Source organism: Emys orbicularis, chromosome 9 (genome assembly GCF_028017835.1).
Source record: "Emys orbicularis isolate rEmyOrb1 chromosome 9, rEmyOrb1.hap1, whole genome shotgun sequence".
NCBI lineage: Eukaryota > Metazoa > Chordata > Testudines > Emydidae > Emys > Emys orbicularis.
In genome coordinates, this window is record NC_088691.1 from 79,264,627 (window position 1) to 79,336,715 (window position 72,089).

General features: G+C 44.0%; 3 protein-coding genes across 3 annotated transcripts in view; 1 reads left to right on the forward strand and 2 right to left on the reverse strand.

The window, feature by feature from the left end:
* The first annotated feature begins 6,842 nt into the window (after nucleotides 1-6,842).
* LOC135883289 (glucose-dependent insulinotropic receptor-like) lies at nucleotides 6,843-7,880 on the forward strand. The gene has a single exon (XM_065410318.1). It carries the CDS (start codon nucleotides 6,843-6,845, stop codon nucleotides 7,878-7,880), a length of 1,038 nt encoding a protein of 345 aa, XP_065266390.1.
* Nucleotides 7,881-9,805: 1,925 nt separating this feature from the next.
* ERICH6 (glutamate rich 6) lies at nucleotides 9,806-48,858 on the reverse strand. The gene is made up of 18 exons (XM_065410538.1): nucleotides 48,783-48,858; nucleotides 46,400-46,454; nucleotides 45,524-45,609; nucleotides 44,476-44,536; nucleotides 43,514-43,641; nucleotides 36,020-36,095; nucleotides 34,046-34,161; nucleotides 31,282-31,344; nucleotides 30,033-30,091; nucleotides 29,815-29,931; nucleotides 28,488-28,589; nucleotides 28,251-28,408; nucleotides 20,968-21,035; nucleotides 17,372-17,529; nucleotides 15,954-16,039; nucleotides 12,087-12,239; nucleotides 10,873-11,104; nucleotides 9,806-10,069 (listed from the first exon to the last, which is right to left on the reverse strand). Exons 1-18 carry the CDS (start codon nucleotides 48,856-48,858, stop codon nucleotides 9,806-9,808), a joined length of 2,058 nt encoding a protein of 685 aa, XP_065266610.1.
* A 12,642-nt stretch (nucleotides 48,859-61,500) lies between these two features.
* SIAH2 (siah E3 ubiquitin protein ligase 2) overlaps nucleotides 61,501-72,089 on the reverse strand; it is a 15,126-nt gene continuing 4,537 nt past the window's right edge. Inside the window, exon 2 of the mRNA XM_065411050.1 lies at nucleotides 61,501-62,212. Coding sequence (XP_065267122.1) covers nucleotides 61,655-62,212 — 558 coding nt within the window. The 3' untranslated portion in view covers nucleotides 61,501-61,654. The remainder of the gene's footprint in view (nucleotides 62,213-72,089) is intronic.

The window sequence follows — 72,089 nt, forward strand, 5'->3', positions numbered from 1 at the left end:
AGCCAACAGATCATACCAGCAATTGTCACTTCTGCATGGTGCCTCCAGTTGGGAAAGGTGTGTCAAAGAAGAAAAAGTGGACTGTGCATTATCCAAACATTCCATCAGCTATACGCCCAGTACCCCATGGAGAAGGACTGCCGGTTCCTGATGCACCAGAATCATTCTCACTTGAGTCAGACGAGGAAGAGGATGAAACTTCTGGTCCTGAACCATCAATGTTACAGGACCCACATTTTTCTCCCATCCTCCTCCTCTGAACCACACCTCATAACACAAGGTGAACTGAATGACCTTGTCAGGGATTTGGAACTACCCAAGAGTAAGGCAGAGCTGTTGGGCTCCAGACTACAGCAGTGGAATCTCCTGGCAGGTGATGTTAGGGTTTCCATGTTCCGTGACCGTCAAAAGGATCTTGTCCCATTCTTCTTCATGGAAGGTGAGCTTGTAGCCTGCAACAACATCAATGGTGTGATGGCAGCCCTCAACATCGTTCACGATCCAGATGAGTGGAGACTGTTGATTGATTCATCGAAGACGAGTCTTAAAGCTGTTTTACTGCATAATGGCAATGTTTTGCCATCAATTCCAGTTGGTCATGCAGTCCATATGAAGGAAAGCTATGACAACATGAAACAACTTTTGAGGTGCATAAACTATGACCAACATCAGTGGCAGCTTTGTGGCGATTTGAAGGTTGTTGCTCTCTTGCTTGGTCTGCAGACTGGATACACAAAGTACTGCTGTTTTCTCTGCGAATGGGATAGTGGTGCAAGAGATTCCCACTACATCAAGAAAGATTGGCCACTCCGACAGTCATTGGAGCCTGGGAGGAAAAGTGTTCAGCATCCACCACTTGTTGAATCAAGGAAGATTTTGTTACCACCCTTACACATCAAGCTGGGTCTGATGAAGAACTTTGTCAAGGCCATTGACAAAACACAAGCAGCTTTCAAGTACCTCCGTGGAAAATTTCCAAGGTTAAGTGAAGCTAAGATAAAGGAAGGTGTCTTTGTTGGTCCTCAGATTCGTGAACTTCTTCGAGATGATGCATTTGACCATGCACTGCGTGGCAAGGAAAAGACGGCATGGAAAGCCTTCCAATTAGTGGCAATAAATTTTCTCGGAAACAACAAGGCAGACAACTACAGGTTGTTGGTGGAAAACCTCCTCAAGGCATACAAAAGCCTTGGTTGCAACATGTCACTAAAGATACATTTTTTGCACTCTCATCTAGATTTTTTTCCACTGAACTGCGGAGCAGTGAGCGATGAGCATGGTGAGCGATTTCACCAGGACATTGCAACAATGGAGAAACGCTATCAGGGCAAATGGAGCCCATCAATGCTTGCAGACTATTGCTGGACAGTGACAAGAGATGCTCCATTTAATGAATACAAGAGACAAGCCAAGAAGCGCCGAGTAGACACTGAATAGGACTAAACTATGTACATAATAGTTTTTTGCCTTTTGTTTCATAATAAATTTTATTTATATAACCCTTTTGCTGATTTTTAAAGTGTTACATAAACAGGACAGGTGAAATATTATCATGTAAAGCAACCATAAACACATGAAAAGACCTAGGTTTACAATTTATGATTAAAACTCTACTATCTACACAATATACATAGACATAAAATGTAAAAACTTAAATATCTTAGAAACAGTAGCCAATCAGTTGTTTTAATTGTCATATTTGAATTCAGCACATCAAAATACATAATAGCACATTTTATCTCTGAAGCAGACGACTTCTCAAAAATTGTAGACCAGTGTATCTAGACCAAAGTCCATCTGTGATCCATGATTGCTGCCAGCTACATCAACCAGAGTGAAAACCAGACCCCTCTGAGGTTGGGCACACACAGGATCAGAGGTGTAGCTTGGGCAAGTTCCAGCAGATGGGGAAGTTGTATCCCTTCTTTCACCAATTCCATCTCCCTCAGGGATCTTTCCTGCCACCCTGGTTAAAGTACATGTGCAGAATTGGGTATCTCATGCAGAGGGGAAGGAAGGAACGGAGGGTTTTCACACAGGGTTCATTCAGGCATATATGTCCTCATCCATCACTTTCTTCCCTCACATGGCCAGACTGCAGACCAGACTCCAGTATTACAAAATACTGGTTTCTGTAAGAACCAAACAGGAATGCGCCTATTTTCTGGGGACAGATAGCAGGAACCATCCTTCTGTTCTGTATTTGTACAGCATCTAGAACTATGGAATCCTGGTCCATGACACGGGCTCCTAGGCACTACAGTAATACAAATAATACATCATAATACTCTCAGCTGTTCTAATCCTAGCTTAACGCATGATGCTGTGATAGCTATGCAGATCTGAAAGCAATGATTTAGGCAATGAGAGTCCTAGGAAGAGAGGTGCTGTGGCTGATTAATTTACTGGGCCAGAGGAAGCATAGCAATTTGGGGCTCAATAAAAATGTGGATCTTTTCCTGTACAAAAAGAAAACAAGGTTTGGTTAACTATGGGATGACCCAGAGCATCCTGCAGCCACATTTCTTGTCCCGAATTCTGAAGGTGAATCGAAATACTGTGAATTTGGAGTGTTCAAGTGTGTGGACCAGAGTCAGGAAAGCTGTAAACAAAACCAGCTGCCAGGGTTATTCAGTACACATGCTGACAATGTTTGCTTGAGCCATGGGGCAAAAGGGTTTCTGTAAATGGTACATGTGTTGCAGGTGTGACATGGTATCAGACATATGGCCCATTCCTTGTGTCAGGCCAAAATGCCATATGTTTTCATGGAGATTTCAAAATGCTTTTATATCTTAACTTCACTGGAGGGGATATTTGTTTAATTTCCTCCTCCTTCTGAGTTGTTTCCCTATAAATAAGGTCATTTTCTGTAATCTCACTATGCAAAAACATCTTATCAGAGAAAATGAGGACAATTTGGCTTCTGTTCATTGGTTTTATAGTTCCTTTTAAGAGGTCACCCTGCACTTTGTTTATATTTATTTATTTATTTATTTATTTTAGTGCAGGCGATACATAATGCTGTTTCCTTGCTTGCATCTATATATAACCATGAATATTCATATGTTGGTTCTGATTTAGTTAGGGGATAAATCACAATGAAATTATATACATACATCAGATGTGGTGTGCTGGTGATAGTTGTGATAGGTATTTATCACCTGATTCCACTATTTATCCTGTTCTTTAATCACTGCTCCTGCACTCTGGCTACCACCTCTTCTCCCCTAGCAATGATTTTACCAATCAGCCCCTCTGAGCAGGTGCCACAGAAATGCTTTCTCTTCCCCTCCAGTTGTGGAATTCCCCTCTCACAAATGACAGGGGCCTGATAGCGAGGGTGGGCACTACTCAGGCTTGTGCCTATGACAGGTTTAATGTCCAATACCTCGTGACCTTGCAGGACTAGAAATGTGAACTTTGTGTTTAAAGCGAGACTCGGCATTGTCTTCTAGCACTGGAAGGTACCAACATATCAAACTCTGAAATCATGACATTTGAATGTACAGAGACGATATTTTAGGTCACTTTTAGAGGCTTTCTTTCCCCCTGCCACCTGTAGGAATCTTCAGTCCTGAGTTAGCCACCTAGGCTCCTCCTACAACATGTGGGGAGAGTGAGAAAGGGATCCTCAGATGCCAGCAAGCCAAGTGGGGAAGTGCTAAAGCGAGCCAGGAGCTAAATGCCAAGGAGAGGTGAATTGGAGCCTAAGCGGCTAACCTGGTGTACCTGGCTAATCCCTCTGCTCAAGATCCTTAGCTGCAAACCCTCTCCTGGAATTAGGCACCTAAGCTAGGTCAGACACTTTAGGTAGCACATGCCCTAGCAGTTGAAATAGTCTATCTCCTGATCCCACTCAATACCTTTCTCATGCTCGCCCTACATTTTCCTGTGCCTACTGTGGGCTTTTGTGTGAGTGCTGGGCTGTCCCTGTGACGGGCTGGACCCCCTGGGATGTCACCTGGTGTGCTGGGACACCACTGAGGCAGACTATTCGGCCAGCCTGGGCCCCCTTTTACCTGGTCTTGCTGGGCTAGGCTCCTGCCTTTTCCAGCTAAGCACACAGGCAGGGCCACACCCAGCTGCACAGAGACAGAGATCCGCTCTGACGAGGCTCAGCTTAAGGGGCCTGCCACAGCACCCAGATGTCCCCCCCCCCACACACACACACATGGAGTACAAACCCAAAATTATATGAAATTTGCCTCTTCCCTCAATGTGGAGGAGGAGGGTATGCACAACTTCTTGCCCTCTCTCCCCCTCCCCCCCCCCAGTTAGAAATCACATAAACTGGGTTATATTGTAAACCAGAAATAAATTTATTAACTATAACAGGAGTATTTTAAGTAGTTAAGGAGGTAGCAGACAGAACAAGGCAGATTACTAAGAAAATAAAGCACACAGACTAAGCTTAATACACTCAAGAAACTGGTTACATACAAGTTCTCACCCTAAATGTGGTTCTAATAATCTTCACAGGCCAGATGCCCTTCCAGCCTAGGTCCAGTTCTTTAGAATCATAGAATATTAGGGTTGGAAGAGACCTCAGGAGGTCATCTAATCCAATCCCCTGCTCAAAGCAGGACCAACACCAACTAAATCATCCCAGCCAGGGCTTTGTCAAGCCGGGCCTTAAAAACCTCTAAGGATGGAGATTCCACCACCTCCCTAGGTAACCCATTCCAGTGCTTCACCTAGTGAAGGTCTTAGTTGTTTCCAGCAGTCATCTTGGGTGGAGTAACAGGGGAGAACTGACGACCTGCATTACCTCACTCCCCACCCTTAAATAGGATTTGCATAAGGCGGGAGTCCTTTGTTTCCTAGTCTGACACACACACCCAGCTTCTTGTGGAAAAGTATGGAATTCAAGATGGGTTCCGGTATCAGGTGACATGGTCACATGCCTCTGTAGGGCACCTGTAGCCATTCTTCACAGGCTGACCCACAGGTTCACAGGGAGACTAAGCCCTTTTACAGTCCATTGTCTCGTGCTGACGGGTCATCAGCACTGTTGGGCTTTTCACTGTTGTACCTGATGTGTTAGCAGGGGGCGTCACCCAAAGTAACATATTTGAAATACAGATACATAATCAATATTCCTAATTTCAGATACAGAAATGATACATGCATACAAATTGGATAATCGCATTCAGTAAATCATAACCTTTCCAATGATACCTCACATGAGCCATCTTGCATAAAGTATCTGTTATGTCATACTTGTATCATAAGCATATTTTCATAAATAATATGGAATGACATGTCACACCCCCCATTGGTGGTCTGCATCCAGGCCTTTGGGTATGGGGTCTGACAGGTCTCTGTGCTCTGAGCACGCCTACAGGATAGGGCCTGTGGGTGGGTGAGATAAGTGTTCCCCATCCTAATTTGAAAAGCCTGCTTTGGGGCCTCCATGGTTTCCACTTGAACTAGGGCTTCGTGCTGCCCATCAGCTGTGGGGTGGGATTAGGGGCATGTGGGGCATTAGGACTTTCGTGGCTTTGTGAATGGCGATCAGCAGAAACCTAGGTGCCTGGAGTCCTATTGGGTTAGGTGTCAGCAAAAATGTCAATGGCACCTAAATGGTGAAGTCAAGAGTCCTAGTGTATGGTAGTGCGGCCTCGCTGATTGATCACTGGACTGGGCCTCAGGAGACCTACTTTCTAGTCCTGGCTCTGCCACTGGCCTTGAGGGTCTCTTCCCCTCTTTGTGCCTCAGTTTCCCCATCAGTAAAATGATGATATTGATCTCCTTTGTAAAGCACTTTGAGATCTAGTGATGAGTTAGGGATTATTATTATTAGTGATTAGTAGCATCGCTAGATAGCACTTTCCTGTTACTTGGCTAAAATTAGCCTGCTATACAAAGGTGAATTATTTTACACGGAAGCTTCTTTTTATCATTCCAGTCAGCGTTACATACAAGGTCTGAAACAACAATATGCTGGGCTAGGCGCTTCTTCCTGGTGCTGGGCTGCTGCTGTCCTTGGTGTTTTAGCTGGGATTTTGGTGCTGTGTCTCGATTTAGAAGCACTGTGTTTAATGTTCATTGGTTGCCATAGTTCCAAGAGTTTCTCACAGTCAATAGAAGAGAGATTTCTGAGAAAGCCATTTAACTGATAACCTTAGTCTGGTGCTTGGCACATAGCACTCACTGACCATATTTTGTGATTCTCTGTAGTAACTGAGATAAATTTCCCTCTCTGGAACAAATCCTGGTCTCTCTATTATTAGCACTGTGTGTTTAACAATAGCAGTTATACATGGGGGATCATTTCCCATGTGGGTCAGGAGACTCTTCTTAGTTTGCACTTATTCTAGACACCTGTCAGGGGTTATAATTTATCTTTGCTTTATTTGATAAAGACCTTTCTTATCTTTCTGCGTCAAAGACACATACAGGAACTGATTGAACAAGCAAACATCCCCAATCACTTTCTCTTCCCACCCCATTGAGTTTATTCTGCCAGTAGCCTCCTGCTGCCAGCAGCTGAGGACTTTGGGGTTTTTTTTCATCTCCCAGCACATCTCTGTGGGCAAAGAGAAAAATCTAAAAGATCTGGAAACTGCAGCAGACTGATGGCGGCTTGAAGAACAGAGTATGGACATTCCAAGAGAACAACCTATCTCTTGAAGAATCAGCCAAGAGTTAAAGGCACCAGGTCTTAATTTTTTTTCTGCTGAAACCCCAGAAAGCATTGGTTCCTGCTCTTTCAGTCCAGACTTCAGCTGCACATTTCCTTCCAGCTTGGCTTTCTCTGTGGTGGAGTCAGTGTAGACTGTGGAGTCAGTTACACCTCTTGGAGCCAATGTGTCTCCCATCCTTATCTCCTAAGGAAGATGAGCCACTTCTTGTATGCAGTGTTACATTCTCTCCTGGGCTTCTTCATCCCCTCAGCCAACCTGCTGGTAATTGTGGTTGTCTACAAACTAATGAAGAAGCAGCAGGGCAGAAGCTACATCTTCATCCTTAACCTGGCTGCTGCAGACCTGCTGGTGGGAGTGATGTGCATTGCAGAGGCACTGGATGATATCCTGGATGGAGACTTTGACAAGAATTTAACCTTTTGTCTCTTGCGGATCTGCATGAGCATGACACCTTGCATTGGCTCCATTCTCACCTTGCTCTTGATTTCCCTGGATAGATACTTGGCAGTGAAGCTCCCCCTTTATTATCCTACCCTCTTGAACAAAAAACCCATCATCTTCTCTCTCGCCATTCTGTGGGCCATCTCCATTTTGTTTGGGCACATGCCTTTGATTTCTCCCTCCCTGCAGCAAAGCAACTACACAGGCTACTGTGGGCTCCTGTATGCAGCCAAGAGTGACTACCTGTATGTGACCTGCTTTGGGATCTTCATCCCTTCCTTGTTGGTCATGATCTGCCTGCACATCTCAGTCGGGAGGATTGCCTACTCACAGCACAAGCGAATCTGGCGCACCTGCCTGCAAACAGAACCCCTCACTGCTCACCTCCGCCACTTCAAGGCACTGCGGACAGTACTTATAATGATTGTCGGCTTCACCATCTGCTGGGGACCTTATTACCTGGCAGGCTTTGTGCAAGCGACTTGTGACTCCTGCAACCTGGCTGACCCGATAACGGATGTCTTATTCCTGCTGGGAGAAATCAACTCCCTCATCAACCCGCTCATCTATGCTCTGTACTGCAAAGATATAAGAAGCCAGCTGCCCAAACTGATGTGCAAGAAGAAAGGCCAAGTAAAGCCTGTGGCTGTGGTTCACTTTAATGTCCAAGCCCTTGATGGTTTATCCAATGGAGAGGCTAAGAGCCCCGATTTATCTGAGGTTCAAGTCCCCAATACTACTTTCTTCAACAGTTCTAGCCACTGCAAAATTGTCTTCTCAGTGTCATGATCCAAAGCAGAAGAGAAGCTCTGCATGAACCACCAGTGAAGTGGAATGTGAGACTGACAGTTTTCTAGCGTAACAACCAACCAACCACCTGGACCTGGAGCATGTTGACTGGTATCCAGATTTACTACTTTCCCTTTTGTCCTCCTCTGTGTAAAAGGTAGCTGAGCTGGCTGGGGGGGAAAAAAATCAAAACTTTGGGGGGGAAAAATGGAGGGGGTATTGGTGTTTTAAAATAGCCTGTAACAGTTCTGTTTGGACAACTAAACTCTGCAATATTTTACCACCAGTGTTATAAACCTCAACATGCCCTGAGCCACTGTCCACTCTTGCTCAGACCTGGGTAAATCAGGAGTAACTCCTTTTTGAAGTTATGTATTCATCAGGAGCAGTTATGCACAGGATCATTTCCTGTGTGGGCCAAAGAGACTCTATTTGCACTTCTTTAGAAAGCCAGCGGCAGCAGGTTATTACTTTATCTTTACTTTGTTTGGTGAAGTCCTTTCGTATCTTCCTGTGCCAGCCACGTTCTGTGAATGAGTGAACCTGTCATCCTACCCAGCTGCTGTCTGTTACCAAGTGAAAACGAGGTCAGGCTCTGTATTTCCTCTGTATCAAAATATATTGTGCATTAGCTAAACAACACAATTCTGCTTTACCATATGTAAATATATTTTCCTGAGCTTTTAAAATATAGCGGTGGTCAGAGGGCAGTGGCCAAAAGTTGCGGCCACCTATCAAGTGACTGGCTGATGGTTTATGTGGCTTCAGCCACACAGTGCTCAGTGGATTGGTGGTCCATATCACACATGCCACCATAACGAACACCATTTGGCAATCTTAGCAGTGGGGGCAAGGATCAGGTGGGTATGGAGCGTGAACCATCCCTATAAGAAATCCCTCCTAGTTCGAGGTAGGAATGCACTTGAAGGACAAAATGGGAAAGCCTGCACTGTTGCTACTGGTGTGCAGAGAATGTGGTTAAGGCACTGGATTGGAACTTGGAAGAGCTGAATTCAGTTCCTTGCTCTTTCACTGACATTTTGTGTATGAGGGATCTTGGTCAAGTCACTTAATCTCTCTGTGCCTCGTTCTCCAGCTGTAAAATGGGGATATTAATGCTTCCCTTCTGCATGCCGGTGATAGGGGTGTGAAGATAAGTCCATAAAATCCTTGTGTGGGCTCAGCCGCTACAGTGAAGAGGGCACAAAACAAACAAGACATATAGCCCCTGGCCAACTTTTCTCTTTTTATCACAAGGTGAGTGTAATTCCTACTCAATACAGCACATGAGCTGTGTCAGGAACAGTTATGTGTTCCTCTCTATTAGTACTGGTGTTAACTAGTCACAACCTTAAACATACACTGTATTGTTTGCACACATCCTTCTAGTGGTGATTTAACATTAAATATACTATTTATTCTTATAGGCTACACACACACTGGCATTTTACATTTCTGAAAATGATTAAAAACAATATTTTTGTAGTTGGGGGGCTCTTTTTTTAAATACAGGTCAAATGGTTCTACTCTCAACCACTATGAGTAAAGGCAGCACCTCTCACTCATGCCCAAATAGTGCATGTTTTGACACAGTTAACATAAATCAGTGCATTCCGAAGGGCATCATTCCACAACCACTTACCACTAGGTATAATTCATTAATAATCCCACTTATCCTAATGGGACTACTAAAGGTAGAAAGCACTGTCTTTGGTGGCAGGTGGGTTACTGGCCTCCTGGATAGGTTTTGAAGTAAGAGAAGGAAAAAAGAGCTGTCCTTAAATTCAACCTACTGTATATGATTCCTTTAAGCTACTTTTTTAAAATGTGTATAAACAATGCAATTCTTCAGTACACACACAGCTGCAAATATTCCTCAGAATAATTAAACTAATATTGTCTTTATGCAACACACACACTGCTAGTCAGACAGGTGCATTTATTATAGCTCTTATTGAACAGTCAACATCATCACTTATGTCAGAATTCTTACAAAGATACATTAATTTTAAAGCCTGTGTTGCAAGGTAGGAAGGGGGTTTGATTTTGTCCCACTGCTCAGTAGATGGGAAGTTTAAACATCCATGTAGTCTATCAAACAGATGCTGAATCTTTATTTTACAGGCAAACAGCAGCAGGTCTTCTTCGCATACATGTTTTGGTGGTGGAAGTTTACCAGGCTGCCTTACCTTTGAAGGAAAGAAGGTGTAGGGGGTGGAGAGTTATAAAATGTTTATGTTTAGCACAGCAATCAACAGTTCCTGGAGGATCAAAACTCACAGAAGCAGAGAGAAACATGAGAGCAAAACTTGCAAGGTGCCCATCAGCAAAGCTACGCCCAGCAATGGGAGCATAAGCCTGGCCCCTCCATCCAAACCTGTGAGGGGGAGGTGCTCTCTCTCGGGGCAGGTTGCTTGTCCGGTACTCCTGCTAATTAAAGACTTAATTTGCTGTTCTCATTGCTGGCTTGTGATATTAGAAACAATGTGAACCATGTAAAATGCTCAGTGATTGAAATAAAATATTTGAAACAAATTAAGCTGGAGACGCCCCTCTGCCTGCATCTTTCCTGACTCCAACAAACAAGGGTGCTCTGCGTAATTTAATCCATTCCCTAGGCCTCTACAATCTAAACATCACCCAGTGCAGATTACTGGTGCTTCTGGAAGGAATAATCTGTATACAGGAGCTGTGTTTGGCTGCTGCAGACCAATAATATGGACTGGGGGCGGGGGGAGAGTTGCAGGGGCGCTTAGGTCCAATTCTGGAAATAGGTTGAGACTTAAGGATGAGGTTCTACGGAGGCTGGACAACGAACAAACTGACCACGATGATACCAGCGAGGTTTGGGGAAAATAGCTAAACATTTTACAAAAAATGCATAAGCTGCCTGTGGCCAAACAAAAGGAGGGAAGTTTAATGGCAAGGAGACATGCGGTTGGTCCAATGGGGGGGAGGGCCAGGGTGTGTGTGTGCGCGCGCGCTAAAGTACCTGCACTTTTGTTCCCACGTTGAATTTGGCTTGTTGGCCCATGGCAAGAAAAGAAACCGCAATCTTGTCTTGTCCAACTATCCTGACACCAACATATTGGTTCAAGGATATAAAGATGGGTTTAAATGAAATGCAGGGTCCAGAGTCCATCAAACTACTTGGCCAGGTCCACATTCGCACCCTGTTGCCTGCTTGGTCTGAATAATGTCCTCCCTGAATATTTATGTTTATCCTAAACAAGTAGGAAATAAATTAATAAAATTAGTGCTTTACATAACAGATCATGCCTTGCTGTTACTAATACAATGTAGGCCCACTCCTGCAAACTTTTACTGTCCTGCAATCAAAGGGACTACTCATGAGTAAGGGTCTGGAGGATTGGGCCCTTACACGTCTAAACCTAGTCACAGAGGGAGTCTTTCTTCTGCTGAGGTAGGTCATAAGCCTGGGCCCTAAGGGCTTGACTTCACACAGTATTGAAAGTAGCACCGCTAGGAGATGCTCAACTCCTAGTGAAGTCAAAAGCTGCTCAGGGGTTTGGTCCCTTGCAGAGTTGAACCCTAAATAACCAGAAGTAGAAAAATGAGGCTTTCACCCCACTGTGTTTTCTTCTCTAATTCGCTGCACAGTTTCCAGGACTTTACATTTACTGACTTTGCTGTATGGTATTTTAGGCAAATTTATTGCTTGTGTGGGTGGAGAGTAAAAAGTGGAATTACTGTTAACAGTTTTCCCCATACATCATCCCACTCCCAGGCTTCTCAGCTTCCAGGGAGGAGTCTCCGGTGCACAAAACGCAGCTCTGCAAATACTGTACATTTCAAGGGTTGTTCATTGTCTAGTTCAGAGGGATTTATGGTTTTCATCTGACGTCTTCACCTGTGATTTAGGTTGGCTTTGTATGTTTTACAACAATGGGCCCTGATCCCGCAAACATTTCATATGTGCTTAAGCATAAGAGTGGTTCCATTCACCTCAATGGGCTTGCTTATGCACACGATTAACTGGCTGCAGGATCATGGCCTCAGAACATAAATAAAACTTTAAGTTGGAAAGCACCCTACCTAGGCTATAGCTTGGCATTTGAATTTATTTAAAAGATGCTATTAAAATGCTCATTTTTAAACAAAGGGGGAAAATAACCCTGCTGAGCTACAAATGTGTCAGCACATGCTAAACAGAAAACCAGCGTGATTTGCTTTACGTGGACATACCATACAATTCCGTTTGGATGATAGCAAGTACCTTTGCCACTGGACTCAAACACTGCTTGGATTGCTGCATTATTTGGCTTGTCTTCCTGTACTATACAAATATAACCTCTCCTCTTTTGCACAATGATAACGGCCAGATTGCCAGATGGATAGCTGTGTTCAGATAAGGTGTTCAAAGCCTCATTGTTTGGATAGTACAACTGCCCTATTATCAAGCATTCAATAGTTTTGGTAAGTGTTTTATAATACAAAAGTTGTCACAGCAGCTAGAATATTGTTTAAAGCCCCTGAGACTGAGCTGCCAATATTTTAACCAAGGGGCTCTGTCTCAGGCTTAGCCTCACCTGGGCCCTGGCAGCTATCCCCCAGCTGCGTGTGATGGTGACTTAATTAGAATGACTGACCCCAGCTGCAGGGAGGTCAGAGACAACTGCTTACACAGAACTGGTAACTCAGTAGGGGGAGATGTAGGAGAGGTGTTTTCTCTCTTGGAAGGGCCTGGAGGAGTCAGGTTGGAAGAGAGCCCCATGGAAAAGGTAAGGCTCCTGTGGGGGCAGGGCCTGTTAGAGCAGGGATGTCCTTGAGGGAAGCTACTAGACTCCCCAGGGAAGAGAGGGAGTGGAGGGAAACCCTACTGGGAGGAAGCCAGCCTAGGAGATGCTTTGCAGGACCTGGGCTTAGGGGCCAAGAAGAGAACTACAGTGTAGCCCAACTGGGGCAGAAGAATTATTAGTTTCAATATTTATTTGGAATTATAGTTGGACTTTATATCACCCTGGGAGAGGACTGAACTTTTAAGTGGCCAGGTTAGGAAGACTCTGACAGAGATGGGCCAAGGAAATGGCCACCAGGGGGTGTTAGAGGCCAAGTCCCTTCCAACAATGTGTCTTGATGTCAGAGGATGAATGGTGGTAAGAGTAATCCCTTAGAGCAGGGGTGGCCAACCTGAGCCTGAGAAGGAGCCAGAATTTACCAATGTACATTGTCAAAGAGCCACAGTAATACATCAGCAGCCCCCCATCAGCTCCCCCACCCCGCTCCCAGGACCTCCCTCCCACCCACCGGCAGCTCCCCGATCAGCACCTCCCCCTCCCTCCCAGCACCTCCTGATCAGCTGTTTCATGGTGTGCAGGAGGCTCTGGGAGAGGAGGGGGGGCACTGCAGGCTCAGGGGAGGAGGTGCAAAGGGGTGGAGTGGCGGCAGGGTCTGTGGCAGAGCCAGGGGTTGAGCAGTGAGCACACCCCCTGGCACATTGGAAAGTTGGTGCCTGTAGCTCCAGCCCCAGAGTCAGTGCCTATACAAGGAACCGCATATTAACTTCTGAGGAGCCGCATATTAACTTCTGAAGAGCCGCATGTGGCTCCGGAGCCCCAGGTTGGCCACCCCTGGCTTACAGGTTTCCAAAAAAATGTTTCATTGTAGCCTGTGAGGAGCTGTGTGTACAGGTGGTCTGTATGTAACCAGCAATAAGTGGTGAGGGATGGAGGACTCTATTAACGTGTTCTCCCATTTAAACAGAAATGATTCCTTACAATAGTAACCAAAGAGGTAGGTAACGCCACTTAGCAAATGTACACTAAAGACACATACATAGGCGCTGACTCCGTGGGTGCTCCAAAAAAATAGTGGGTGCTCAACACCCACCAGCCACAGTTGTTTGGCAGCACCCCCAATCAGCTAGGCCAGGGGCGCCACCAAACAGCTGATCAGCAGCTTAGGGAGGGGTTTGGAGCAGGGTGGAGAGCAGCAAGTGGCAGATGGACAGGGCCTTGGGGAGGGGGTGCAGCAGGGTTGGAAATAGGCAGAGTGAGGGCAGGGTCTTGGGGGATGGGGAAGGGCAGAGAGGGGCTGGAGCACCCCCAGGGAAAAATAAAAGTCAGCGCCTATGGACACATATCTGGAAAAATGTTCTGGGTATATTGAATCAACTTGTGTAATTGTAATGGGAGCAGTGAAACCCTATAAGGAAATCTGGGGCCGGATGTATCGTCCCCATGGAAATCATAACGCAAATAAAAAAACAAAAACCCCAAGCAACAAAAACCCAACAAACCCAAACACTTAGTGCAATCTGAAAAGCAAAACATTTGCTCTTCAGAAATATCTTTGAGCCCAGGGATAAGTTATCTCTGGTAGACTTGATTTAACATGCGTCATGCACATTTATGGCATCTTGTAATTTGACAATACTAATTAATAGCTCTATCTCTGGAACTGAGTAGGGGTGGGGGATGGTAGCAAAGGCAGGGAAGTTATTTCAAACCCATGTTCATTTTGGGAACAGTATTTTAATAAGTCCTGTCTGGTGTGTCACTGAGTCAGAAAAATGTCGCTGCAAAGGAAAAACAACAAGAGGATCTTAGAGTGTTGCAATGGACAATGGTAAAGCTAGTTTCAGGACTACAGAGTCACTTGGAGATGTTATATTTCTGTTGGGTTTAAACAGTTCTTGATGTCTTGTAAATTCATGACTTGTATCTGTCCCTAGTATCTTTTACATGATCCTTCTTAAACACAGGACACTTCTCAAAAGGTTAATCTTAGATCTACCCATTTGAAAGTCATTTTTAAGAATGGACACCCATGGCTGGGGGTATATCAGCATAGCTCAGGTTCTAAAGTGCTTGCGTCTCCTGAAGAAGCTTGTGGGTGAACTTGGCCACATAGTTGCTCCCAGTGATTGACACTCCAGTGCTACACTGGGGCAGGGGAGGCTGTTGCACTGTGAGAGGTGCAGCTCCATTTGAGGTGTTAAACTGAAGCGCCAACTGCAGGTAAATGATCTCCCAGTGCTCTTTCCAAAAGAGTGGCAGATCTACCTGGTGCCCTGGCCAAGTCAGTACAGCACAAAGGTTCTAAGAGCTGAACCTGTGTGTGACATGCTGCAGGGCGCACATTGGGAGCATCAGTGCAGCACTACCAGCGTCCAGCTTGTGGCTTTGCCAAGTGCTCTAGGATACTTAAGGGTATTAAAGGTATTTGTTATTTCAAACCAAGCTCTGTTCTGTTTTGAATGCATATGCTTCAAAATAGAGTATGCCCTGATGCAAGCCAGTTTCATTACAATGCGGCAGTAACCCCACTATCATTAAGCTTGTGGAACTTACTGTGGCTCTTCTAGAATCTCTGTAGCAATCACCACAGTGACAGCTAAGACTTCAGGGTAGGTTTTATCCTTTGCCATTCCCAGGTTTGGGGAAGCTTTGCTTCCCCCTCCCCACATTGATTCTAAGTTAGTATGTCTGAGCCTTCTGTTACTGCAGGGCGGGGGGTTGGCAAATAAGTGGCTCCTATTCTTGTGTTGCCCTGCCACCCTCTCACATAGAAATCCAATCTAGTTCTCCAAACAAACATCCTCTTGTCATGAAATATTACCAGGCAATGCTCAGTCAAGAATGCACAGCGTTCAAATCTTGAACCTATCACAGCAGTAACACTTAGTACTTCTACAGCAGCTGGAGTTCCTTGGAGAAAAGAGGAGTTATTCTGGTCATCAGGAATAGAACTTCTCAGATTGAGACTGGCATCGTTTGTAGAACATGCCTTTATCATCATAAAATACTAGTTATGATTTAAAGCCTAAATTGTCAAGTGAGCAGTAATTTTTGGGTGCCTAACCTGAGACATTAGGAAGGGATCTGACTTTCACAGGGCAGATGTTCAGTCCTTCCTGAAAATCAGGGGCCATTGAAGGTGTCACTAGTTGGTCTTGAAAATCTAAATCAATTTTTTAAAATTAGCATTTGTTTGGGCTGCGGTAGCAAATGTGAGTAATGCATCAAGTTATTCTGCGGTAAAAGGAACAAATTTTTTAAAATGTGATCAAATTTCTGGACTGCTCAGGTAAATGAGCCTTGTGAAGGATACAATAATTGTGCTGTACCGTCTGGAAATATGGTAAGGAACTTTCCTCCGTGTTTGTAGTATTTTTCCAAGAACTGTCGCTTCACTAGCTACATATTAAAAAGAAGAAAAAAATGATGAGTTGGATCTTCACATAAACCTCACTATTAAAGGCACAATCTCCCCATTGTTCATGTGTTTATCTTCTTAAGAGCTTAGTGCCTTATTACACCCACTGCAGGAAAGCCTGGCTCTTAGCTTGGCTCACTCACCCTCCACATGTTACTTGGATCTCTGCCCTGAAGACTTTACAATCTAAGGCAGGGGTGGGCAAACTACAGCCCGGGGGCTGCATCCAGCCCTTCAGATGTTTTAATCTGGCCCTCGAGCTCCTGCTGGGGAGTGGGGTCTAGGGCTTGCCCCACTCCGCACAGCTCCTGGAAGCAGCAGCAGCAGCATGTCCCCCTTCCAGCTCCTACATGTAGAGGCATCCAGGGGGCTCTGCACACTGACCCTGACCCAAGTGCCCCCCACCCCCACCCCGCAGCTCCCATTGGCCGGAACCAAGGCCGATGGGAGCTGCAGGGGCATAAGTTACACTGACAGACGTGCCGGTGTGCACAGCGCTATGTCAGTGGGAGACCTTCTCCCGCCAACACAGCTACCAGTGCTCATGGAGGTGGTTTTATTATGTTGACAGGAGAGCTCTCTCCCATCGACGTAGAGTGGCTACACAAGCGATCTTACAGCGGCGCAGCTGCTTCGGTATAGCTGTGTGGCTGTAAGCTTGCTAGTGTAGACATCTCCAAAGTCTATAAGATGCCTGTGGTAATGGTGGCCATACAATTACTTTAGACAGGCACAGAGAGGTTTGAAGTTCTAGGATTAGAACACAGATCTCCTGAACCGCTGGCCTAGTGCTTTCATTACTAGATCATGCTCCCCTGCTACGTGTTACAGCTCATTTTGTTCCTCAACAGAAGGATTGCACTGTATTCCCACTTCAGACACAAGCTAAGATGGAGAGGACTATCAGGTAAAGGCAAAAAGAAAAGGAAATTAGCAAGACTCTGACCGTCAAGAAACACTAAAAGCTTAAGTCACTAAAACTGTCCTAATGGCTGCTGGCAAAGCAGCAAATGGATGAAGCTCCTTTGCTGGCCATGGTCTCTCTGATAAAGGAACTGACACAGAACTGTGGGTCAGACCATGGTGGAGGGAGCAGCTCTCTAAATTCCTCAGTGTTGTGAGTTCCTGGCCTCTTGCACAGTGGGAGTGAAACTCACCCCAATGACCAGAGGCAGTGAAAGGCCAACACATCATTTAAGTCCCACTAAGGCCCTTCTTAAGTGCATGGCCTTGTGCACAGAGGTGAATGTCACCCTGGAAGGGTCAGACCCAAGAATGGGGATCTATCACAGAGAAAGTACAGGCGCTGTTACCTTTCCACCCGCAATGGTAAAGTCACAGCAAGTAATACTGTAGTTAATTTCCTCTTTCTCTATTCTTTCAACTGTCTCATAAGGCATGAGAGTCCAGCCTCCAGGGGAGGGTGGCTCACGGGAGAGCTGGTAGGAAATGGTTTTGAGTTGCTTTGAATCTAAGGAGAAAAGAAAAGAGTTACATATTTATAGGTGGGGCGCTAGTAGCACCACATATTATTAAGTTTGCCCAACATTTCTCATTAGAAGATCCTGTTTTCAGTTGCTTATAACTTGCAAACTTCAACTGTTTGCGCAGAAATTTTCCATGCTGGGTGTCTGGCGTGGCTTGAAAAATTTTTGGAATATTTCAGCCAAAACAGATTGGCCATTTCAGAGAAGGCGGCTATGGAAAAATAAGTTGTTAAATTCTTGAGACCTTTTCTCTGAAACGCTCTGGCACCTACTTCCTTTGCAGCAGGCACTTGAGGGGTGGCCTTTGTGTCAAGGATGTGGATTTTGCCATACCTGTGGAAATCTGCCCAAATTTGGCCAAGTTATAAGCATTTGAAAAATTCAGTCTCTGTAGAGACTTTGTTAAAGCTTAACAGCTAAAAATCTCTGAAAATTCTGTCCTCACTGGGCATGCTCCCTCCTCTCAGAGCTGTCCTCTTCCTTATTTACCACTCCCCCAATTTCTGTGTCTTCTGCAAGCTTTCTTCCAGATCATTGATAAAAATGTTATAGTGTAGGGCCCAGAACAGATCCCTGCGGGATCACACTAGAAACACACTCACTCAATGAAAATCTGCCATTTACAATTACATTTTGAGACCTAACAATTAGCCAGTCTTTAATCTATTTAATGTGTGCTGTGTTAATTTTATATCATTCTACTTTTAATCAAAATATCATGCAATACCAAGTCAAACGTCTTACAGAAGTCTATTACATCAATGCCATTCCCTTTATCAACCAAACTTGTAATCTCATCAAAAACATATATCAAGTTAGTTTGACAGCATCTATTTTCCATAAATGCATGTTGATTTGCATTTACTACATTACCCACCCTCTTTTAATGATCAGCGGCTCCCATTATCTTGCCTGGGATCAATATTGACAGGCCTATAATTCCCAGGTCATCCTGTTTACCCTTTTCAAAAATGGCACATTAGCTTTCTTCCAGTCTTCTGGAACTTCCCCAGTGCTCCAACACTTATTGAAAAGCAATATTAATGATCTAGTGAGCTCTCAACATGCATCCAGGAATTTTAAAAGAGCTAGCTATCTGGACCTAACTTTAGTAGCTTCTGTTTATCATGCTCCAGAGATACAAGTAGAATGGAAAGAGTGTTATCACCGGATGTGATTAAATCATCTTTTTTTTCCTCAAGTGCAGAACAGAAATATTTATTGAATACTTCTGCCTTTTCTGCATTATTATTGATAATTCTTCCATTTCCATCTAGTAATGGACCAATACCATTGTCAGGATTCTTTTTGTTCCTAACATTTTAAAAACTCCTTCTTATTGTCCTTAACTCTAATCTTCTGGCCACAGATTTCTCCTTGTGTCTGTTTGCTTCCCTTATCAAATTTCTACAATTCCTAACTTCTGATTTTATTTAATTCCTATTTACTTCCCTTTCTTTGTTACATATAATTTTTTTTAGCTGTCTTTACTTCCCCTCTAAACCAGGTCAGTTTTTTTTTACCAGCATGGCCGCCTTCCTCAATTTTGATATTTTGGGCACCTACTAAGGTGTTCTTAAATGATTCCCAATTATCATTTAAGGGGAGAGACAGATTGTCTTCTTGCCCAGCCAGTCCTTTCCAAACTGAGATGATGGACCAGAGGAATGGAAAGTAGGACTGGGTAGGTAAGGAGAATGGGACTGGGACAAGGAATCAGTGGTGGGGAAGAGAAGACAGGGGCAGAGGGCATAAGGGTCTGTGCACACTAGTGCACAGTCACTTTCAGAGCCCAGAATGAAAATCAGGATTCTTGAATCTCACCATTCCTCTGTCAACAAATTTCTGTGAAACTCACTTTTAATGGCTATATCTTGCACCCTTCTGTGCTGGTTTGCACAGAGGATGACAAACTTCTAATGCTATCAGTTACTCAGCTCAAGTGACAGAGGTCTGTGCAGTGAATCCAAAGGTTCAAACTCTGCTGATGACCCATATGGGTGACAATATGATGCCACATGAAGGAATGTTTTTCAGTTTGCTTTTTTCAAATCCTAGGACATTACACACACAACCTACATTAAAAGAACATTATTAAGATTGCAAAGTCAAGCACTACAAAGTTAGGAAATGCCAGAGTTAAGGTTACTTTGCTCCCTTAATTTGGACCCCTGGTGTATATGTATTATGATACAGTCTTTAATTACATTATCACATTCCCCTCCCTGCCCCCGCTCCCCCCCGGACCCCTGTCTCATTCAGTGCACAGGCTAGATCTGCTTTGAGGCTAAATCAGGGCTATGCAGTGAAGGAGACTGTTTTTTGTAGGACCCCTACTTCTCCCCTCCACCCCCCCGCCCCAATTGGAAGCTGTCTAGTGAATGAGGCTGGGGATTGCAGGAAGAGGAAGGATGGTCTCATGATTAAGGCAGTTGAATGTGGTCTTGGAGAATTGGATTCTATCCCTGCCTCTGCCACAGGGTTCCTAGGTGATGCTGGGCAAGTCGCTTAAATCAAACTTTTCACAGTTGGTCACTAATTGTGTGTTCTTCCTTTCGGCCTGAGACCAGGGGGCTCAATTTCCAGAAGTGCTGAGCACTCACAACTGCAACTGAAGTCAATGGGAGTTGTGCTTGAATACATAAAGTGCTACATAATAAGTACACTGAAAAACCAGGTCCTAAGCATCTCAAATTGGGTGCCCAAATAAGTGTATACTTTTTACCTTAATCTCGGTGCCTCAGTTCCTCATCTGTAAAATGGGGATAATACCAACCCTCATGTCACTGGAGTTTTTTGAAGATAAGTTAATATTTGTGAAGCACTTAGACACTACAGTGATGAGCCCATGAGAAAATTAATAATTCTCACTTCAGGAGAGACTCTGAATAATGTGCAGCAAATAAGGCTCAGGACCACACATTGAACAATGAGGATAAAACAAAATGTGCGAATAGCTTCTCATGAACTGAGCACCACCCATCCTGTGCACTGAATGAAGCATGGTCCTGTGAAAAACTGTAATTACAGACTGTCATAATGCATATGTGCAAAGAGGCCAACTGAAGATTGCACAGGCAACCTTAATTCTGGCATTTCCTAACTTTTCAGGGCTTGACTTTGCAACTTTCATGTTCTATTAAGGTAGCTTGTGTGTGTGTAAAATTGTATATTAAAGCAAACAGTTCAAGCATAAGCCTTTGAAGTCTGAATGAGATATGCCACCCTGTGTAAGTGTGTAACACAACTGGGCCTGTTTCTTTTTTCACGCTAGGAGCCACCTTAACGTAAAAGGCAGGGCACACTTGCTAATAAATTAGAGAGCAGGCACTGAAATCCAAATCCAGTGAGAGAGCCCGTTCCAACTCTGGCACAAATTTTCAGTTGAAGTTCATTGTAACAATAAAAAAAATCCAACTCACATTCAACGAAGCTAGCCTGCTCTGCTGCCATGAATGCAAACTGTTTTGCTATTTGTCTTTCCTGTTGCCTATAAAGCAAAAACATACAGGACATCAATTCCAAACATCTGGCTTCGAAAGGTACAAGTGCAATTCAAATGTCCTTGCAGCAGTAATACAAGTGAGCTGCTGTTTGACAGCTATCTGGGCCTGATTCTCCTCTTACTTTTGCAACTGCAAGTAACTCCATTGGCTACAGTAAAACGATGCCACTATGAAATCTGTGCACAAAAGGAGAATTGGGCCCATTTATAGATTACTGTATGATGTAAAATTTGACTGTTACTTGATTGTTTGACCAACTCTGCATACATTACAGTTTTTAGCTCATTAGTAAATATGCATCTTGTATAGATGAGATTTGACATCTTGCAAGATTCTTTAATTGATATTTTGTAACTGATATTCAGAACATAAGGGAAAGTACAGAATACGGTGTTATGGTGGCAGAGCTGGAAATTTCCTCTCTTGCTTCTGAGGATATTCAGTGTGGTGATAAAATGATAACAAAAATTCTGCCAGTAACGCTGATGAGCTGGAAAACAAAGAAAGAATTCCTAAGCTCAGAACTGCTGGGGTCCGATAAAAGATTGAGTCAGAAGATCTGGTTTTATTTTGTGCTGAATGTCTGTGAAGTCTCATGAGCCCTAAATTAACAGACTATGTGACAGATTTTTATTTCACGGTGAAGACTTCTACACTGCCATGAGTTATCTTGACAAGCTGACCCAGCCTTTGAATAATGTGCAACATCTTTTTAAACAGCTAGGGCAGTGGGCATACTGGATTTCAAGATGGAATGACTGGAATTTATCCACACTACGCAGATTTCTTAATACAGAAAATAATGGCCTCTCTCTTGCAGTTTTGTATCCAGCACAGCTTCAGGTATGTTATGCTGGCTAAACATACTTCTAAAGTCTGATCAAGAATCTGTCCTAATAGCCAATGCTGGGCAAGCCATGGCAAGAATAGATTAGGAAGAAACAAAACCGATAATTGGGGGCTGTTATTTAATGCTATTCTGTGATGTTATTCTCTTTATCTAAGTTTAAAATTAAGCCAAATACATTATAAATTTGGTACATAGTGCAATATACTTACATTATAGGAGTACATAAATTATAGGAGTACATGGAACTCCTACTGTAACTCAGCGTTTAGGGATAGAAATGTTCTTAACATTTCCCCTGGCACTTTATTTTTGTTCTTTAAGTTTATGGAGTAGGCCCAGATATTTGCACTGGCTTTTGGCTTCCTTGTAAGGGCCGAGAAACTGGACATGCACAGTAAGATATGCAGTAAAATGGATGACCAGTCCATACTGCAGTGGGGATATCACTATCCAGCTAATCTCTTTTTATTACTCATTAGTTGTGCAGAGGGTTAGAATTCATTTATCTGGTTATTATCTTTCAGCTTGGACAAGAAAAAGGCTCTACCAATGCCTTCTCTAAGGCCTGGTCTACACTACGAGTTTATATCGAATTTAGCGCCGTTACATCGAATTAACCCTGCACCCGTCCACACCACGAAGCTATTTAGTTCGAAATAGAGCTCTTTTAAATTCGACTTCTGTAATCCTCGAAAACGAGAGGAGTAGCGCTAAATTCGAAATGGCAATATTGAATTAGGCTAGGTGTGGATGGAAATCGACGGTAATAGCTCCGGGAGCTATCCCACAGTGCACCACTCTGTTGACGCTCTGGACAGCACTTCGAGCTCGGATGCTCTGACCAGCCACACAGGAAAAGCCCCGGGAAAATTTGAATTCCTTTTCCTGTCTGGCCAGTTTGAATCTCATTTTCTGTTTGGACAGCGTGGAGAGCTCAGCAGCACTGGCAACGATGCAGAGCTCTCCAGCAGAGTTGGCCGTGCAATCTAATAGAAAGAGGGCCCCAGCATGGACTGATCGGGAAGTCTTGGATCTCATCGCTGTGTGGGGCGATGAGTCCGTGCTTTCAGAGCTGCGCTCCAAAAGAAGGAATGCAAAGATCTATGAGAAGATCTCTAAAGCCATGGCAGAGAGAGGATACAGCCGGGATGCAACGCAGTGCCGCGTGAAAATCAAGGAGCTGAGACAAGGCTACCAAAAAAACAAAGAGGCAAACCGACGCTCCGGATCCCAGCCCCACACATCACGTTTCTACGAGGCACTGCATTCCATCCTAGGTGCGGCCGCCACCACTACCCCACCAGTGACCGTGGACTCCGAGGATGGGATATTGTCCACGGCCGGTTCCTCCTCGGAAATGTTAGGTGACGGGGAAGATGAGGAAGGAGATGAGGAGGACGAGGCAGTCGACAGCGCTTGCACCGCTGATTTCCCCGACAGCCAGGAGCTCTTCATCACTCTTACCGAGATCCCCTACCAACCGTCCACAGCCGTTACCCCGGACACCGAATCAGGGGAAGGATCAAGCAGTGAGTGCTTTAAACATCTCAACATTTCATTTAAACATAACTGGAATATTTATATTGTTAAGAATGGGCTTTTCAGTCACTCATTTAAACATAGAAACTTTTATTTATAACAAAACAGGAATATTAACTATATTAGTAATTTGTTGTTCATGATTTAGTTGGCTTAGTGAACTATTTACTCCTAACTATGTATAGAAAATCAAGTAATGTCCGGATATTCATGATTAGGCCACCACAGGACGCTCCACTCTGTAGTCCCTTATGCTGAACTTAAATGAAAAGACGGTCAATGTGCCCGGGAATGGACAGACAGTCCTCCTGGGATAGCTCGGCATAGCGGTAGCTCCAGCATGCGCATGAGGTTCCACGGCAGGGCGATCTTGTTCGGTCCCCCGTGGTAACACACGTTCCCACGCCATGAGTCCATCAGGTAGTCCGGGATCAGTGCGCGGCACAGCATGGCGGCATACGGCCCAGGCCTCTGCATGGTCTCACGCAGCATCCTTCCCCTCTCGGTCTCCGAGATCCTCATGAGTGTAATGTCACACATGACGCCCTGCTTTAAATTAGGGAGGGGAATGTTAGTATTGGGACTGCTTTACAGCCACGCGGTGGAGGCGGCAGAGGGGCAGCATACAGGGATCTTTCCCGGGGACAGCCGCGAGGTGGTGGGACAGGGGCAGAGCTCATGCTTCCCTGATTGCTGCCAGCAGAGAGTGGCCTTGCATTCAGTGCGAAAGGAGCCCAGTGCTACTATTACATTTTTAAGCTGCCACAAGTCTACGGCTTACCATGTTTTCCTGCAGCAGAAGTAGAGGTGTCCTGCAACGCGTCTCTGATCGCAACTGCAGGACCCCAGACACAGAAGGCGAGGGCCGAAAATTCGACCTTGTCCTGAGTGCGCATGTGAAAGGTCCAGTGCATGGTGTTGTTCACAGAGAAAGACTATGTTCTTTGTTAGCAACTTCATTTATCTGTCTCAGGAATTTACTCCCTTTTTCCCATTCCCACAGACACATCTGCGACTGTCTCCCAACCCAGCCTGGCATCACACTCCCAGAGGCTAGCGCAGATTAGAAGAAGGAAGAGAAAGACGCGGGAAGACATGTTTTATGAACTTATGGACTGCTCACGAGAGCAGGCAGCCCAGACGACACAGTGGAGGGAGAACTTGTCACAAATGCACAGAGCAGTCATGGAACGGGAGGAGAGGTGGCGCCAGGAGGACCAGCAGGCTACTCAAACCCTGCTTGGACTAATGAGGGAGCAAACGGAGATGCTCCGGCGCCTAGTGGATGTTCTGCAAGACCGGAGGCAGGAGGACAGAGCCCTGCTGCTGTCTATCTCTAACCGCCCTCCCCCGCCACCAAGTCCCACACCCCCCTCACCAAAAGTACAAAGAAGGAGGGGCGGCAAGGGCCGTTAAAACTTTCAGTCGGCCCCTACACACTGCTGCAGCAATGGAAGGCTCTCATTCCAAAGTTTGAAAAGTCCTTTCCTACCCATCTCACACTAGCCCACGTCCAAGTTTCCTCCCCCCCCCTTTCATGTGCGGTTCATAATAAAACATCTGTTTCTGTTAAGTACTGTTTCCGAGAGTGTCTTTTGGAGGGGATTCTGTCTGAAGGGGGGGAAGGGGTTTGTTACTTGGACAGGACAGTCACCTGTAGCAGGCTACAGAGGCGGGGGCAGGTCCAGCATCAGGACACATACACAGTACAGTCACCAGTTACCCTGGTCAGTCTGGGAGGCGGTTTTCATGTTCTGGGGTGCGAGGGGGTTGATCTGTGACTTTGTGGCGGGGGAGGGCAGTTAGAGATCCTATGCCGCGGTCCTTATCCTGGATCACAGAGCCACGCAGCAGGGGATCTGTTACCCTCCGCCCCCTGCCAGAAAGTCACTTGGCCGACACATACATGCAGTCCCGCCCAGGACTGCTGGCAGGCTGCGTTGAAACAACCAATCCAGCACTGCGGAGCCTGTCATTCCCGGACTTTAGAAGCATCATTTGCATCAAAACACTAAGCCCGCCCCCCGCCACAGTCTGCGTCCCCGGTTTAAAACATTCCCGCGAAAACAGTAAAAAAGAGAACCTTGTTCATTAACAAAATGGAACAGATTTTATTTGTTGGGAAGGTGGGGAAGGGGGTATGTAACTTGGAAGGATAGTCAACAGTAACTGGGTAAAGAAATGGGGGCAGGTTCAGCATCTGTGTCCACAAAGTAAAAAGTCACTGGAGACCCTGCTCAGTCAGGAACCTGGCTTTCAAAGCCTCCCTGATGCACAGCGCGTCCCGCTGTGATCTTCTAATCGCCCTGCTGTCTGGACGTAATCAGAAGCCAGGCTATTTGCCTCAACCTCCCACCCCGACATATAGGTCTCCCCCTTGCTCTCACACAAATTGTGGAGCACACAGCAAGCAGCTATCACAATGGGGATATTGGTCTCGCTGAGATCACAGTGAGTGAGTAGGCTTCTCCATCTCCCCTTGAGACGGCCAAAAGCACACTCCACCACCATTCTGCACTTGCTGAGCCGGTAGTTGAATAGTTCTTTCCCTGAGTCCAGTGCGCCAGTGTAGGGCTTCATGAGCCAGGGCATTAGCGGGTATGCAGGGTCCCCGAGGATGACTGTAGGCATCTCCACATCCCCAACAGTTACTTTGTGGTCCGGGAAGTAAAGACCTTCCTGCAGCCGTCTACACAGACCAGAGTTCCTGAACACCCTAGCGTCATGAACCTTGCCAGGCCATCCAACGTAGATATTGGTAAAACGTCCCCGATGGTCCACCAGTGCTTGCAGCACCATGGAAAAGTAGCCCTTCCGGTTGATGTACTGGCTGGCCTGGTGGTCCGGTCCCAGGATAGGGATGTGAGTCCCATCTATAGCCCCACCGCAGTTTGGGAATCCCATCTCGGCAAAGCCATCTCTGATGAGCTCCACGTTTCCCAGGGTCACTACCTTAGATAGCAGTAGCTTGACGATTGCCCTGGCTACTTGCATAACAGCAACCCCCACGGTAGACTTGCCCACGCCAAACTGGTTAGCGACGGACCGGTAGCTGTCTGGCGTTGCGAGCTTCCAGAGGGCTATGGCCACTCGCTTCTGGACAGTCAGGGCTGCCCGCATCCGGGTGTCCTTTCGCTTCAGGGCAGGGGACAGCAACTCACACAGTTCGAGGAAAGTCCCCTTCCGCATGCGAAAGTTGCGCAGCCACTGAGATTCATCCCAGACCTGCAGCACTATGCGGTCCCACCATTCCGTGCTGGTTTCACGGGCCCAGAATCGCCGTTCAACAGTATCAACAAGACCCAGTGACAGCGAGATGTCCTGGGCGCTGGGTCTCATGTTCTCAGAGAGGTCGGAGCTAGTGTCCGACTTCATGCCGTCACGGTGGTGCCGTAGCCTCCTCTCATGATTGATCTGCAGCTGCCTCTGGTACAGGTGGAGGAGAAGCTGCGAGGCGTTGAGAACTGCCACAACTGCAGCGATGGTCGCAGCGGGATCCATGCTCGCACTGCTGTGGCGTCCGCGCTGTCAGTAATCAGAAAAGCGCGCGAACTGATTTCCCGCCGGCGCTTTCAGGGAGGGAGGGAGGGAGGGCGTGAGTGACGGACGGATGACGACAGGCGCCCAAAAGCACCCTCGACACATTTTTTTACCCAGAAGGCATTTGGGGCTCGACCCAGAATTCCAATGGGCAGGGGGGACTGCGGGAACTGTGGGATAGCTGCCCACAGTGCACCGCTTCCAATGTCGACGCTTGCCCCGTTAGTGTGGACTCACAAAGTCTCACAAAGTCGAATTACTGTCCTTAGTGTGGACACACACGTTCGACTTAGTAATATCGATTCCACATAGTCGAATTAACTAAAATCGAAGTACTCTCGTAGTGTAGACAAGGCCTAAGAATTAAATTTGTACCGCTGAGTACTGGCATTAGCCTATTTCTACCACTCTCTGCAGCTCCATCCTATTTTGCTTTTCTCTTTCTTTAAGGAAGGAGAGATTTCTATAAAGTCACCATTTCATTTGATTGATGGTACAGGATAGTGTTGCTACTGTAGGTAGAGATGGAGTTTGGAGAGAACAGACAAACCTTTTACCGTTTTCTCATTATCTTGCTGTCTTGCATACCTGAAAGGTTTGGCCTTTTTTCTGTATTGCTACTGCTAGAAGTATCACTTGATGCTAAAACAATCTAATAAATCCCTCTAAACAGACCTCTCTAAGTAGTAATAATGTGGGATTGCAGGGCAATTGCCATTGATCTTCACTGCCACCTTGACACCAAGGACTGACCTGATATATATACATTACATACACACACACACTCCAAATACAACTTTTAAGAAGTGCTGAGCACTCACAACCCAAATACATGTCAATTTTGCGAGTATTCAGCACCTCTGACAAGTGGGTTCGAAGTATCTCAGTTTGGTTACCCCAAAACCAAAGGCATCCAAAATCAGCATCTCTCTGAAAAATGTGGCTTAAGCATTTGGGACAAGACTTAGGCCCTAAACACTGTCAGTTTGCGATTATGAGTCTGGCTTCATTTACTTTCTGAAGATTACTAAAGCCAAAGATGTCACTAATATAAGTTAGAAGACAGTGCAAGTGGGGCATATACTAACACATGCTGACCAGGCCCTCTCTGGACTTTTCCTGACATATATTCCTCCTGTTTGGTGCAGATTCTCTTTTTACTCCCATCTGCTATATTTTGAATTTCTCCGCATTGTCTCCCCCAGGTTAGAATGTTGTTCCCGAAAAGAACCAACTGCACAGTTCGCTATATTTTACCAGCAAATGGTACCTTTGATATTCTTTCTCCCTTGCTTGCTGCCTGTCCACTTCACTGCCGTGGGCTGCATGAGGGTCAATGGAGATTGACTCATTTCTAGCGTTCTCATAAATCTTTTTTTCAGTAATGATGTACTCATAGAGATCCTGATTTTGCTCACAACAGAAAAACTGAAAAGCAAAGCAGTGGTGTTACTCCAGTAGGGGGTGATTCGTGGAGAAGCTCTGTTAACTCTTTCCAATTGCTTACTGATTCATAATCTTCAGAGGTTGGGTCAAGATCTTCATAGGAAGGAAATAATTTCAGCAAGCTGCCACAGTACTCACATGTTGCAGTAGATTCCTCTTCTATCTACAATGGGGCCGTGGGAGAGGAAAACAAGGATTTGCATGGTGATGTGATGTTTCTATAATCCTCCTATTCTAGGAAAAGGAGGCACCTTCAAGAACGCCATGTTTTAAAGTCCTTTACTTCAGTCTATGCATGCACAACCAAGCTTCTGAGCTGATTAGCATGACAGTTTGAAGACTATGGCTCACTTTTACTTTCTAAGGAGATTGCCAAGCACTGTAAGTTATCCAATTTATTTCATTAGGGATCTTGAAGAGCTGTCTAGCTCCTGCAAAGTTGGTGACAGAGGAGCCTGGGCAGTGTTGCAAATTTTTTGTTGCCTGGGTTCCTGGCAAAAAGTATTTTCAGAGACCGTTTTTCCTCCTTCCCCTGTGGCTTGCTTGCTTGTTTGTTTATTTATTTATTTATTTATTTAACAAGGCATTTCTTAGGGCAGGTCTACACTAACCCCCCAATTCGAACTAAGGTACGCAACTTCAGCTACGTGAATAACGTAGCTGAAGTTCGAAGTACCTTAGTTCGAACTTACCTCGGTCCACACGCGGCAGGCAGGCTCCCCCGTCGACTCCGCGGTACTCCTCTCGTCTAGCTGGAGTACCGCAGTCGACGGCGAGCACTTCCGGGTTCGACTTATCGCGTCCAGACAAGACGCGATAAGTCGAACCCAGAAGTTCGATCACCAGCCGCCGAACTACTGGGTAAGTGTAGACCTACCCTTAGTCCCAGCGCCCTGGATCAAATTCAGATAAATGATCAGGTGGGTTTAAAGGGCAGCTCTGGTCAGTGGAACACTGTCTGCTTCCAGCTCCCAGCCCTTACAGAATGATATTGAGATTGCTTGGCCATTGTCTTATTTTTGAAGCAGTGTTGTCTCTATTAGATAAACATATACCACTTTGGGTACCCAGAACTATGTACTGTGCGTGCATCATTTATGCATAAACCAAAATAAGATTGTATATCTCAGTTTTAGTGAAAGAACTAGATTTTGCCCTAGAAACATATCCTCAGCATAAAATAGTGTGGGATGCTTGCACAGTCTAATGTATTTTGGTACGTGGATTAGACATTTCAGTGCCCTAGTGAATGACCACCTCACTGCTAATGAAACCCTTGCAAGTTGAGTTTGACAGATGGCAGCATCTTACACAGACTTCATTTTTCCCTCCTGCGGCTCTTGGGGGTTAATACAAACACACTTCCATGTAGCAGAAAGAAACATCACCTGTATCTCCAGGCCTTCTCTTGATGATTCTGGCCTATATGCTAGAATAGTTGGTGGCCCAATATGGGACAGTGTGCGCAGAGATTCCTCAAACAGCCTTATGAAGTCTTCATTAAACTTAAATTTGAAAACAGCAAATTCAGTGTAGAGTCAGCTCTTTTTCAGAGGGAAAATTGTTAAGAATAAAATGTATAATTGTAGGGACCAGAGAACCATACCTCCATGTCGCACAAAATGCCTAAACTGCTGAGGTCTTGTGACAGCACTGCATGTATATCTGAATAGCAGCAACGAGAATTAATTAGGGAAGGCGTTGTGTTCTAGGAGAGCATTTCTTCCTAGCATCTTGGGAGGAATTCCCTCCCTGGCTTTTCAACACCCCTTCTCTCCCCTCCCCTTCCTTAACACATGCCACCTAGCTGGAACATCTTTGGAGCTTATCAACACACTGCTCCTAAACCATTGGTAGGGTTGCTGTCCATCAGTGTGGAGCCCTTCCCCGCTTTGATTGGGGAAAGGACATATAGGCCTTGATCCCATACAGTACTTAAGCATGTGCAGTAAAGCATGGGCTTAATTTTAAACAAGGAATAGTCCCATTGAAGTCAACAGGACTGCTCACTGCTTAAATCTAAGCATTTAAGTGAAGTGTTGGATCAGGGCTATAGTGTCTAAAGCAGTTCCCACCTCTGCTGTCTTGAGAAGAAAGACTGGAAGCTAGAGATGGGGAAACTCCTATTAAGTCTTCTAATCCATCCCCTGCCAGTGCAAGACTGTTTCCTATATTTTGGGCTTGTCTACACTGGTACTTTACAGTGCTGCAACTTTCTTGCTCAGGCATGTGAAAAAACACCCCCCTGAGCGCAGCAAGTTTTAGCGCTGTAACGTGTCAGTATAGACAGTGCACCAGCGCTGGACAGCACGGCTCCCAGCACTGGTAGCTACTCTCCTTGTAGAGGTGGGTTTTTGTTGTTGTTGTTGTTTTTAGAGCAGCGGGAGAGCTCTCTCCCAGTGCTGTGTCACGGCAGCGCTTTAACGTTGCCTGTGTAGACAAGCCCTTAGTCTACACATAAATATCCGAAATTAAGGGGTTTTCACCACTCCCCTCAGACAGCTATTCCCAGTCCAGTAGAAATGGTTGGCAGGAAGCTTTTCCTGACATCCAGTCACAACGAATCCTATTACTCAGTTTTATTTCCTTGTGCCACCCCTTATAATTCACCTTCCACCTTACAATTTACATCCTTCACAATCTTGCAACAAGTCATATTCCCCCAGTTATGGCTCAAAGAAGCCACACTTCTAGTTCTTTTAATCTGGTCAATCCTTCTAATCCCAAACCATTTTTGTTGCTCTTTTCTGAGTTCCCTGCCCTTTGTCACTATCCAATAGGTATTAGTGTGTCCAGAATTGAATGCAGCCCTCCAAGAGGGAAAGCAGAAGCAGCTCCTCTGGGTATCAGTTTACCATTTCCAGCAGCAGTAGCGATGTGAATGCTGTCTTTCTTGAGCTCTTCAGTCTTTCTCTGAACTAGAATTAAAATACACAGTCAACATAGGCAGTGGCCAAGCTTTGACAATGTGTTTGATCTCATCAAAGAAAAGAGCTGCAGGGAATGCTTAGCTGGAGGAGAGGAAACACCAAGGGGGGAGACCAAAATACATTGAGTGCTACACTGTGGACGGGCCTCTCTTTAATATAGTGGCGTGGTGCCATGAGACTACAGGCCCCAGGCATTCGATGCTCCATCTTGTCTCCAGTATTTCCTCTTGCAATGTGTTTGTATTGGATTTTACAAATAAGTATCCATTAAAGTCTATTTGAGCAGCCCTTTTGTACAGGATATCCCAATCAACAGTGGTTGTCCAGTAAAAGGTATTAGCTCGGCCACCTTGTCTTTCTCACATCCGGGACCAACACAGCTACAATAACACTGCAGATAGCATTTGGATGATGCAGTGTAGTTGTAGCCGTGTCGATCCCAGGATATTAGAGACACAAGGGGGGTAAGTAATATCTTTTATTTAGAAACAAGCCTTTGAGCCAGTTTCCTTCAGGACACAACCAACTTTTTCTACAAACTCTGCAACATTAACCACCTGCCTCAGAACACCATCCTTGCCACCATGGATGTCACTTCCCTATACACCAACATCCCTCACAATTACGGCAGAGCTGCCTGCCTCAAATATTTGCAAGACAATGGACAACCCTCAGATATCCACCCCAAACACATGGCCAAACTCATCCATTTCATCCTCCCCCATAATATTTTTATATTCAACAACAAACACTTTGTCCAAACCATGAGAACAGCCATTGGTACTAGGATGGCTCCCCAATGTGCCAACCTCCTCATTGGCCACCTTAAAGAAGAATTTCTGGACAAATGCACCACAAAACCAATGATATTCCTGAGACACATTGATATCTTCATCCTCTGGACAGATGGCTTGAACTCCCTCATAGATTTCCACCACAACTTCAACAACCACCACCCATCCATTAAACTCTCTCTAGAACACTCCCACACCAGCATCAGCTTCCTGGACACCACAATCAGCTTCAACAATGGAATCCTACAGATGTCTATATACAAGAAACCCACACATCATCCCACCTACCTTCACAGATCCAATAATTATCCCAAACAAGAAATCTATCTTCAGCCAGACACTCAGATACCACAGAATATGCTCCGAGGAGAAAGTCTGGGATATACACCTTAACACACTCAAAACCTCCTTCACCAAACAAGGACACTCCACCAGAGAAGTAGATTCGATCATGGAATGGGCCACCCAAATACCTCAAGAGAACCTGCTTCAATACAGAAATCCCCTCCAACTGCACACCCCTAGTTATTGCCTACACCTCAGACTGGAACCTATATGGGATATCATCAAATAACTACAACCTATATTTGATGGGGACCCCATCCTGAAAGAAATATTTTCTGAACCCTGATTTCTGGCCTTCAAACAACGCCCCCACCTCTCCAAACTTATTGTCAGACCAGGACACACCAACTCAAAGCAGCACCAGACCCTGCCAGAACAACAGATGCAAAACCTGCAGACATATCTCCACTGCTATGATCAACATTCCCCACAACACACCTTTCAAGATCCATGGATCCTGCACATGCCTATCACAACATATGGTGTATCTCATCTGGTGCACTAAATGTCCCAATAACTACGTGAGTAAAACCAGACAATCACTATGCTCTCAAATGAATTGAAATAGGAAAATGATAAAAACATCCTATCACACTTTTCACACAGTGATCGCTCTATATCTGACCTATCAGTCCTCATCCACTTTCAAAAGATGAGCCTGGGAGCTTAAATTCATTACTTCAGACACTAAAAATCATTGACTAAACAGAGATCTGTAATCCACTAACCCCCTCTTTTTGTCCTGTGACTGCAGAGGTGTTAATGGGCCACTCTCCCTTGAATGGTCCCTTACAATATGTGCTAACTATTTATGCTAAACAATCTTGTCCACCTTGCATTTAGCTGTGATGCTCTGAGTATCTTTCCCAGATCTGAAGAAGAGCTTGTCTCTCTCACCAACAGGAGTTGGTCCAATAAAAGATATTATCCCAGTCATGCACCTCTCTAACATTTGGTCCAATTTGGATGACTCAGTTGAGCAGCAGAAGCAAAGAGGCCATACATTTTCAACTCTATTTAGAGGCTTTGAAAGTTATTTTCCATAGGGATATGGTACACAACTAGGTATTTTATCTGCTGAGCATTCCCCCACAGACTGCTGGGTTTTCTTCTTACTAGCTGAACATTCTGTCACATGTTTAATAATAGTTGTATTTAGAAGAAGTGCTATCTAGTGGCTATAGGGTGACCAGACAGCAAGTGTGAAAAATCGGGACGGGGGTGGGGGGTAATAGGAGTCTATATAAGAAAAAGACCCCAAAATCGGGACTCTCCCTATACAATCGGGACATCTGGTCACCCTAAGTGGTTATAGCAAGGAGCTCTCCTAGGTTCTGTTCCCAACTCTGACATTGACTTGCTGTAGAACCTTGGGGAAAGTCACTTGACTTCTGTGTCAAGTTTACCCTTGTGTAAAATAAGGAATTACACAAACCCTTGGTTACTAGGCACCTTAGAAGAAAAATGCTATAAATGTGCAATTACTACTACACAAGTTGGCTCTTATACAGTAAGCAACAGATACTTGAACTAGCAAAGCCATTTCTTACTGGTTTTTCTGTACATATGTTCATAAATCCAGCTTGTTTCCGTCTGCATTGACACTGAAATTCCTAAAGGTTTCTCTTGAGTTGAGTAATCAACATTATAAGATGTTTTTCTTTCCCTACATGTAAAACACAAATTGCAAATTAATCATGTATGGTAGATGCAAAGAAGTTGCTTTTGAAAATCTATTCAAGCAGGAGGTTTTTCCAACTTGAGTGTTTAATACACTATTAGAATTTAGAGTAACACATGTATGTAGGACTAAAGGCCTAGAAACTTATTTTTGCTGTCTGTAAGATTTATAGACTTACGCTCAATCAAGTCAGTTTCTGAAGGTCTCCAATGGACTAGACAACGAAAATGTCCTTAAAAAAGGGCCTTTGAGATTAAACTATGAAAATCTCAGATTGGTTTCTCTCTCAAAGCATTAAGAAGCAAGTAAATGAACACTAGGTTTGTTTTATACTTTAAAACAAAAATTCTTGTCTTCCATGGTAAGAACTGAGATGAAAGATGTCAAGTCTGGGAAACCAGGATTAATCAAACCAGCATTTAAAATTCCTGTGCTCCACCATCAAGGTTGACTGTTCCAATATTTGACTTTTCTCTTCTTGTGTCTGATCACAAAGACCCTGTTAAGTATCTATGGCTTTTTGATTTATAAATCAAATCCAAGGGCCCAAGACTCATGAGCAAACTTAAAAAACAACAAAATAATAGATGCAGGCATGGGGAAGGAAAAAATGTTCAGTAGGTGAAACATTATCAACTTTAAGTATAGTCTATTTTAAACAGCACTGAGTTAAAATTTGCAAATCCACTTGCGTATCCCCTTGATTTCCAACACCTTTCATATGCAGAAGATTACAATCCACCTCAGCTATATCCAATTTATAGTTAAAGCATAACATGAAATCTAAAATTAGGGCTGATCTACACTAGAAAATTAGATCGACCCAGCTACATTGCTTGGGTGTGAAAAATCCATCCTCCCATCCCCTGAGTGACATAGTTAAGCTGTCCTAAGTCCCCATGTAGGCCATGCTAGGTTGATAGAACAATTCTTCCATTAACCTAGTTACCGCTTCTCGGGGAGATGGATTTACTACAGGGATGGGAGAACTCCTCCTTTTTGCTGCAGTAAGTGTCTACACAAGTGATTCTCAGCCTATTTACCATTGTGGGCTGCATATGCAGCTCTCTATGCGGTATATGGGCTGCATCCACACAATATATATACTACCTGTATGGCCCTGAGGATGTCACATGGGCCCCAGCTGTGTACTGATTGGGCTGCAAGAGGCCCACGAGCCATGAGTTGAGAACCACTGGTCCACACTGAAGTGCCATAGCGGCACAGCTGCACCACTGTAGCATTTTAAGTGTAGACGTTCCTTACAGACTGAAAGCATCATAGAACTCTTCCCTTTTCCACTACACAGTGCAGCTGTCCTACTACCTTGGAGAGGTGACTTCAACAGTTGAGTTGAAAGCTTTAGCTTGCTCAAAGCTATGAGCAAGTAATGTATATGAAATATGTTGGTGGTCCTAGTACAGATCCTAGTGAACAGGCATCGCAAAAACAACCACCAGACAGACATAGCACAAATAATCGGCACCCCTGTTGGTTATTTAAGTAGAAGCCAAAACAGGATGGACATAGAGAATGAACTACCCTTTCACTCACAGATACTTTCCCTCCAAATCCAGGTTGAAGCTTATTCTAAGAGTAGCCCATGCTACCATTGCTCATGCTGTACCAGCTTTGTGGACAAATAGAAGACCGCAGTCTCTGTGGCTGTCAAACACCTTTGACCAGGCCTATATCTTAAAAGCAGGCTTGAACTATATTCAGGAACAACAATGAAAGCAATGGAGATTTGTAAGTAGCTTTCCTCACTGGTTCTAAGTTTCCCAGCTTATGATCCTGTTTGACAAGTCATATTAAGTTCTGTGGTAATTTTGCATGTGCTTACCTGCTTAACTTGTGTAATGAGGGAGAGCAAGTTTCTCTTCTAATTCCACCTAAGATTGTAGGAAGGCCTTTTGTACCTATTGAACACAACAAACTAGTCTATGCATGCAATACAAACAATACTAAATGATTAAACACACAGACTCTTCACTGCAGGTGCTGTCTAGGTTCATGAGAGAGAACTGTATGTGTTAAAATCCAAACTAAAACACATGCTACTTTTTAAATGGTAGTTCCATAGCAAGGTGCTTCTTAAGAGCAGAAATTTTCTACTTCGTTCAAAAAGATGACGTGTTCAGGACTAACTCCTGAATCTGTTTTGAGGGATTATTATTGCCGCATGCAGTCTAACCAGGGCCGGCTCTACCATTTTTGCCGGCCCAAGCCCCCCCCCCCCAAAAAAAAGCCGCTCAAACTGCTGAAGCAAAAAAAAAAAAAATATGCCGCCCCTTAGCATGTGCTGCCCCAGGCACATGCATCCTCCGCTGGTGCCTGGAGCCAGCCCTGAGTCTAACTAACTAACCTACAGTAATACTATCCTCACTAGGCTTCCCAGGCTATTGACCTGGAGGTTTCAATCCCAGCAGAATTCAGCTGCTCAGGTGCTCCTTTTGTCTAGCACTAAGAGTCACTTATGCCCACCCTTCTCGAAGTGCCCTGCCTGCCAATATGCTATGTTTCTGTTTATAAAGTCCATCCAAATCTAGGACATAAATACTTCAATGATCAGCTTTTGCCCTAAGCCCCTCCTTGGCTGTGTTGGGCCTGCTGTCATCCCATGTTCTTTCTGGTTGATCATAGAGCACAAGTTTCTCAGTGAAAGACTTGATTGAGGAACTAACTCTTGGAAGAGGTGGACAAAATTTCTTCCTTAGCTGCCTTAGGACACATGGTAAGACACATTCATTGTGGTTGGCTAGTTCTTGATAGTTTGCCCCCCGCTTGTTTATTGGATTTACTAATCCTTCCCCTCTTGCTCTCTTTTGTAATAATTGAGCCTACAACTTTATCCTAATTGTGAGCTTACCTGTGGAAAAGTAACTGAAAGGTCATTAAATGTTATAATAACCTATAACAATCTATTTGTGGGGAAATGTACAAAAGGAAGACAGACTAAATTAATCCAAACAAGAAGGCCTATTGATAAAACTGAAGGACTATGTTAAGATCATGCTTAGTAAACAAGGGGAATGTGGAATTGGAAATGAGGCCTAATTGCTGGACAAAATAATGAGGGGAGGAGCTATTTCAGCCAATCACCCCTTTTTGGGGCCCTTAAAAACAGACTTTGGGAGGGCAGGGAAAGACTAATACCGCCACTGCTACAGCCACTGCTATGGGACTTTCCATCGTGACACCCAGATGTTGGCACATAGTGGGAACACGTGACCATCACCGCTGCACCAGCAAGGACCCTTGCCTGCTACATGAGAGATCCTGCTCTGTCTTCCCCTCCCTTGTCTCTCTCTTTCCATCCCCCACTCTTGTCGCTTTTCACTTGAGCCTAAAAAATACTGTGCTGCACAGCACTAGCACAATGAGATGAGACAGCCCATCCAGTTCTGCTCAGCCTGAGAAGGACCTGACCAACCAGATGTCCCTGACCGGGGAGGCAAGCCAGGGTCCAGAGCAACAGGTGCGTGATGTGCCAGCCCAAAGCACCTATTTATGACTGACTAGCCCCGTTTCCTGAGAACATCAACAAAAGCTGTATTTCCTCATTTTTACTATCTTATCTCTCTTCTCTCCCTTCTGGGTCCATCTGTTTTGTCAAAAGCAGGAAAGTGACCATCATTCCTGACTCAGGATTAAACGGAACTAGTCACTTTCTTCCTCATCAAGGAGGACTGTTTGATGGAATAAGACTCACTGTGGTGTCCCAGGCCTTGAAGTTCCCAGACAACTGTTGCACCCTGGCCTCTACCTCATGTTTGCTGAAACCTGGTGGGCTGAGAAGCTGATTGGAGGAGCACCCAGCCTCCACCGATTGGTCCAACCCCGCTATTTAAGCCAGACGGCGGTACAGGAAGTTGTTTGAGCAACAAGGTGATTTCCTGATGCAGCTCCCTGGGACCCTGCTTCTTGCACCCAACCCTGTTCCCAATTCCTGCTTTGCTCCTGGCTTCCACCTCACCCCTGCCTTTGCTCCTGTTCCCACTGGGCTCATGCATTGTGCTTGATCCTTGCCCTTCCTCCATTTCCTGCCCTTACCTCGCTTCCACCATCACTTACCTGTCCTGTCTCTGACTTCTGACTCTGGCTTGACCCCTGGCTCTGGCATTTGGTTTCTGACCTCAGCTCTGACCCTCAGCTTCGATTCCTGACTCTGACTTGACCCCTGCCTCTGGTAATTAGCAGTTGACCCTGGTGCTGACCCTTGGCTTTGTTTCCCCAACCTGGGTGCCTGCTAGGCCACTAGACCTGATTCCTGCTCTGACTACTAGACCAGACTGCCTACATCCCAGGCAACAGCATTCGAACCCATATTCCCTCTCTAAAAAGACTAACTTTGTTTTGCATAATCACTCCGTTTCAATGGGTTTTTTTGCCTTCTTTTAATTCTTTTCCTTTTTTTGTGTTTCAAATCAATACATTTCTGACCTTTGGTATGAATTTCCTAGTGTGTTTTCCATGATACTAAGCTGGCTAAGGTCTCATATACCAAACCTTGTTTAGAACTGTTTAATGTGGAACAGTTACAGGTTATGCTAATGCCTTTAACTTGTTGGGCCCATATACTACATCACAATTAATACAACATCCCCTTTATTTATACAGGTGGGACACTGATCCCTTTTGTTGATGGGTGCTTGCCTGAAGATTATTAGATCTCCACTTTCATAGATTCCAAGGCCAGAAGAAACCACTGTGATCATCTAATCTGATCTCCTATCGGGCTGTATCCAGATGGCTTTTAGTTTAGGCCTGGTCGACACTAGAAACTTTTTCCAGTATAGTAATGTCACTTAGGGATTTGAGGTTTTTTATTACATTTTTATATCAGTAAAAGCCCTAGTCTGGACATGATTTATATTGGGGAAAAATATGTTTTTGCTGGCATAGCTTGTTTTCTTTGGGGAACTATGATAAGCTATAGCAGTAAAAAAGCTCTTTTGCTAGTATAAGCTGTGCCTACACTAGAAAGTGTTTTTGTTCTAAGTGGGGAGTAGATACTTTGCAGGGGACCTTATAAATGACATAAAATAGGGTTACTATTAAACTGACTAGCCTAGTTGGACCTGAAGTCACTGTGGAAGAGAGGAACACTGTTCTTTTTAAGGTTGCAATTGTATTAGATTTTCCAACTATCTAATGAGACACCACCTTTCAGAAGGCAGATAACTAGACAGGCAGGACACCTTCTCTCTGGAACCAGATTGTGAAGGGTGGGAAATCCAGTAGTTACACTGTGCATATGTAATATGTGTCTGGCTTTCATTCTCTGAGCAATGCTTATTCTTAATCCTTTCTATGCTAGGAAAAAATGATGCACTTTGATACTGTGCTTTTTCAAGATAATGTGCCAGCTTTCAGTATGATTCTAAGGAAAGGAAGAAGTGAGAGGACTAGAAGAAGGACTGTGGACTTCAAAAAAGCAGACTTTAACAAATTCAGAGAATTCATAGGTTAAGGTCCCATGGGAAGAAAATCTAAGGGAAAAGAGTTCAGGAGAGCTGGCAGTTTCTCAAGGTGGCAATATTAAAGGCATAACTGCACACTATCCTGATTCTAAGGAAAGATAGGAAGAACAGTAAGAGTCAAATATGGCTGCAGGAGCTTTTTAATGACCTGAAAATAAAAAAGCAATCCTAAAAAAGGGGAAACATGGGCAAATTGCTAAGGAGTACAAAAGGATAGAAAAGCACGTAGGGACAAATCAGAGAGGCTAAGGCACAAAATGAGTTACATTTAGCAAGGGAAATAAAAGGCAATAAGAAGTTGTTCTTTAAGTACATTAGGAGCAAAAGAAAGACAAAGGAAAGTGTAGGTCCTCTACTTAGTGGAGAAAGAAAACTAATAACTGATGACATGAAGAAAGCTGAGGTGTTTAATGCCTATTTTGCTTCAGTCTTCACTAAAAAGGTTAATGGTGATCAGCTACTCAACACAATTAATATTAACAACAAAGGGGAAGGAATTCAAAGCAGGGAAAGAACAGATTAAAGAATATTTAGATAAGTTAGGGATAGTCAAGTTGGCAAGGCCTGATGAAATTCATCTTAGGGCACTTAATGAAGTAATCTCTGAACCGTTAGCAATTATCTTTGAGAACTCCTGGAGGATGGGTGATGTCCCAGAAGACTAGAAAAGTGCAAACATAGTACCTAGCTTTGAAAAGAGGAACAAAGATGACCCCATGAATTATAGACCGGTCAGCCTAAATTTGATACCTGGAAAGATACTGAAACAAATTATTAAACAATGAATTTGTAAACACCTGGAGGATAATAGGGTTACCAGGAAAAGCGAACATGGATTTGTCAAGAACAAATCATGCCAAAGCAACCTAATTTCCTTTTCTGAGAGGGTTACTGGCACAGTGGATAGGAGGGAAGCAGTAGATATGATCTATCTTGATTTTTAGTAAGGCTTTTGATCAGGCCCGCTGAAGCGTGGGGGGGGGGGGGGGGCAAAGGGTGCCCTGGCCGCTGCCAGCGGCAGAACAGTGGGGCTAAGGCAGGCTTCCTGCCCACAGGGCTGGCTTTAGCAAGAGCGGGGCCCGATTCCTGGGGGCGGGGCTTGCCGCAAGCCCCGCCCCCAGGAATCGAGCCGCACTCCGGCTGTGTTCGCCGGGCTTGGGTCCGGCCCAGAGCCCCTCGGGCGGCCGGGGCCGCGTCGCGGGGCCGGGCCGCGGGGGCCGGGCCTGGCCGGGCGGGCCGAAGCCAAAGCTGCGGGGGCCGGGCCGGGGGGGCCAAAGCCGAAGCCGCGGGGGCCGGGCCGGGGGGGGCCAAAGCTGAAGCCGCGGGGGCCGGGCCGGGGGGGCCGAAGCCGAAGCCGCGGGAGCCGAAGCCGAAGCCGCGGGGGCCGGGCCGGGCCGGGGGGGCCAAAGCCGAAGCCGCGGGGGCCGGGCCGGGGGGGCCGAAGCCAAAGCCGCGGGGGCCGGGCCGGGGGGGGCCGAAGCCGCGGGAGCCGGGCCGGCCGAAGCTGAAGCCGCGGGGGCCGGACCCGAAGCCCCGGCCGGACCCGAAGCCCCGGCGCACTTGGCCGGAACCGGGGCCGGACTAGGCCGTGCCTCCCCGGAGCCCTTCTCGTGCCCCCCGCCACCCCGGGTTACCTGTTGCTGCCTGCCCCTGCTTCTTTTCAGACTTCCCGCGAACCTCTGATTCGCGGGAAGCAGGGGCTGGGGAGGAGCAGGGGGCGGAGCGTTCAGGGGAGGGGAGGAGGGGGAAGTGAGCTGGGGGCGGGGTGGAGAGCTGCGGCGTGGGGCCCTCTTGGCGCGGGGCCCAATTCAGCTGAATCGGCCTAAAGCCTGCCTGCCCACCCTCACTCCGCACCGCTCCCGGAAGCAGTCGGCACATCCCTAAAGCCCCTGGAGGGAAGGGGGTCTCCGCGCACTGTCCCCAGCACCGACTCTGCAGCTCCCATTGGCCGGGAACTGCAGCCAACGGGAGCTGTGGTGGCGGTGCCTGCGGGCAGCAGTGCACAGAGACCCCTGGGCCCCCCACCTAGGAGCCACTGCTAAAGGGACGTGCCTGTTGCTTCTGGGAGCCGGCCCCCTGCCCCCCTCCTGCACCCCAACCCCCTGCCCCAACCTAGACTCCGTACCCTGCACCCCTTCCTGCACCCAAACTCCCTCTCAGAGCCTGCATGGTCTCAGTGAAGGGGCGGGGCAGGGGATGGGGCAAGGGTCTTTGGGTTTGCGCAATTAGACCGTTGGCAACCCTACCAGGTGGGCGTGCCGAAGCCCTGGCTGTGCTGGAAGAGTGCGCCCAGCAGCGCAGCCGGAAACTCGCTGGGCGCCAGCGCAGGTGCAGCACCGCCCAAGTGTTAGGTGGTCTGCTTGTGCATGCGTGGGGACCCACTGATTGTTCTGTCCTGGGGCCAGAATTGCTGTCAGCGGGCCTGCTTTTGACATTGTTCCACACTGCATTCTCATAAGAAAATTAGGGATATGTAGCCTAGATGAAATTACTAAAAGGTAGGTGCACAACTAGTTGAAACACTGTACTCAAAGAGTAGTTATCAATGTTTCACTTTCCAACTGGGAGGGCACAGGTCAGTCCTGGGTCCAGTACTAGTCAATACTGTATTTTCATTAGTGACTTGGATAATGGAGTGGGGAGTATGCTTATAAAATCTGTAGATGAAATCAAACTAGGAGGGGTTGCAAGCACTCTGGAGGACAGGATTAGAATTCAAAATTACTGTGACAAATCAGAGAATTGGTCTGAAATCAACAAGATGAAATTCAATAAAGACAAGTGTTAAGTACTATACGTAGGAGGAAAAAAATCAAATGCACAGCTATAGAATGGGGAATAACTGGATAGAGGATAGTACTTCTGAAAAGGATCTGGGGTTATAGTGGATAACACTGAATATGAGTCTTCACTGTGATGCAGCTGCAAAAAAGGCTAATATCATTCTGGGGTGTATTAACAAGAGTATGTAAGATATGGGAGGCAAGTGTCCCACTCTACTTGGCACTCAGGAGGCCTCAGCTGGAGCACCGTGTTCAATTCAAGGGCACCACACTTTAGGAAAGAAGTGGAGAAATTGGAGTTCAGAGGAGAGCAACAAAAATGATAAAAGGTTTAGAAACCTGACTTACGTAGAAAGGTTAAAAAATGGGGTATGTTTAGTCTTGAGAAAAGAAGACTGACAGGAGACCTAATAATAGTCTTCAAATATGTTAAGGGTTGCAATAAAGAGGATTATGATCAATTGTTCTCCATGTCCACTGAAGGTAGGAGAAGTAGTAATGGTCTTAATCTGTAGCAAGGGAGATTTAGGTTAGATATCAGGAAAAACTTTACCCTGATAGTTGGAGTTATCCTCTGGAATAGGTTTCTGGGGAAGTTGTGGAATGCCCATCATTGGAGGTTTTTAAAAACAGTTTGGACAAACACCTGTCAGGCATGGGCAGTGGGTATAAGCCTCCCCTAAGCCTCCTCTAAACCAAGCCCTGGCCCTGCCCATGCTCTGCCCTCTCCCCCAAGCCGGCAGGAGCTCAGCTGCACCACCAGCCGGAGGCCAGTGGGCTGGCACTAGGGGCAGCCTGGCGGCCCGGGGCAGTTCAGCCAGGGCTCCTCTGGCCGCGGGGGGAGAGGGAGCACTTAGGGCTCCGGTGGACAGGGTGGGGCAAGCGCTCAGGGCTCCTGTGGACATGGGGTAGGGGCGGAGCCTTGGGCAGAAGGGGAAGCTGTGTGGCTAGCCTCCCCGAAGGGGGGGCTCACGCGCCGCTAACACTGTCAGGATGGTCTAAGTTTACTTGGTCTTGCCTCAGTGCAGGGGGCTGGACTCATTAATTTCTTGAGGTCCCTTCCAGTCCTACCTTTATTTGGTTCTATAATACCTGTGTTGGGAGCTGGTTGCTTTGTGGTGCTCTTCTGGAGGCTGGTCTCGGTTCTGGGTTCTGTGGTCCCATCAGATTTTCCTGCTGAACTCTTGTCTTGAGGCGACCTAAGCAGGTGAAAGGCAATGTGATCAGACTTTAGGGGAAGGGCTTTTTACCCATAGTGCCTTACTAATACCCATGGTTAAGTCAGATGGCTTGCCATCTCCTAAGGCCCTATTGCCAAAGACAAAATGCTACACTTAGCTGGCTGTTTAGTGGCTTATATGAAATAAATGGGTACTCTTAATGTAGTTCCTACTGGATAGGTACCCATATTATAACAGCCCCATGACTATCCTCATTAATCAACAAGAACAGAACACACAGTAATAGGCTTATACTGTAGCAGGGAAAATTTCAGTTAAATATTAGAAAAATATTTCTTGTATAAGGTCCTAATTCTGCCCTGTGAAACATGTACAGAACTTTCACTAAAGGCAAGGAGAGTTGCACATAAGTTATCAGGGACAGAATTTCAGTTTCACAATGGAATATGTGAGTAAGGAAAGCTATGGAATCATCATCACTGGGAATATTAAGATGTAGGTACCCCTCTTGATGAATAACCAATTTTGCTGTGAAATTAGGGTGAGAGAAATCTACATGACAATGGATCATGGTTCTTTCCAACCAAATGATCATAATATAACTAAGGACCAACATCTGGAGAAGAGTGAAAGCAAAGACGACAGTTAATTGTACTGATTGTATTGACTATCTGGTTGTACAGTCCCCATATCAGGAATGGTTACAGCATGCCACAGCTCAGACAATAATACAAACAAATTAACTTTTATGTTGAAGTAATAATTCAGCTACAGCCTGCTCTAACTCCCATTGAAATCAATGCAAATAATTCCACTAAGTTCAAATGGGAGTTGAAGTGGGTCCTTCCTTACCTGCTTAATGTATCTAATGATGTGGAAATTTCTCTTCTAATTCCTCCTAGTACTTTGGAACCTGTAACATACAAAAATCACTAGTATTTATACTAGATTGTATCTGTAAACTAGTAATAAGCATAATTCTGACCTGCTCTAGAAGACTAAAGAATTGTATGTTGACATGAATGTAAATTAAAAACAAAACTTGTTTTGTACTGAATTAAATACAACCAACAAGGCAAATGCCCTGTCTTAAATGAGAATGAGAGTAAACTCCTTTTCCTGGCTTCAGATAAGGGTGACAACCTTCCCTTCCCCACCTGACCAGTGATTTTATGGTCCAGAATATTGAGGCAAAAGTGCTCAAATTTGGGTGTCTATAGCCAGGGCCATCCATAGTGGGGTGCGGGGCCCAGGACAACCCCCACTCCTCCGGCCCAGGCCCCGCCCCCACTCCACCCCTTCCCCCAAGCTCCCGCCTCTTCTCTTCCCTGCTCCACCCCTTCCCCCAAGCCCCTGACCCGCCTCTTTCCGGCTTCTGCCCCCTCCCCTGAGCAACACCGGGAGCTGGTGGGGCGGGCTGGGGCTGGGTTGCTCACTGCTGCCGGTGCCAGGCCTCCCGCTAGTTCCCCAGGACCCCACATCCCGAAGCATGGGGCCCCCTAAAGCGCAGGGCCTGGGGCGGTTGCCCCAGTCTGTCCTATGGACGAGATGGCTCTGTCTATAGCTAGGCACCTAAATCTGTAGCTAAGTACCTAAATGAAGTTAATAGAGAATGTGTGTGCTCAGCACCTCTGGAAAATCAGGCTACATATTTAGGAGCGTAAATATAGATTTAGGTGTCAAAGTTTAAGCATCTAAAACTGAAAATATTGCTCTGACCCTATACCCCATTTTTCAGTGCACCTCTCCTTCTTGCCCCAAGGTATTTACTTCCTTTTCCTACATGCTCCAGATCACTGCCTCCTCCCTTGTTGTGTGCACTGATTTTTCCTTTCCCCTATACGCCCAATGCACTACAACCCCAGTCTCTAGCAAGGATGGAATTACATCATAGTTGTACCTGGGCCTGGAGCTGGCTGTTCTGTGACCCCATCCTGGAGGCTGCTCTCTGATTCCACCTCTGTGGAACTCCTGTCTTCAGATGAGCTAAGCAAGTTGAAAAGACAGTATGTTCAGCTTACAGGGGAAAGACACATCTCTGCATAGCATTATTGTCTCACTAATGACCACTGTTTATAATAGATGGCCTTATTTCAGTCTAAAGGAATTCAATTTCCCTCTCCTTGCACAAAGAAAATGCCACATTAGGAAGAACATTACTGTACTCTGTCTAGTTCCCAGTAGACATATTCATACAGTCCCTCCTCCTCCACTGGCACCTCTGCTGATCCTCTCAGCAGAGGTTCAAGGACTGAATAAGCATGAAGACTGAAATAAGGCTAACGTAGGAAAAATGGATACAGCTATGTTTATTCAATCTGGGAGTGGGGAACTGGAGGGAGGAGGAAAGTAACTAAAGATAAGGAGACAATCAATGAGGACAGAACAAGTCATAATAGATGTAAAGTGCTATGCTAAGAAAGTTATACAGGCCATTTGGTAGATGCAACATAGGTTACAAAATCATCTTGGCTACATTAGATGCTAGACATCTTCCTATCAAGGATGGTTTTGGGGAAAAACCTCAATATTGCCATGATGCAAGGAATGATGGACTAGATGACCCACTGGAGTACCGCATAAACACCCAGTGTTTCTAAGGTGATATAAGTAAGGATGGGTGGGGGATGAGGGAAGACAGTGAAAGCAAAGAAGATTCCCAAGTAGAATATTGGGCTGAATATTGTATTGCTAGCTCTAAGATCACGTATGGCAACTGCATAACACTGCTCAGCCCAGAATAAAGCAAATCAAAGTTATATTTCCATTTGCTTACCTGCTTCGTCCCTCGTAGGATGAAGATGAAGTTTCTTTTCTATTTTCCTTGGCATCTGTTGAATACAAATGTATACAGACTAGTTGGACTGCAAGATATGCATCCAAACATGCAAGCGTAACCCCCCTAGTATGTGAGCTGGACTAGAGGAAAGGTAAAGAATTTTAAGGTAAGGTATTAAGGCTGTATATACAGCGTCTCCCATTCTTTTTATTGTCCCCACAGCAGTAAATGGAAAGGCTACTCCATGTAAAGGACTCGGAGGGATAAAGTTTTGCCAAGAAGCCAGGTTCTTATAACTCTTTAGCTTCAGCTATCAACAGCGTGGCCCCAACATGTGCTTTCTCCCAATTCACTCTCCAGTCAGAGGTGCTCAGAACATTTCATCACAAGTGAAATTTCCAACTAGCTCCCCCTCTAGATGATGTCATAAGTGATCAAACAAATGAGGAAATGGCTAGAGCACCAGTGGCAGAAATCTTGTGCCAAGTCTGAATAGAAATTATTTTGCCATTGCTGTGCAAAAAGCAAAACATTTCTTTTTCTCCACCCTGGCATCAACAGTATCACACAGCAGGACTGATCAGGATAGATGATAATATTGTTAATCTCAGCTGCCACCACTCAGTTACAGAGTTAGGGTTTTCTTCTCCGTGAAGAAATTTCAAATTACTTTGCAGGTAACAGCTTGGATCTGGACTGAGAGGTCTGCTTCTGTGGCGACGGAGTGGTGTCTTGAGGGGACAAATGCTGAGTGCTTTCTTCTTGAGTTTCAGATGACGAGGGTTTGCTTTGGGTCACAACCTGTACACATTCTCCTTGGCTGGGCGGAAGGCCTGTGGGAAGTTCTGGGTTTGTTGGTTGAGACTGTCATTTTCCTACAAGGAGAGGAGTGCAGAGTGCCAGGAGTCCTTAAGGAGGCTTTTGCCAACCACTGACTTGTATCTCATTTTTCTGTTTTGGGAGATAATTGAAAAGGAGGTGGCAGAGCAACTCCGGTACTTTCTGCAGTTCTCATATTTCATTATCTTAGTCTATCACACTTTAGACCCTATTACAGACTGGACTGGGCCCTTTTAAGAGGACACTGCTCCAGCCCACCTATGCCTCATTAACAGTCTCTTGATTGGGTGTGACAGAGGGGAACTGGTCTCTGTAAAGAGCCAGAGGAGCGAGGACTCTCTGATAGAGGCTGTAATGAGTTGAAGGCTTCTGCAGGATACTGTTGACCAAGGGGAAGTGTTTGGGCCAGAAAGCCAGAGCAAGCTATAGAGAACTTGCAGGGACAGACCCTCAAACTAGAGGAGTTGCTTCAGCTAGGCTGGGCTGGGAGTGGCCTGCTAAAGTAGGGAAGATGCTGAGACACCAGATAAGTTTCTAAGCAGGAAGGCCTGGAAGTAAGGCTCCTGCAGGGAAGATCCAGAGAAACTAGAGGAGTTTTGAGACTATACTCAGGGAGGAGGGCTGTGTCCAGGATAAGATTTTTTTGTGTTTATTTTTATGCCAATAAAACTAGTCCCTAAGCTAGTTACTGAACAGAGAAAAGTCTTTCTGTAAATTATTGAGATAACCAAACAGGGAAGCAGAGACGGGGTGTGACAGTCACCCCTGACCACAAGGGGGTGCTCAGGAGGCAGCTGATGCTGTAACAGGCCCAAATCTGTAACTATCTGCACTTGTTTCTGTGGCTTTCCTAGCAATGGATAAAGACTGAATATCCACGGTGCTCTCTTAAATTGTCAGAGTCCTTGAAACTTGTGACCATGAGGTTTTGCTGGCACCGCTGCAGTTGCTAGTAGGGATCTTTGGGGAAAGTCCTAAGGGGTAGTTTTACAAAACTGCTCTTCCAGCCAAAGGACTCTCTGTGAACCAGGCTACTCTGAGTTTTTTTTGTAAATATTACTGTCTCTATGACTATTGGAAGTGTTAATGAGGAGATATTACTGCAGTGGGCTGATGGCACCCACGGCTACATTTCCGCCTAGCTGATGCAGCTGAAAGAATGAGCCATTCTCTTTATGAGACTAGGGTGTAAACAAAGGGAAGCTGTCTCAGTCTTACAAGTGAGATGATGTTGGTAAAGGGGAGATGCAGCTAGAAAACGGGAAAAGCCAATTTCCCCTCTGCCGGTCCAACAAGGGACTCCACACTGCGTCAGGCGGGGTTGGCAAGCGCAGAGGTTACTGGATCTAGAGTAGCTCAAGGAGCAGCTGTAGCTAAACGCCTTTAAAAATCTGCTTCTGCTGGGAAGCCCTGTTGGCTTGTGACCCCTGCCACAGCGCCCTAATTCCGCTACGGCCACCTCCAGACACAACCCGCCGGCAGTCCCAGTGAGAAGTGTCACGCTGGGCCACATCATCCCCGTGACCCAGGGGCCACGTACCCTTCCCTGTTCCCCGCGAGGCTGGCTGCTCGGCGGACCCACCGCGCTCCCGCCCCGCACTGCCGGCTCCCTCCATGGTGCGCTGCTACCTGCGGGGCTGCGGCCCCTTTAACACGCGGGGAGCCCCTTCCCGGGTCCTTGTGACGCCAACTGTTGTGCGTTCTAATCGCTAGGGAGACGGCGTGGCGTGGCGTGGCTCAGAGCCCGCCCCGCACCGAGATTTAAAGGGGCCGGCCGCTCCCAGCCCTGTGGGCTGCAAACTCCTTACCGGACTGCAGAGCAGCTCCACGGCCGCGTGTGCCCGCAGGCCGGCTATCGGGCACAGCCCCTGGGCTGGATGCACGTGCACAGGGGTCTGGCTTATTCTGGGGTTGGGCAGTGGAGGTGTTTGGTCGCGGGGCGAGGGGATGTATCTCCTCCTTCCCTGTCCCAATGGCGCGGGTTCGAGGTGGTCTCGCATTTGTGAAAGCGGTGGCAGTTCCTGTTTTCCACCGGCTCCCTAACCCGGTAACCAGCTGCTTCGCTGCACCCGCCCCATCGGTGTTTCCGCCAAAAGAACCAATAATGAAGCAAGTCTTAGGCCATTAAAGATCCCTTTGCATTTTCTGTAAAAGCAGCAAAGAGTCCTGTGGCACCTTATAGACTACAGACGTATTGGAGCATGAGCTTTCGTGGGTGAATACCCACTTCGTCGGATGCATGTAGTGGATGCTGCTTTTACAGATCCAGACTAACACGGCTACCCCTCTGATATTTGCATTTTCCGTAAGAGATCTCTGGATTGTTGTCACCTGTTTACCACCCTTTCCCCTAGAAGTGGCGGCTTCTCAGTGGTGCTGTACAAGTGTGTGTGACGTTTGTAAGTGCTTCAAAGTGTCCACCAGAGCCCGGATTTATAAAACTTGTGGGCTTTGCAGTATGCCCAGCATTTTGGGGAGGGTTATGGATTAGTAATCGGGGGGGGGGCTGTTTGAAAGGTTACTTGAGGGTTTTCTCTGGCAGTTGGAGCCATATGACTTCAATATTCATTTTGAAAAGCTCCAAAGGTATGGGGAAAAAATCTAAATAGTCAATATTCTAGCCTCATGAGATACAGGCGGGGGTGGTTGTTTTAAGAGACTCAGCAGGGTGTTTAAAAACAGTTCAGTACAACACAATCTACTGTAATCTGTACTCAATCTAATGTGGCAGGTAAAATTAAGCAGATATAATTTCACTTCAGTTTACACTAACAGCTTCTTAAAATAGCTTTGGTTTGTCAAATTTGAAGATAAAAAAAATACAGAAATTCTAGTCTGCAATAGGATGTCATGCTATAGGTGGTGACTAGAGGGAGATGTTGAATAATCTTTTGTCAGACTGTTTTGTTCAACCTCTAGGACTAAATTCATCCTTGGTGTAACTCCACAGAAGTCAATGGAGTTGTGTGTGTGAATGCTGTAATGCAGAACTCTGCTCTGGCTGGCATTGTTGAGTAATGCTGTTAAACTTCCTTGGGTGTGGACAGCAATGCGGTCTGTACTGCTCTTTTGCACTCCCTTGCAGTCTCTAAGGCTGCCTAATTGTTAGTCTTGGGGTGGGAGGCAACTTCTGAAGGAGAGGGAGATGCCATACTGATTGAGGGGAGTGGGAAAACAGTTTCAAAGGGAGTGCATTACAGTCTTACAACTAGAGATGGTTGAAAAATGAAACTTGTCTCAAATGTTCCTGTGGAATTTTTAGATTGAGAAAATGGGGGCGAATTTTTCACAAGTTTTTAACCAGCTCTAGTTACAACTCTTAGAGGAAGGATGTTCCAAACGGTTAAACACTAGCCAGGTTATGGGAGACCCCAGTTCAATTCCCTGCTCTGCCACACACTTTTTGTTTGTCACTGGGAAAGTCATTTAGGCCCAGATTTTTAAAGATATTTAGGCATGTAAGAGCCTCAGCCTGAACATGTACATACCTATTTTTAGCACCATAACATGAGTTTGAATCTGTTGGTCCTGGGGTTTGAGACTTGCTGTAAACATACCCTCTGTCAGTTAGGCATTGCAACGCAGACTGGAGCAGTGCCTAAGTGCCTCTAAAAATCAGTGTCTTTTAGTCTTTTTGTGCCTCAGTTTTTCTGTAAAATGGGGCTAATAACATTTCCCTTCTTTTTGGGGGTGTTGTGAGGATAAATACTGTAAAGACTGTGAGCACCTCAGAGACTATGGTGATAGGGGCACTATAAGTACATAAGAGCGAACTCCCTTCATAGAAAGGCTAACAGTCTCTTTTTCCCACACTAAGGTAATAACTCCTCAGCATACTATAACTGGGACTGACTGTGTGAAGTTGAACTCTTGAAACTTCTCTCTCTTATATGTGCACACACACATCTTATATATTAAAGAATAGATTGGAAAGTGAAGTAAATTACATTCATTGTATCTATAAGTACATTTTGCTTGCTTAGTCCTTTGTATGTACAGGGAGCACTTAGACACCAGTTTATCTGTGGCACTGAGTGTTGGTGCGTGTGATTACCTAACAGTCTTCTTCCAGACTGACGGATAACTGAATCATATGGTGGACTCTTCAGTATTATTAGGAACATTCATGCATGTTGTTATATATAACATGTTTCTCATTTATCTTATCTTTATTATCCCAACCCCTCTTTTTTAAATGTATAGCTAAGTCTCTTATTTGGTTAAATATGGACATTAGCTATGGATATCAATGTTTATTTAAAATATCCTAGCAGGATCAGCTTTTTTACATTTTTTTAAATTAACATATTTTTGGATTAGGAAGGTGATATTTTGTTTGTCTGGTTGGTGTCCTTTTGAGGTTTAAAATGTAAATCAAGTCATTTTAAAGAAGTAACCTCTTCCCCCTACTAAACAATAATGGGTCCTTTGAAGATGTTATACCTCATAACTCTTTTGCCAATCTGTGTCGTATGGGTGGGTCACAAAGTTAATGTGTATATTATGTCCTTAGTTATTGGTATGCACTAGGCTGGATTTTCTTGCAACCCTGAAAAACAATTTATAGTGGTGGTGTCATGATGTACTACGTCAGCAATAGCAAGTATCATTAGAATGCATCTCCAATAATTTCTCTGTTTGCAGTTTATTGAGACTAAGGCTTAGTCTACACTAGAAAAGATTTGCTGGTGTAGCTAATATAGACAGTTTCTACCAGCAGAAATATGCTTTTTTATTGTATAGCTTATACAAGTTCCCTAAACAAAATAAGTGATAGTGCGGATGCATATCAGCAAAAGCTTTATAACATTAAAAAACCAACAACCAACCCCCCCCCAAACACCCCCCGACACTATCATACTGGCAAGTTTCTAGTGTAGACCTGTCCTATGAAATGTTTTATGTGCTAATTTGATGGGCCTCCACACAACTCAGCATTCTTACACAGAGGAAGATAATCATTCTGACATCCTGCCCTGATTGGAGACTCAATGGCAATGAGGTTTTTTTTTCACAAGTCATGTTTTATGGTTTGTGGGTAGGTCACTGATCCCAATCTGATTGACTTGCTGTCATCCTACTCCAGTTCACTTGCAGGGCTGCTGGAACAATTTTTATAGTGGGGGAGCTGAGAGCCATTGGACCAAACTGTAAACCCTGGATATATTGGAAACCACTTCAAGGCAGGGGGTGTGACAGCACCCCTAGTTTCAGCCCCCACAATTCATTGATCTGAAAGATGGCTTATTTTTTGTTCATTTTTCACATGGCAAATATGTATTGGATGTGTGTGTCTTTCTTGCACAGGCACCCAGATAACTAGCCACATCAAAGATTCAGAGGTGAGCAGTTTTAAAAATGCAATTGAATGTTTGCCAAGGGCTGTTGCTGCCACTGCAAAAAATGTCCAGGATATATCCCATTAACATTTCTCTATCACAGTCAACCCTGGCCTAGGAATTGAGTTACAGCATTGATTACACAACATGCATTACTGAGGCGGAGCTATCCCTTGAAATCCATGTGTGATCACTCCACTTGCTCTGTAGAAAGCTTTATTAAATGCCAAACACTTTACTCATATCTGTGTACCATATGCAATCAGTTTTCATTTAAAAGCCTTTGGCTTCTGCTGGAAAATGATTGTACAGCCCTAGCTGACAAATGAATGAGAATTTAAACACTGGCACACAGTATTCCTCTACATTAGCTCATTGCCATAAAAGAGCAACTTCAATGGAGCTGTGCTATTTTGGGGTTACCTCATTATCTTTATTAGTATAGCAACCTAACCAAGTGACGTCAAAGTTAATCCATCAAGTATGTGTATGAGTTGGCTGGACCCAAATAATAGAGTTTATGCTGGTGAATTCCTTACTGGGAATATCAGAAGGCTAGATTTAATGACCTATTGTCCCCACAAGTTTGCAGTACTCCAGTACCCCTCCTGTTACTCTCATAACAGCAGGCGGGGTGCAACTCCACCCCAGTCAACTCCTCTTCTGCAAGCTACTCTCTTCCCTTGGTCAGCTGTACTTTCTCCTGGCCAGTACACTTCTCAATCCCTTGCTCATTTCCTGCGTGCTGATGTCTCATAAGCTTGGCCTTGGCAACCTGCTGCCTCCACTTGCCCCAGTTCGCCACACTTTCTCCCACTTGTCAATTTCCCCACTTTCTCTGGCTCCCTCTGTTGCTTAGGAACCCTCGGTTCAGTGCCACTATGTATCTGATGACCACCACCCCTTTGCCCAGTGAAGCTGCCGGTAATTCCCCATCACTACGAGGGTCAGAATAAGACATCAGAACTATAGACCCATGTGTAGGGCGCCAGCTCCTGGAATCAGGTGATCACATGAGAATCTTAGCTTTCATTTTGAAAAATGAAACCTAACCTCTACCTCTCATGGTTGTGCAGAAAAGCTTGAAAAGGTGACCCAAATGTAACTGATGCATGGTTCTAGATAGCATGAAACAAAAGCACTGAGAGAGATGAACAGGACCATCCTCTGGTAAGTTAACTCCATGACCCACTGCAGCGGGAGGTTCCACCAACACCACCCCAGCCCAGGATTTTGTGCAGCAGGAGGACAGTGTAGCAGGACAGCCTACCCATACAGATACTTACACCACAGCTGCTGGGGTATTTGGAAGCTACTCTCCTGTTACCCCATTTCTCCAAGGGAGAGAGGAGGCCCCATCATGCTATCTCTGCCTTTCTGGGAGGTTGTGGGCATTCCAAGTGGAGGTGGAGCCATGGGGGCATTTCATGGTGTGAAAGATCCTTCTGGATTGCCTTAATCTGGCCCTGACCACCACCCCAGGCTTTTCCAAATAAACACTGAGAAATGTTCAGTCTCCTACAGTGTCCCAGAGACTATGTTTGGAGGGGGCAGTTCATAACCTATCTTATTACAGTGGACTTCAGAAAAATCACAAGTGGGAAACCAAATACCATTCCAAGAACAGACACTTTAATAACCCTTGGTTCACAACTTGCACTGAGGAAAGTGTTTGGAACCCCTCTGTAGGCCTAGCTGTTTTCCTCATCTGCTCAGATAGTTTAAATTCCCGTCCACATGTGTCATTGATGAGGAAGCTGCAAAATTCCTTGCCCAAGTAGTAGGTTGCACTCAGTTGTCATTAAAGGAGCAACTTCCATGATATGATCAAAAGGTAATGTATGTCCATTGGCACCTCAGTGTAAGTGTCCCCACAGAGATGTAGAAATACCATCCTGGGAACTGACTAAGAAGGACAGGTGCAATCCAGAGGGACCACTTGCTGGGATGTTCTGTGTGACTGTCGACAGCAGCTGCTTTGGAATCATTAGTGGCTGTGCACAGTTGCTATTCAATCTCTGCTATTTGTATCATGTGAACAATTCGGAACAGTGTTAAGAGCATGAGCAGTGTTGTCAGATTATGTAAGTGTAGCCACATTTCCCTGTTTTAAAATCACACTGCTTATCAAATCAGATAAATGACTTGCTAAGGACTCAACTGTCATAGTCTAGAGATGGGTTGGTGTAAGCAGGCATTTCTCAGTCATTTTCCCTCCCCCTTTCCCTCCCCTCATGTGAGGTCTGAATTTGGGTTGTGAGTACAGAGTTGGCAGTGAGAATGATTTGATGAGAGGCAGCTGAAGACTGAAGTGCTGTGAAAAGTAACTCTGCATAAAGCCTTCCCCCTGAGCCCCGATGGAAGACAAGTGAAGAAAATTCACACAATCCAGACCATCAGAATTAAAAAACTTCTTGACTTAATTAAAATAAGTATATTTAAATATAGTGATCAAAGATCCTGTCCAGTAATTCAGGCCCATAAAGCCCACTTTTGTAAATACAGCAAAAACAACTCATATCCCTAACTAGTTTCAGGCCTATGCACAGCTTCACAGACAATACAAGTGATGCTGGTGCACTGTCAGAGATAAATTGGATCCCTATTTCTTTCTGCTTATGTAAATGCTTTGGGGCAGGTTCTGCACTTTGTTTGCTGCACTTAGTACAGTGTGGCCTTGATCCTGGCTGAAGTCTCTTGATCCTATTGTAATACAAACAATAAATAACAATTAGAAATATGGGACAGGGGAATGGTTGCCTACTAAATAAAAAAGGATTTTCTTCGGAGAGGCCAAAAAACCTTAAAACAAATCCCAACATCTTGTCCCCTACAACCCAGCACCAAATAATGGTTGGACTCCGAGTAACCAAAACAAAGAAATTCAGTCTTCCCTTGAGGGCCTGACTTGCAATTAGCTCAGCTAAACCAATTTAAAAACCAGTTAAGGGCATAGGCTGAGATTTTTTTAAAGCTCCCTAGGATGCCCAATTCCCATTAATTTCAATAGGAGATTTGGACATCCAATTCCCATGTGGTTCTGAAAATCTGTTAGTGTAGACCCAGTTTTAGGAGGGGCGGTTTAAGGCAGCATCTTCTTTTTACTGAACCTAGTGGTCTCAAAGCCAATTCAGTATAAAAAGGTCTACACAACAATTCTAACCAGCTTTGAGATCTGGGTAGCTGAATCAGGTGGGTTTTTTTTATTTAATTTTTTTTATTGGTTTTTCATAAGGAAACAGACAATGGAAAAACACAAAACTGTAAATAACCTACAGCTTGTCTAGGTTTCCAAATACCACATGCTTCACAGGGTTTCTAATAGAATTACAAAGTTTGGTCTTGCAGCTTTGACAAGTTGTAAGACAACACTACACAGACGTGTTAGGGTGGGGGTAATAGTAACAAAATAGGCATACATGAATAAGGAGGGGAAAAGAGGCAGGGTTAGGTGGAATGTAGGTCTAGTATTCTTTGAGTGATCTCTTCTTTTTTATCCAAATGTATCTAGCACTAGTTTTAAACCACTTAGAAAATGTCCCCAAGGTAGGCAGGCCCTAAGTGACATCTAAGTATTGCTTCAATTTGAGAGTGCTAAATGGTGTAAGTTTAAACCAGTATCCATATACAAAATTGTGCTTATTTAGAGTTAAGGTTGTTAGTTCTTTGCTTTTTACATTAGGTATGATGTCCAAGCAGTTACATCATTTAAAACTCCATCTGCACTCCATTCATTTGTTCCCCTTCTAAACCTCCACCACACCTCCCTTGCAACCACAGCCCACCCTCATCATAAACAGACATGCAGCCTTAACTCTGACCATGTGTATTGGTTAGACGTTACTGTGTTCTGTACTCTTCTATACAGCGATGTTGTGGTGTCAGATTGCAAACAGCGGTTGCCAGTGGTTTTCCTGTAATGTTTAGGAAAACTTATGTGAACGGGTGATCTATGTATGTTGTAAATTTGGTAGATGTAGAAATTACAGGTTCTGGAGTACACATTGGTAATTATAATTGGGATTAAGGCTATTTTATTGGTTCAAGATGAAGGAACTGTGATATGGGGTAGGGGAGACCTGATTGGGAGGGAGGGATGAGGTAGTATGGAGGAATATGAGGAAAATTGGAGGGGGCATGGCAGCTGTGCTAGCAATTTGGAAATGGCACACATTTATGGGGGGGAATTATGGATTACAAGGGGAGTTTATGCTAGCAGAGGGGAGGTACTTTTCTGATGTGTACATGCAAAGGTAACACTTACCCCTTGCTTATGGTGGGTATTGAATAGAGACAATTCCACTAGGAAATCCCATTAGGGAGCCTAAAGTTCTATAAATAAAGTCACTAAGCAGAGTTTACTTTGATACCTTATTGGCATTAAGGCAACCTTAAAGGTAAAATAGAATCAAACCTGCAAGAGATTCCCCCTAGAGAGGCACGGCCTAGAAAATCACTGCTCATTTAGAGCTCCTTCCTTGGAAGCAATGGTTACAGTAGTGAAGTAGTAACAATTACCAGTAATTACTTTTTATTCAGCCTAATTAGGGATGCTTTCATGGCCTTGGGGTCATTATTTTGATCAATTTGATAATAATTATTGAATCACTGCAATGCCTTAAATTCACTATTATCAATATGCAGTCTGCTACTGATGCCAAATTCCATGTTCAGATAATGTATTGTTAGGTTCAATATAAATGGAACATGCATTTCCTCACAAAATAATCAGTCTCCTGGATATGGTAAAAATGGCCACTAACCAAGCTGAAAAAGCACTTAGAAGACCATGCTTTAAAAAATAAACTGTTCATGAACTCTTCAATAACAGAATACAACACCGAGAAGAGTTGAGGATTAGAGGTTTGTACAGCATGATGAGCTTCATTGCAACAGTTGTCAGTTAACTCGACTTACTCCACTTGAACTAGCCTCGCTGGAGTAAGTGATCACACTGCAAAACAACACTTGGCCTACATAGAGTGAATGTGCATCCCCATTGCATTACTATCTAGTGTCAGCAGTACTTGAGTTTCAATCTCCCCTCTTCCACAGGCCAGCTAGCTGGATCTTAAATCTCTTGACCTAGAGATTTGTGTGTGGATGGGAAATGGGTTGCTACAAAACTTGATTTATAGCTCAAGCTAACAATGCAGTGAAGACACGCCCATATATATGCTAAATATTAGACACATTATATAGGTGGACTTGTTACAAATAAAAACACGGTATGAAAAGTTTTACATGAATTTAACTGTTATTCATCCTCTAAGAGCTGACTGATTACAGATATCTGACATCTCTTTATCTGTTGTTTTAGGTGGCTGCGATAGGATCAGCTCTGACGGGAGATACCAAAGAAACTGAATTCAGAACTTGGCAAGTAAGTGAATGAAAACGACTTTTAAAATTATACGGTTTTGAAATGTATGTGTATTGGTAATTTAAGACTGTTTAAATCAGGGGTGGTCAACTTGTGGCTCTGGAGCCACATGCAGCTCCTTGTATAGGCACCGACTCCAGGGCTGGAGCTACAGGCACCAACTTTCCAATGGGCTGGGGGGGGGGGCGGGGGTTGCTCACTGCTCAACCCCTGGCTCTGCCACAGGCCCTGCCCCCACTCCACCCATTCCCGCCCCCTCCCCTGAGCCTGCCGTGCCCTTGCTCCTCCCCCCTTCCCTCCAGAGCCTCCCGCACGCCACAGAACAGCTGATCGGGAGGTGCGGGGAGAGAGGGGGAGGCACTGATTGGCGGGGCTGCCGATGGGTGGGAGGCGCTGGGAGCAAGAGCTGCTGGTGCATTACTGTGGCTCTTTGGCAATGTACATTGGTAAATTCTGGCTCCTTCTCAGGCTCAGGTTGGCCACCCCGGGTTTAAATATTTATAAAAGTAACCATTATTTGTTTTTAGGAAGCACCTTTCATATGATTATCAACTGCTTTACAAACACTACTTAAGCCCCATAACAAAAATATGCAAGCATTATTCCTATTTAAAGATGGGGAAACCGAGGCACAGGGAGGCTAAATGACTTGCCTATGTGCACACAGCACGTCCATGGCACAGCCAAGAATGGACCATAGAATTCTGGCTCCCTGTTTACTGCTTTAGCCTCTACACGTTTGTAGTAGGAAGCCAATCCCTACAAGTCTTTTCAACTCATTTTGTCTTTAAAATGGAAATAATTCCATTTCAGGGGGAGTTGCCAGCAGGATAGGGGTTAACTAAAAAAAAAAAAAAAAAAAAGCTTCATAAGCAGATAATACTGGTAACAGAGTATTTATCTTCTGTTGCTGGAATTAACTAACTCTGTAAGAATATGCCATAGCAGAGAAGCAAGTGTGACCAGTTTTGTTGGTCTGTAAAGTATTTCTCTGTCAGTTGTCAAAATGCTGGATAGACAAGAAGTATGATCAGAGACGTCCCTAAGATGTGGTTCTAGGACTTGTTTCCAATTCCATACTACATGGCTTCTCTTCTTATCAGTCACTTCTTTAATAAAAAGTTCACTTGGCTTCCGTGGGGTTATCCAATATACTCCAGAACAGGACATGACCTTGCACCTGTGCTACTTTCTTTTTCCTTGATGCACTACTGCCTGGCTAGTGTGTTCTTTTTGTAACCCTGAGCTATAGCCATCAGAGAGTCACACTGGTAAAACGGTCTCCAAGAATATGTTTCAGGTTTGCTTCCTTAAGAAGTTAATCTGATTTTTGGATCAAGTATCAACTACCCGAGTTTATTGTCTAAATGGATTACACTTCTAACTTCTTGGCAGCAGGGGTTACATATTCTGTATTCAAAGCAATAGATACAGCAAAACCAGGCACTGTAAAATCCAGAGTGAAAGGACCTCCCCCACAACTAATTTAACAAGAACTAAATGTTGTCTCAGGTCTTAACTATGTGAGTAAATTGGTATACCAAGTCTGAATAAAATAAACTTAATTCCAGTGAACCTTCATTTCTCCTTCATAGGTGTTAAATCATCTAACCTGAATTGTGCAGGGCGATTTACAAACAGTATTAGGGAAATGTAATCTGGATTCATGAATACTGTTATGAACCAGGACGTCGTTTTCACTTTACATTTTAGTTCTGTTTAAATTAATGTTGTGATTCTGTCATGCTTAAATGAAAGGCCTTCTGTGGCAAAATTTGGAAAACTTGTCATTTTTCATTGTAAGCATTGCTAGGCTATTGGAATGTGAATTGCTCTTGACAATTCTTGATTAACTGGTCCTACGCAGAGCATAGGCATTACCTTCTGAAGACCCAAAGCCTAAGTCTGATCTTGCGACACCAGTGTAAATCAGGAGTTCACTCAGTGGAAGTCATTGAAGTTATGCTAGTGAGATCCACCAACAGGATCTTGAACATTAGATAATAGTTCCAGGGAGTTCTTTGCATGATCTCACAAACCCTCAACCACAAAACAAACTAATCCATTTCCTACTATTGGTTCTGGTGGATTATAATGCGGGCAAGTATTTGGGAGTACAATCTTGCATTCTCAAGAAGTTGTTCAGGGGCCCCCCTCCCCATATGAACTAGATCACCGAAAGGAAGGAAACATTTGGCCTGGAATATTAGATTCTTCTTCCATTTTGGAGCACAGAGTATATTGTCCTATATGGTCACAGACACTGCTATGCTATTAGAGGGAAGCCAGATTTCTACTATTCTCTAAGAAGGTGATTTGCTAGATCTCAGACCCTTTCTGGAGGAAGAAGCAGCATGTGTAAAGACCTAAATCTGCTTATTTTCTGTTTTTTCTCTATATAACCTAACTGGATAATAAAACTGTAGTCCCAATCCTGCAAACCTTTTACATGTGGAACTCTCACTGATGTCTATGGAAGTTCTGTCTGTGGAGAGCTTACAGAATCAGGCCATAATGTGGTATCCTTTCCTTTGATTTGATTCAGATTAAAAGTTGATGTAAATGACAGTTAAGAGCGAGGATGTAGTCTCAATTCACAGTAGCACAAGGGAAAATTTACATGTACAGAGAGTAAAACATCTTGAAAACAACAGCTGCCACCATAAATTCACACAATTAAACTTTAATGATATGTGGGCACCTCCATCAATTAAACACGCCACACAATGTTGTTTTTGCAAAATATTTATTAAAAAACTAAAGTAAATATGGCAACAAAAACTTAAATAGCAAATGACATGACACTGGTCATAAAGCTTTCACTATATTATTCTAATCAGTCTCTGACAATATCAATAATCAAGTATGTCTCCAGGGGAAGCCATATGTAAACAACCTGAATGCACCGCTATATGATCAACTTCTAGCTGTTTGAGAACTATTAGATATGCGCCTCTTGCTTTATTAGCACCTGATCCAGGGCCCTTGTAAAATGTTCCAGGCATACTCAACTTTAAACAAAGTGAATGGGAGCAGAAGATGCTCAACGCTTTGCAGGATCAGGCCTGGTTCATTTTTAAAGACACAGCAAGTGAGCCCACACAACTGTTTTTTTTTTTTTTTTTTTCCCCTTTTCTTTCCTTTTTTTTTTTTTAAATAAAGAAGAGGGAATCAGAGCAGCAAGGGAACCTATACCAAAGTACCTTTTGTTCCTCTCTGAGTCACAATAACCTCTCATGGGTACCACACTTGAAGCTATTTGTTTATTCTCTTTTTAAAAGCCCAACAGGGGAGTAAGTCAAGAGGTGCCTGTTTTCCCCTTGGATAACTCCTCTTAAGGGAAGCTTTGGGTGCACTTCAAAGAGAAAAATAGACCCTCAAGTCTATTAAAGACATATGTCTAATGGAAGCTCTGTTGTTTTTAAAAAGTGGTAAAAAATCTTCAAAAAGCATCCAAGAATTCTAAAAAAAACCCTTTTCCTGTTCGGATTATTGACAGGACACTCGCTCATCTTGTCTGGTTAGCCATGACTTAAAACCCAAAGAGAAAGTTGTTACAAAATGTTGGCTAAATTAGGAATCCTAAGAGATATATATGAAGACATAGTTGAAGATCATTTTAAAAAACCCTTAAGAATGTAAAGCACTATGCCCAGACAACCCTCGGTTTCACTTACGACACGGATATAATCACGGACAACACGTAGAAATAGTCACATTGATGCCAAGATTTCCATTGTCTGCAAAAAGATGTGCTATAGCTGTATCGAAAACTAGACAGTCGCTGTTCATGATGGCAGCAGCCACCCCATCGTGAATAGAGCGGGGTGTTGCCTCCCAGGTCAGCCTGCGCCGGTTACCATTCAGCTCCAGTCGGTATGCAAAGTTCTCTGCTTGTTTGCGAGTGCCAATGAGCAACACAATAGCAAAAAACTGCTGGTGACCCTCGTACTTCTCCTGTTTCTCCAACACCAGCATGAAATGGTGACCAAAGCAAGATTGCATCATGACCCAGTCGACAGCTCCTGGCAGGTTAATGTCCGTGGCGAGAAAGACTATGTCTTCTCCCTGAAGGGTGGTAATGCTTTTGTGGGCGTGCATGAGGTGGGACATCACGGCTTCCAAAGAGCCCTGCCATTTACAGGAGGCACCAGGACATGGACAGGAGTAGGGACGGTATTCACAGATGTCTTCATGCTCCGGCTTTTCTGTATGGTGGAGTGTCAGGGAACAGCCTGTAGTGGCATACTGGAAGGAGACAAAACATAGGCCATCAAGATATACATCCAGATTTAATGTTCTAAAGCTCCCAGCTGTGAACTGCAAATGCAGAATCAGTAAGAGCCCTCATTTCATTCTAAATTTTACATTATATATTTTTAAGTGCTCTGGATTCAGAGCTGAGCTTTATTTTACTCCCAAATCGATTCCTGCTTCATATGCTTTTAAATGGGAATTGCAAGCCCTTCGATAAACACGAATATTCTATTAGAACACACTCTTAGAAAGTGCAGCATTACTAGAATTTGTGTCCCATTCAATGAAAGATTTTAATTTAAATGTTTGCAGTCTCACTCTGCCACTGCATGAGAATCAAAGAGAGTGAAACTGACTATTTTTACCATACAAGTAAGGTGAAAGCCTAATAAGTGAGATTTTTGTTTAAAGCTCTCTGTTTTAATAGTCCCTGAGCCACACAGGTAAGGACATGTATTTATTTGTTTTAAACCAGAAAGTGCACCTTTACATTCTTATAGCAAATTCAACATTCCTTAAACAAAGCACATATTTCTTCACCCTTACACAGCAACAGTCCCTTAATGGGAAAGCTTTTCCCTTTCAGCCAAGAACCTGAATATCACCGTTGTCATAGCTGTGAGACGAGCCAGAGCACTTTCTACACTGACAGCTATAAGCCCTCCACAATATGTATATCTATAATTCAAAAGAAAATGGATTAAGCAAGAGTTTTCACTCTCCACCAGGCTAATGAATATGTCTCAGACAGGAGCATAACAGGGGAGGCAAACTTCCTTTCTCAACCTCATCCCTTATCTTTTTCATGCACTGATTTATTTACAATCATTTTATTCCCGGTCTCTATTTAGGGACCAGTCCAAAAACAACCACTACCAAATAAGCTGAGTCATTTTGCTGGGATACACAATGTTATATATTAAGTTTATATGCAACACAGGAAATGTCAGGTGACTGTTTTCATAGCAACCAGTACTTGGCCCTTGTGTAAGGGCCTCATGAAAAGTGCATTTTGGAGTTTCCTGACTTTGTATCATCAAGTGTTTCCACTGATGTGCCGGTGTGGTGGTTTTTGTGTGTGTGTGGAGGGGGAATGGTTACACTTCCTTCAGAAGGAAGAGAAAAATATACTTGGCTGTGCAGTCAGAACTCTAGAAATCATACATTCAAAGACACATGGTAAGAGGAACTTCACACAAGGAATAGAAATAGCTGATCAGGGAAGATTCACAATGAACAAGGTTAATGCTGACCTGCAAAAGTTTGTTTTGTTTTTTAAATTGGGTTTGCACCCTTTGTTTATACGTTATACAAAGAAGGCCCCAAAGGGTATTTTTATTTATTAGCAGTATCAGGAATGTCAAGATTTGATGGAGGACCTTAGAAGTTTATTAGAAGATCTTACATGCTAACAGGACAGGTGAGTTGAATCTTTAACACAATACCCTTTATCCAAAATGTTTCCTAATCATTGGAGTTAAGAGGTGATACCAAAATGAAGCACAAAAAACACCAAACCAAAACAAAAAAGCATGGTCTCTTTCCCAAGGAATGGGACCTAGGACTAAGCTACCAGCTTTAGGTGTAAGAATGGCAAACTCAGTGATCTAGAAGCTGAATTAAATACCAAATACAAAAATACCAACAAGTCTGGAGAGAGTTTCTGGTGATATAAACAAGTAAAAAAGGGGTTGTTTCTTAATAATTATCTGACCAATTTTAAAAAAAATCAAGGTTAAATGCAATTTTCCCAAATGTTTAAAAAATAAACAGCTATTTCTCAGTCAGAACAAGCAAAAGGAATTTCAGTTCCGAGGGTTAAATGCCTGAGAAACAAGGGCTTAGATTCAATGTCATCTCAGTTATTATACCTATCATGCTGCTAACATGTATAGTGGAAGAACACCAGAGTACAGACTTCTGTTTCAGATGTCACTAAAGAGTTAATGAAGCTCTGCATTTACTGTATCCGCCCCTCCCCCCACTGTTTAATCCTCTGCTAAGAGATTTGTTTAGGTGTGCCCAGTGAGCAGACAAGCCATGAGTTCTGCACCACCACAGTGACAGCAGAAAGAAGGGGTCCTTGCGTCAAAGGGCACAGCCACAATTGAGGCCAAATGCTGCAATTTGTCAGGATTGCTGCGCTGCTGTTTGCGCACGTATGCATACAACAGCAGATTGTTCCAGACACACAGTGATAGGTGCAGGCAGACATGAAACAAGTCAGTCTTTAGCCTAAGCATTCTTCCCAGGAAAAGATTTTAGCCTGATTGTGGCTCATGGTGCAAAAAAGTCTTTATGATAGTGACACACTTGTTTGGAAGTTAAAACAAAACAGAATGCAAGAGAGAACTAAAGTTCAGTTATATTTGTGCTCTTGGCACAGAAAAAGCAGTATTTTAGAGAAAGACCAGTGAAGGGGCAGTGGTTTTGTTAGAAGAACCATCGCTGTAAGTACTTTACATTTCTTTTAAAAAACATAGCCTATCACTTACCATGTTTTTTAAAAACCAACTTTGAACAGCCCCCAACCACTGCGCGTTGTTGCCGGGAAGCTGCTCTCGTGGCATAACACTCTTACTTGTCATTTAAGGACAGTCCCCCAAAGGGTTAAATAGGAGTTTCCTGATGAATGTTCTGTATTTGAAAAGTGTGAACGCTGGTGATGTGGATAAGCCTTGCCCAAAATTATATGGTATGTGAGAGTGCTGCTTTAGCTTCTGACCTCATCCCTGCCACGTGAAGCATTCAGTTAAATATAGATTTTGATGCCCAACCCACAATGATATTTTTCTCACCGTAGGTGAGTAAAGCCTGTTAAATAGGGTGTCACAGCCCTGAATCCCAAAAGTCTCTTGTATACTCCAGTACCTTCCATTTGTTAGCAGGCGTCTTAGGTTAGAAGCAGCTAGCTCTATAGCCCCCTTGGCAAACCTCTGCTTCTCTAGCAAAGCTGCATTTTCTGCTACTGTTAAACTAGGCAGCGGCCAAACAATTTTATGTAAAACTGAGCGAGTAACTTCATTCAGAACGATCAACGTCGATTCAGCACAGTGCAAACAATGCAGAGGGGCGCCACTATACACATTAAAATATACACATATTTTTAATATATACATTAAAAAACAAAACATGAGAACAATAAAATATCAGAAGGGTAAATACTGGGAAAATAAACATCCATCAGGAAAAGATAGAGAATGAAAGCAGAATTGGAACTATTAAAAAAAATGTCAAAACATCATCTACTTCTTTCACAGCCTTGTGTCCTGCAAGCCTTAAAAGAACCTGTTGTGCCTTAAAATTAGAAAGTATAATCTGATGTTAGACTCTTGTTAGATCTTGGGCAAATGTAATAAATAATTCAGATCAGAATCATAAAGCGTAAGGGCAGAAGGGACCACCAAGTCATCTATATCATAGGCCACCAACACCACCCCGTACTCCCACACTACCTCAACAACTGAAATTAGACGTAAGTATTACAGCCCACAGGATACTAAAGTACTATGCACCACAGTGAGAAAATAGAAGGGACTGACAGGCACTATTGCCTGAGACGCCTACAATGGCAGTAAAATGATTGAGATAATCCTGGCAAGTGCCCCATACCCACATGCTGCAGAGGAAGGCAAACCTCCCCTTCCCCCCCCCCCCCCCATCCCTAAGGTCACTGCCAATCTGACCTGGTGGAAATTCCTGTCTGACCTCACCCACATATGCCTATCAGTTAGACCCTGAGCATGTGAGCAAGAACCAGCCAACCATGCACTTGAGAGCGAGAGAATGCTTGTTTTACCTTTCTAGTTTTGAAAGATTTAAAATAAGGTTTGAAGTCATGGGACACAGAATCAGTGCTAGATCACCGGGTAGAGAGTAAATAATATACATCACATAAATATGAAATGCCAAACAGCTGGCATATTTACCTGACTAGGAAAGCTGTCATTCTACCTCCCTATGTGATGTGTTTATTTGGGTATGGACAATTAAAATTAAGGGTCGCATATTTGTCTACCAATGAAAGATTATTTTTTCTATGTATGTTAACAGTCAGACTTAGTTTGCCTTGTTTATGTAAACTTCTGATAAAGTTGCGATGTAACCATGAAGCACAGAGGGAAATTCAAATTTTTTCTCCAGTCAAAAGTTAATTACACAATACTGTGAGTTTATCAGGTTTTATTGTAATGAGTACACTTGTCTTTAGAGGGCTTAGAAGCATCTGATTATCTGGTGGTAGAGTTAGCTGGAAGGCAACATCTGCAACTGGCATATTTCTTGAAACAACATCTCTATGTCTAATGGACTTGTGGTCTAAATTCATAAAGTGCCAAGCACCACCATTCCCAGTGATGTCGGGAAATGTGGGTTTAAAATCCCTGAAAAAAATCAAGCCACTTACTTCCCTGAGACTCCTGGAATATATGCAATAATGAAAAATACAGAAATCTATTTCCTTCCTAATTTGCAAAATGTATTCTTAAATCAAATTACTCACATCACTAAGAACCCATTCATGTGGCAATGGGGGGAAAATCCTAAAATGTTTTCAAATATATATTCGAATTAAATGTAACTGGGCCCATTCCATGTAGTTGCCCATTAGCAAGTTTGCTACAAATGTATACAAGACATTCCCTCCAGTGGAGTCCTCAAAGCTAATACAAGGGGACTAAGTTTGTGGCTGTATAAATCTGAAGCAAATTCTATCATAAACTAAAACACAAGCAGGAAGTAGCATGAGTTTTAACACTATCAGGAGTGCAGGGTTGTGTCATTTCTATGGCCACAGCAATGATCACTCAGGCATGAATGAATGGTTCTGTTTGGGAAGTACTATCATGAAAGGTAATGCTCAAATATTGTAGAAGACACAAATATTGGTTGACGTGTAATTATATGAAGTCACTGCGGTTTTATAGCGCAAAGTAAACAGCAGCATTTAAAACTCTAATTATTTCACTGCAAATTTTTGAATAAAGAGTTCATCTAAAAAAGCACATTGCACTGCTCAGTTCGCTAGGCCACATTGCCACGTTTCAGCTTCCTAAGCAACTGAACTACTGCAATCTCACACAAGTACTGTATAATTAATTAGATTTTAATAGCCATTCATACAGCTGTGAGTTCACAAGGTTTATTTTCTCCAGTCTACAGCATCATTACAAAGTCACCTGAGACCACAAGAGAAGCTAAATCCATATAAAAAAAAGCCTCGCTGACTAAACAGCACTTTTCTACAGCTAACCATTTCAATTCCATATTTATTTAAAAGAGGAAAGATAGCAAGATGATATTTTAGTATGTCTTTAACAAGGATTTTGAGTCAGAGGATGATGTGCTTTTCGAGTTGTGAAAAGCGTGCCTAAAGCATTCCGTAAGTATTTTAAAATTTCAATGACAACACTAAGTCTTGTAAGACTCACTTCTTTCATAATGTCCATAAGAAGCAAGTAGATAATTATATAATGTTCTATATATTTTCAAAAAGCCTTTGTAACCCATCCGGATGGGCACATAACTAAGGCCATAACTAAGAAACCACATGACCCTATTCCTATAAACCTTGCTGTTTTCTCTATTGTACACTTTGGGGCACTGCAAAAACAATAAATAGATGCTTTCTAAGTATGGAAGACAAATGCCAGTGGAAAATACTCCGGTTAATTTCACTTTGTTGCTGTTTGGGAGAAGTATGTGCAGCAGCACAGAAATTACTCATGGTAAAGAAAGAAACCCCCTCTCCCACATAAAAAGAGAGGTTGAGAGAGGAGTAGAAAGGAGAGATTCTTACTATTTCCACCCCTTTTCTATCAGTGAGAGGCAGAAAGCTCCTTCTACTTTCCAACAGCTAGTAGGAAGTAGGATTTTCAATTTAGCAGATTCCTACCAGCCAGAGGCTGGGATGAAGGATGGAGCTCCTATGCAAAGAGCAGAAACATCAGCCTGGGAAAACCCCAGCATTCTCCCCATTCTCCAACAGTTAGGGAAGATAGAGGAGTAGTTACTTGCTACTCCATCTTTCGTATCCACCTCTGGCATGCTCTTCAGACCCTGTACTAACTGGTGCATATATATATGGCAATGACCCAATTCTATGTTTCCTGCAGGAGATTTGGATGCATAAAGAAATGCAGAATCAGGTCCCAGCCAATTTCCCACAGGCAACTGAACTATCAGCTTTAACAGCTTTCAGTCACTCAGACTGCATTTGAACTCATAAGCCAGAGATGAAAAGCTCCAAATCCCATCACCAAGTAAGTTTCTGACATATCCAGTCCCCATGCCTTTTCCCCCCTCAATTATTTCATCTTCCAATCTAAGCTACATCCCTCCCCTTTTCCCAGTCAGAGTTAATGGTATCAGAGCAGCTCTGCAGGTCAGAACATACCAAGCAAGATAAGTTAATTGCAAAGGTAATATTGGGAAGAATTTTGGAACAATGGTTTCCTCAACTGCAACAGAAGTAAAGGCTCCAAAATGCAAAGTTAAGCTTTGTAATTAACTTTGTGCTATCTACACATCCATATATGTTTCAAGCAAGGATTGAACACTTTACAGAATATGTGGACTCAAATCACTATAGCTAGCATCCTTCCCAAATTTATACTGACACAGCACTTAAACTATTAGGTTGAAACTTCCTGTGAATTGAATTGCCCTGCATCTGCACTGAAGATCAACAGTGGATCTGCTGGGACTCATTGCCCAGAAATAGACCAAAGTGAAAGTCAGAGACAATTCTAGAGAAGAGGGGAAGGATATAAGTGCCCAACAGAGAGTAAGATGATTTCTACTTGTTTCCTTCCACTCCTTATTTTATATTGTCTCTGTCTCACAATTAGTAGTAGTTTGCAGGAAAGTTTTTTTTCCAATTGAACTATTAAAGTCCATGTACTTAATGTTTCCAATTACCCTATCCAAAGCAAGATAACTGAGCTGCAAAACGGAGTGGGGTGGGGAAGGGAGTGTGTGTACATTTTCTTGCTTCTTTACGATGTTTAAAGAAGGTGCAAAAAAAATTCTGCTTGGTTTTATTTACATTAGTCAGTCAGGGTTTGTCTCTGCTGAGAGCTTCTGGCCAACTGGAGAACTGATAGGTTAATAACAGATATACCAAAGAGGAGAAACTTGACTCAAAGAGATGAGGTGCTTTTTATTCAGACTGTTTAAATCTTGTTAGGTTTTATTGGTTACACCTTTTTATTTAAAGAACAGGAGAGAAAAGAACTTGATTAAAGAATCAACAAGCCCATCTTTTGTTTTATCCTGTAAAGTGAAGTGGTTAAATGTATTTGCTTTGCTAAAAATATCACTATAAAATAGAGAAAATGGCTTGATTAAAGGAAAGCCTGAGTAGAGGGAGCTGTTTTCATCAAGATTTGTAATCGCTTATCAGTATTTCCTACCGCTAGGAGACATGCAAGTAAGTAAGTGTTTTTGAAATTTGGGGGGGGGGGAAATCATACTTTCAGTTAAGGTCTCAGAAAGCTTTCTGTGCCCATTTCTGAGTCATCCAAGATGCTCTCCAACAACAAAAGACAAGCCTTGACATTTCCAGTATTTAACACCTACATTCACGCACCCCTTTCAGGCCTCCTTTAATCATCATAAAGCAGCAATAAATAAATTAAATACAATAATAATAATAAAGCATAAGTCCAACCTGGCAATGGCTAGTCAGACAGGTTTTCAACCTAGATGGACCTTTAGTCAGTTTCAATACAACATGAACTGTAATACTGTGATCAGAATAGTTGCTTTGTGGGTGATGCACTGATTTCGTTAAGGGCAACTAGGAAATACTGTCACGGAAGATTAAGACAGGACACTTTAAAAAAAATGAAAACTAGGCAAGCAAGCATATCTGAAAAGAATGCATGGAATGTTTTGTTCTTTTTAGGCCAAGAATGCATCACAGCGAGGCATCTGACTCTCTGAACTTCTTCCTATATTGGATTTAAAAAGAAAAGCTGTGTTTTAGTTCTACAGTCCATGTTATTACAATCATGAGATTAATTCTCATTTGAAAACTGAACAGAGAGAAAAAAACTCAATAAAACACCTAAACTCATCCCACCTTGTCCTGTGATCTAGTTCACAAGCTAAATAGGTGTCCCAACCAATGACTGACTGTCACTGAACTTAAAATGTTGCAGTAAGTGGCACTGATGATTCATTCAGGAGGTGTCATTCTTCCCTCTGAGTCAGTAATGAATCTTGTAGATTGTTATGGCGCACTATACAGCTATGGACTGGCTTTCAGAGGTTATACAGATTAATGGCCATAAATATCCCATGGCACCCTTCATCAGAGTACTGATCTTAACAAGTGTTCTGTTCAACCTGGGTCATTATGTTCTGCCTGCTTCTGTTATCAAGCATTCTCTCTCAGGTCTTGTCATGAAGTTACATTCAACAGCGAAGAGAATCAACACCATTCGGTGTCACAACCACTATTGGCTTCAGCCATTATTGTATTGTTGTGAGGCTTAGCTGTCTATCAGGTACTTTGAGACATTATGAAAGTGTAAAGGGTTAAAGGATCTCTAGCTAAACTTTTAAGAATAATTGAATTAGAATTGCATCTCCAAAACCTATATTGGAAAAGATATGTACTTCAGAACAGTTCACTAAGTTTAAAAAAAAAAAAAAAAAAAAAGTTTAAAAATGCAGTAAGATTTGAATATTTAATCTGCCTACATGAAAAACTGTGAAGTTCCAAATTAAATCTAAAGATGTCAACTATAATTAGTGACAGGACAGCTTGTTCATCCCCCCTGCCTCCCCTCCCCCCCCCCCCCCCCCCACACTCTCTCTCTCAAGGACTGCAGAAAATTGGCTGAAGAGATGTGACGGATGCCCCAATTCCCATGGTTAAATAGTTCTTTTAAAAACAGAATTAAGATACCTCACAAAACACTTCTAACTTCATAACTGCAGGATGACTGTGCCAAATATTAAGAACAAGAGAGACATTCTGCATCCAATTTACTGCAAACTAGAACGACAATAATCAATATTTAAAAAAAAATTCAGTGAAATTCGTTTAATGCTGGTGATGGATGACGCTCCACACTGCTGAAGCATGTTGCTGGCCTATCGAGTGTCAGGTAAGTGCCCTCTTCTTAGTACAGTGCGTGTTCTGTTTGCAAAGCTTTAAAAATATGAACTGGAGACTTAGCAGAGCCAGACATACACTGTACTACAAAGGGCATTTACCAGACTCTTCACAGGTATAGCAGTGGAGTTCCACTGTGAGAATTATGTCACCTCCTTAGTGTACACTGGGGCATTGCATGGAGCAGCAGTCGGAGACCCACAACTTCAGGAGGCCTTGAAAGAAAGAAAAGCTCACAGTAAATATTATTTAAATTGAAAACCAACAAAGCATCTACCCCTACAAACTGCCAAACAAACCTGCCATTGTTTGTTTTTGATTAATCTCAGAAAAATCCTGGAAATTCTCCCGTAAATGCAAACAATCAGGTCTCTCGGTCTTGGTAGCAATGGAATTTAATGTAAATTCACTTAGACTATAGTTCAATTAAGTGCTGATTATCATACCTCTTGCGCATCAATCTCCCCTTGGCAATTTAAAATCATTCTTGAAGGAAATCCAGCAATAGTAATGTTTATTACAACTTTAGATTTCCAAAAAATGCAGTTGGCTGAGACAGTCACACAACCAAATACTCATGCATTCATTCTTGCTTCATTCATGGATTCATAGGGTCTGGTCTTTGCTCTCTAGCCTATGACCAGTCTCTTGGGAGTGACTCTTAAGCATACCAAATCCCCCGGGGTCACACAGTTCCACAGAGACAGGCCCTGGTCTCCAAGCCTGAATATTTGTCTCTCTCTG

What these genes read in the sequence shown, in the direction of transcription:
- LOC135883289 (XM_065410318.1), top strand. Translation starts at nt 6,843, where the DNA reads ATGAGCCACTTCTTGTATGCAGTGTTACATTCTCTCCTGGGCTTCTTC.
- ERICH6 (XM_065410538.1), bottom strand. Translation starts at nt 48,858, where the DNA reads ATGGAGGGAGCCGGCAGTGCGGGGCGGGAGCGCGGTGGGTCCGCCGAG. An exon ending in TCATTAGATACATTAAGCAG is followed by an intron (nt 43,642 to 44,475) that starts GTAAGGAAGGAC and finishes TCACCTGCTTAG; the next exon opens with GTCGCCTCAAGACAAGAGTT. An exon ending in GACGGTACAGCACAATTATT is followed by an intron (nt 12,240 to 15,953) that starts GTATCCTTCACA and finishes ATCTGAACACAG; the next exon opens with CTATCCATCTGGCAATCTGG.